This window comes from Ylistrum balloti, unplaced genomic scaffold (genome assembly GCF_031769215.1).
Source record: "Ylistrum balloti isolate Yb309-2 unplaced genomic scaffold, AGI_CSIRO_Ybal_v1 Utg369744, whole genome shotgun sequence".
NCBI lineage: Eukaryota > Metazoa > Mollusca > Bivalvia > Pectinida > Pectinidae > Ylistrum > Ylistrum balloti.
The window spans coordinates 453,601-517,435 of NW_026781952.1; the positions used below are offsets into that span (position 1 = coordinate 453,601).

General features: G+C 35.5%; 1 protein-coding gene across 1 annotated transcript; it reads left to right on the forward strand.

The window, feature by feature from the left end:
* Positions 1 to 39,320: 39,320 nt before the first annotated feature.
* On the forward strand, positions 39,321 to 60,069 carry LOC132543223 (thyrostimulin alpha-2 subunit-like). The gene is made up of 3 exons (XM_060206703.1): positions 39,321 to 39,483; positions 57,608 to 57,783; positions 59,977 to 60,069. Exons 1-3 carry the CDS (start codon positions 39,321 to 39,323, stop codon positions 60,067 to 60,069), a joined length of 432 nt encoding a protein of 143 aa, XP_060062686.1.
* The last annotated feature ends 3,766 nt before the right edge of the window (positions 60,070 to 63,835 follow it).

Genomic DNA, 63,835 nt, shown 5'->3' on the forward strand with positions numbered 1-63,835 from the left:
TATAGATGACGTCTGTGTGATATTGTTTTATACATGACAAAAACCAGTTGCAACCTTACTTGAGCTGTTAACAACAAAACACCAGCTACCTGAGATAGTTCTCGTAGAATTGATGTTTGAACACCAAAGGGACTACACCATGATAAACAAGCTATTCAATATTCTGTTTTTGTTATTCGTTTCATTAAGCTAAATCCGATGTAGGAAATTGTTGTATTTAGGTCTCCCTCACGTAATTATTTTTCAGTCTGTGTGTCTGTTAATATCGACAAATTTAGAACCACTACACATAATATAACGCTGGTCCACACACTGACGCCATTATCAACGTTTGTCACTTACTCGGCAGGTGGCGCATCCGAGCCCGGAGGTAGTATTAGGTGCAAGCACAGAAAATCATTAACCTTCAACAGTGTTTACCAAAATTCACTCGTTACTTGAGCACCCAAGTGAGTGTTTATTGGAGACAAGCACCAGCCATCCTACAGCTTCTAACCGCTGTGACATTTTCTTGCAAGGAAGACCGACAACTAATTAAAGCGATGCAATGCTAGATAAGAGATAATCACTTCTATTTTAAATTAAAATCCGTATATCCTTAATAATTTTTTCATCAAATTTTGCTTTTATGTACATACTATGAGATTAAACAGTAAGTAATTATGTAAATTATGTGTGAATAGAAACATATTTTTAATGTTTTTCTTAGAATATTCATGATTAAATATGTAGACTTGACTGAACATAAAAATGCCAATCTGGAGCCAATGTAATTTAAAAAACAAAACATTGATATATTGACAAAGGCAAATGTCAACAATGTTGACAATAACATTGCCTTTTAGTTCAAATCTTAGTAGACCGATTTGTAAAGATTGACGAATTTCTTTATAAATTACACGCTGAAATGCGGAAACGATAGACCAACCATTGCCTTTCGTCAATTTAAAGTAAAACGTTTACATGAAACCGTGTAGACATTTTTTTCTGTTATTTCGCCCCAGTTTTTATTGAATTGTGTTTAGATGATGATTATGTTGACATGTTGGTGTTGTGTTTAGATGATGATTACGTTGACATGTTGGTGTTGTGTTTAGATGATGATTACGTTGACATGTTGGTGTTGTGTTTAGATGATGATTACGTTGACATGTTGGTGTTGTGTTTAGATGATGATTATACTGACATGTTGGTGTTGTGTTTAGGTGATGATTTTGTTGACATGTTGGTGTTGTGTTTAGATGATGATTATGTTGACATGTTGGTGTTGTGTTTAGATGATGATTACGTTGACATGATGGTGTTGTGTTTAGATGATGATTATATTGACATGTTGGTGTTGTGTTTAGATGATGATTACGTTGACATGTTGGTGTTGTGTTTAGATGATGATTATATTGACATGTTGGTGTTGTGTTTAGGTGATGATTTTGTTGACATGTTGGTGTTGTGTTTAGATGATGATTATGTTGACATGTTGGTGTTGTGTTTAGATGATGATTACGTTGACATGTTGGTGTTGTGTTTAGATGATTATTACGTTGACATGTTGGTGTTGTGTTTAGATGATGATTACGTTGACATGTTGGTGTTGTGTTTAGATGATGATTACGTTGACATGTTGGTGTTGTGTTTAGATGATGATTACGTTGACATGTTGGTGTTGTGTTTAGATGATGATTATGTTGACATGTTGGTGTTGTGTTTAGATGATGATTACGTTGACATGTTGGTGTTGTGTTTAGATGATGATTATGTTGACATGTTGGTGTTGTGTTTAGATGATGATTACGTTGACATGTTGGTGTTGTGTTTAGATGATGATTACGTTGACATGTTGGTGTTGTGTTTAGATGATGATTACGTTGACATGTTGGTGTTGTGTTTAGATGATGATTTTGTTGACATGTTGGTGTTGTGTTTAGATGATGATTATATTGACATGTTGGTGTTGTGTTTAGGTGATGATTTTGTTGACATGTTGGTGTTGTGTTTAGATGATGATTATGTTGACATGTTGGTGTTGTGTTTAGATGATGATTATGTTGACATGTTGGTGTTGTGTTTAGATGATGATTACGTTGACATGTTGGTGTTGTGTTTAGATGATGATTACGTTGACATGTTGGTGTTGTGTTTAGATGATGATTTTGGTGACATGTTGGTGTTGTGTTTAGATGATGATTATGTTGACATGTTGATGTTTTCTTTTTGTTATTTTTTGAAATATTGAAACAATAAAATGTTTCACCTGATTTTATCAAATCTGTTTTATTAGCACACTTTTATATTTCGTGCTACGCCTGGCTCAATCGTCCTCCCAATCCATTTAAAGTGAAGAAATCCTCATATTATAAATGTGTTTTTGTTTGAATTTGTCATCACCCCACAAAGCTATACGAGTAAAACTGACTACTTCCTTGCTGTAGTCAGAATCCTTCCATCTCGCGAAGTGAAGATTGACAAGTTAATAAGCGGCTGGTGTAGCCCGATGTTTGATCGCGTCATGTTAAATGCTATTTGATCGCAGACAGAGACACATCAAAACGCTATCTCTCGAGTGTAGCCATATACGGACTTTGTTATCTAATCATGGGGTTGTCTCATCTCTGGGGATATTTATAGTTCGATGAAGAGAAGGCTGGGTGTGACAATATCCATATTCGGTCCCAAACATTAATTTCATTAGTCTTTTTGGTAAACAACATTACCTGTTTGTTTTTTTGATAGGTCCACCAGAAAAATACTACTAAAAATTCCATTTTTAGACAGAAGTTCTGATAACGCTGTAAATAGCAATGATTATGCTTCATCAAACTATCGTGTTTGTTCCTTAGGTCGTGGTGCTCAATTCCACGAGCAATTAAGCTTAATTAGCGTTATGTAAAGGACTGTAAATGACATCCATCTCGAGCTAGTTATGACAGTCAAGTTGTAGTATGAAGGATGCCGAAATTGCACCGTTCCATCTTAAGTATCACATAACCGACAACAAGTAACACGTCTTAGTTACTGTTGAATCACAAGTTGTCGTCGGAGCTTTATTTTGGTTTATTTCACTGATACACTTATTCCCCTGATTTACATGTTCACAAAATGATAAATAGGAAATTTTGTAATGATGGATTTCGTAATCTATGTCCACGAAATCAAATGCCAATCATTTTTCTTGTAAAACCACGAAATTTCAGCCCGATGAAAAAAAAATGTAATTTTACATTATAACTACAGACAACAAGTAGTGATATAAGCAATGAACTTCCTTGTTCATATATCCGCAGAAACAAAAAATACAAACAGGTTAAACAAAATCATTTTACAAACTCAAATTCAATAAAACTAGGGCAAAATACTAATTGTAATCAAAAGAAAGATTCACAAAGGAACTAATGAAAAAGTACAGGAAGAATAAGACCACGTGTTCCGGAGGAGTAGCCGTCTTCTACTTCATCGGCGACACCTCCCATGTAAATCTTGGTTAAGTATGTAAAGCCACGTTCTCAATTAGAACAAGGTATACGACAACGACATCACTGAACAAACTAACAGTTGATATAAATTACAAAGCTTTAAGCTTTGCAAGCAAACAGAACATGTACAGTAAACTGTCATTTTGGTAGCAGACCCTGATGTTGTACCCACACTTCTAAGCACAGTGTGGGACATATATCCTGCATTCCAAAATCATTACAGCCAATAAATAAATGTCCTTCCGTTTAAACCTAAAACACTTAGATTATATACTAAAAATAGCGCTTTTTTTGTTCCAGGGTTTGAATTATCTGTTTCTCCCCCTTTTTAAAGGAATAGTGTGATAAACCTGAGTATTGGGTTGAAATTTTGTGTTTTCTGCCAAATAAAGATGGCGTTTCTTGGACGCCGTTGATGTTATTTCGATGAAGTTAGGTATATCATTATTCCGAAGCAGGTGGAGATGCTACTAGGGATGAGCTTGTTTACGATCTCTCTTCTCCACGGGGGTCCTACCTCTTTAGTCAGAGGCAATATCATAATAAATCACGTGATCCCATCCTGATTGACATCTTCATGATTATTCCATTGTGTTTCGTTTTAGCAACGGAATTCCTGCTCTAGGTACACAGCTGTCAGCAGTTATTTCCTTTACCAATACTTCATCAGTTGTGAGGTTTGTTGTTACATTTACCACCAATACTTCATCAGTAGTGATGTTTGTTGTTACATTTACCACCAATACTTCAACAGTTGTGAGGTCTGTTGTTACATTTACCACCAATACTTCATCAGTTGTGAGGTTTGTTGTTACATTTACCACCAATACTTCATCAGTTGTGAGGTGTGTTGTTACATTTACCACCAATACTTCATCAGTTGTGAGGTTTGTTGTTACATTTACCACAATACTTCATCAGTTGTGAGGTTTGTTGTTACATTTACCACCAATACTTCATCAGTTGTGAGGTTTGTTGTTATATTTACCACCAATACTTCATCAGTTGTGAGGTTTGTTGTTACATTTACCACCAATACTTCATCAGTTGTGAGGTGTGTTGTTACATTTACCACCAATACTTCATCAGTTGTGAGGTTTGTTGTTACATTTACCACCAATACTTCATCAGTTGTGAGGTTTGTTGTTATATTTACCACCAATACTTCATCAGTTGTGAGGTTTGTTGTTACATTTACCACCAATACTTCATCAGTTGTGAGGTGTGTTGTTACATTTACCACCAATACTTCATCAGTTGTGAGGTTTGTTGTTACATTTACCACAATACTTCATCAGTTGTGAGGTTTGTTGTTACATTTACCACCAATACTTCATCAGTTGTGAGGTTTGTTGTTACATTTACCACCAATACTTCATCAGTTGTGAGGTTGGTTGTTACATTTACCACCAATACTTCATCAGTTGTGAGGTCTGTTGTTTCAATGAGCAATCAATATTTCATAAGTTTTTTGTTATTTTCTGATAAACACCCTTATCAGTTGTAAGGACAGCTGTTTCCCTTAGCTTGTCGACAAAAGACTGTCAAAACCAGATATTCGCCGAAATTGTACCAATTTATACAAATATAAACAAAATTGCGACATTTAAAAATCTGCTTTATAGAGAAATTGCTTTCTAGCTTGAAAGGGAATTGGATTTTAAACGTAATGGAATACGCACTCAAATGAAATATGTGCCTGTGGAAGGTCGGAATGAGGAGATGCCTGTGATGCTCCGATGTATTTACGTATGAAACGACTAATACTGAACCCCTGGATTTGTCTTTCATGTCTTCAACTCTTACCTTTTAGAGAAAATAAATCGGTTTTGTTATCCCAATAGTGTCATTTCGGACAAAAATCTCTCCTTTAACTGCCTTTCCCTTGGTACTTTCATGGTCTTGGATGTTGTGAAGACGTTGCATGCGTAACTAACCAACAATGACCAGTAAAGCTGATTTATTTTACATCGACAACCATCCACACGGATAAAAGCTGAATTTAGTACGAAACACTTTGATGACGGCTTTCTGTATTTTTGAATTTTAGGACACTTAGAGGTTTTGTTGGGACGCTTTTCCTACCCCTGATTCCAGAATGATGGAATATACGGTTGATATCATTATAGAGTTTCATGTTAAAAACTTTTTAACTGACATACCTAAGGAAAAATCACGTGGGTGATAGCTTACCATCAATCTGCGTGAAAAATTCGATTTCTCCTTTGTTTATCTTATATTTTAGATATTAACAACTCTACTTCTCCCACATACGAGTTTTACGTGTCTTATTTAATATCCAATGACAACAGATCTTGACAGCTGGCAGACTAGCTTACAACAAAGGATTTCGGGGATGGCAGGTTGATCAAGGCTGATTTGAGTTTTTGTTGTCGCTGACACGACCTATTGGGAAATATCCTGTTTCTTATTGAATGGTTTTTACCTAGACTATTACAGAGTGTTTCATATGAAATTATATGAATGCTATGCTTGTCAGTGTGCTAGATGCTTTTGTACGTGTTTTCTTTTTGGAACGTGATATTACCTGGATTGACGAATATTTCAATTGACACTTGCCTTACCATAACACCTTGTCTTATTCCTTGTAAACCATTCTTTAATCGAAATCAGAATTATCTGGATAGAAAAAAGTTTCTTTCCGTTTCTTCGTAAAGCTGAGTTATCTGCCCTTATCGTTCTAATAGGTATTTGTTGTTACTTGTTTGTAAGAGAAACGTCATGCGAAAACGATGCAGATATTTTTCAAAATAGATATCTACTCACAAGAGCAGATAACTCTGCCCTAAGAAATGACGGAATGGTAAAGACAATGGTAGAATATCCTTTGCTAAAAAAACTGGGAAAATGTCATTAATGAAGACTGAGATGATATTTAATTTAATTTTCTCCGTGTGTGTGTGTGTGTGTGTGTGTGTGTGTGTGTGTGTGTGTGTGAGTGAGTGATGTGACGGTGTAAATTCTGTTTGAAAGTGCGATCACACGTCTTTGCGATGTCTTTGTGACCTGATTTGATCAAATCTGTTTAGAATTAAGTAAGTATAGTATATAAACGCCTATAACATAGTATTATATCAATATCTTTAAATCAAATTGGTCCTGATATAAGCGTACGTGAGGCTTTATTAATGGAGGAAACCGAAGCTCCTGGGAAAACTCACAAGGTTGGGCAGGTGACCTCAATACCTTTTCATACCTGTTTTGGGAATCAAACACTAGGTGAAAGGCGGGTGTGTTACCACCTCGTAGTTGTTCAATATCATGGAAAATACATCAATCAACTGTTGGGGCGTGGATTTATGTAGGAAAAAATCTAAATAACAACACAGGAGTGTTATTGTAGATACAGCGTAAGGTTACGGTTAGATTGGAATGTCTTCTGGCGCAATATAGCGTCATACACAACCCAAAGGTTTTTTCTCTAAGATGAGTGGTAAATGTACGTTTTGTCATTTATTAACGTAAATAATACCGATAAAGCTGTTTTGCTTTCCTCCTGGTGCCCATTAGTCTGTGAATATAGTGATGATATATTTTGAACTTGTTTTTGGACTTGGGCTATTTACATTGTAGGAAGATGCTCCGAATGAGTGGATGAGAATTGAGAACATTGACATTTAAATCGTGTAATATGTACCATAAAACATCATATAATTAAAAGTGGAAGAATTCTCAAACATCATAAACATTTGTTAACCATTTATTAGTGCTTTCGAGATATCATCCAATCTGATGTCTTGATGGACCATTAACGGTACAGAATCATATCAGTATGGCGACCTTTCGATATTGATAAAGGACAAACTTGTTTTTCTATATATCTGAACACGATCAGACTTTCCTATTCGTCTGCAGTTACATAAAATATTTGTTTCTTATTAAATTATTTCTTTGATTCGTGCATAAATGTGAAATAAGAGATACTGGTATGTATCGCGTTTATTGAATGATTCCTTTATAATACAATTCCAGCCGCAATGAAATGGCCAAGGGAGATGAAGATGACGTTAACATTCGTCTACTGAAGCTATTTATATCATTGATATTTTATTACTGATGAGAAACACACATTTTATACAATTAACGTCTACCGTGTCTGCAGTTTTCCCTCTCGTCTTGTCACCGTATTGTTAAAGCACTGTTGTTGCCAATTAACATCTTAAGCTAGGTTATGATCTTTTCTTACCTTTGCAAACCTATTCTGCCTCCTTAGAGTGTTATGTATTTGCCGTTTGACACAAGAACTTCGTTAACATTCGTGTTACGTTACGATTACCAAATCTTAACGATTTGCCTTTATAAATCAAATTTATAGAAGTGGTTCAAAATGAAAAATTATTTAGTGAAAGAATAAATCAATATTGTCTTGTTATTGTTGTGTCATGGTTACAACTTGAATTGGACTGAATTTTATACTTTAAAAATATATAAATAAATAATAAAGGAACAAATAAAGGAAGAGTTCAAAATCAAATAGGCAATTTGATTTTTACTGTTTTATTCAACAATCATTTCAACAAAACGATTTATGTGTGACAGTGACATGTTGGTAATTGATGCTGAAATAAAAGCATTAGCATTGTTTAAAAAATCGTAAGGAGATAATATATTTTTTTGCGTTGAAAATGCGTAAACTATAAAAAAAGTAGATACACAGAAAGGAATTAAAACAAAATGCGTTATAGCATTGCTATGGTCACGTTAGAGTCGCATAAACACATACCGCTTAATACATCTCGTTGTAAAACATCACTAGTGTGTGGTCAACATCAATAACGTTGCTGTGATGAAAATTTTGATCTAACAGTAGAATGTTTTCTTTAAAGGTCATAAAATACGGGTGGGACGAATTCATTTTTTAATGATGACGCCAGTGCTTCAGACGAAAATGTTATTTGTTTTAATCACCCGACAGCAAAGAAATGTAATTGTTTGAAGTTTTATTAGCTAGTTAATGGAAGTTGTGTGCGTTACAAATCGTTGTTGAGTTCTGTCAAGTAGATGATTACCTGTGTTGAGTGAATTGTTAAGAACAATTTATTGACCTGCAAGTCCGTATCTTTGATATGTTCACGTGGGTTGGAAGAGATATGATTAGAAGAAGCACACAGTTGATGCTAGTGGTCAATATTTCTTTTTTTAAATGTTTTGTTTTGTTTTGTGTGATTTAATGTACTCACAATACCCGTGATCATATCAATACGTGTGTAAAGAGAGATGCCAAGGGTGTAAAATAAAGTGTTAAAACATGACAACAGATCTATTTAGATATCTTCAACAACATCCCCTTAACAGAAATCATTGAAGAACGCTCTCTCCGAGAATGACCCCCGACCAGCAAGGGACACCCGTATTTAATGAATGTTTAAGAGGCAATCATTGAAGGAACAAGCTGTTGTGTATCGGTTCATAATGTTTTGTGGAGGGCTCGTTTGTTCCTGTTAGACCTTCGTTAGAATTTTCATACAATTGATTGCTCGCGAACTAATATTCTACTATCATTCACATGGCACTCATGTGTGTTTGGCCCATGAAAAGATGAAATAAAAACCAATTGAAAAAATATCAGTTCTTTAAGGAGACTTTAAACTGATACTAATCCTGCATTCTCCAGCGGGAATTAAGTTATGAGAGCTTTCTTCTTCAAGAAAGCTGAAGGGCGGCATACAAATATGGGTGTGAACAATAATGAAGCGTATTTCGTAAAAGAAGAATAAAAAAAAAAAAAAAAAAATCGGAAGACGAAATCATGTAAATATCGTGTTTCTAGTCGAGTTTGGTGGTAAGATCTTCCTCCAGACTATTGGCTTACCTTTAGAAACTGTGTCTCTCTGATGACTGACTTATTTTTGTTTTCATACGAGGCTGGATTTATCAACATATGTCAGAAAGACTTTGAAAAGTCTTTTATATTCACTTTCAGATATATTGACGACGTCTTGCCTTTCAATAACAATATTTTTTATCCAACCCATCGCTTATACTCACCAGAATTTGAAATCAAAGAAACGACAGAAAAATTTTAATCAGCAACTTATCTCGAGTTTTCCTATAACGAAACCAACAAGGCACAGCTTTCCACCAAGTTGTATGATAAACGTGATGATTTCAATTTCCCTATAGTGAATTTTCTATTCCTGAATAGCAATATGCCTGCATCCCTGACCTATGGTTCACATGTTGCAGTTGATCCGATATTCAAGGGCATGTTTCCATCATCACGATTTTGTCATCACGACAAAATCGTAACACAGGGTTTTCAGAAGATGCAGGTTGATGAAATTTATGGGTACACTATGGATGCCATATTGATCTCAATACGATATGAAGCTGGACATGGCTGATGCATGTCAGTTTGACTGTTGATTCCGTCGTTTTATATCTTGTTCTCATTTGAGAACATGACATGACTTACTTGCATTGACCAATGTTAACTTGGTAGGTGTCGTCAATGAACACCTGGTTTTATCATCCTTGTACTCTGTCAGGAGTGTCCCTGTAAATCATTCTTTTGTTCCTTTTTTCCCTCGTTTTATTGAATTTAAGTTTGAATTATGATTAGGAGTTTTTACTTTGTGTAAGTAGATTCTTCTAATATAAAAAGTAAAAAGCCTGAAATCGTATTGAGGAGTGGGAGGATGTTGTTTAACTCCTTTCGTTATATAGACAGGTATTCTATATTTTTAAACATTACATCTCATAGGTACGGACTGTGTCGTCTTCTCTTAAAACCATTTATTTTGTTTGGTTTGAATATAGATATCGAATGAACACGTTCATTGTGTACAGTTAGATATATACAGCCGTAAACTGTCCCGTCTTTCTACATGGTAATTGTAGCATATTTTCATGATTTGTGTATCTTTGGAGATTGCACATAAGACACACAAGTGAATAGCACCTGTTGATGTTAAATTTGAATAAGATATAGTAGAGTAAACTAATAAACCTAACTACATCATACAGCTGGGCCTACATTTTGAAGCCTAGGAGGCAACTGAGGAACGAAATGTCATAATCTAGATGGGGAGGTGCAAAATTACCATAATTCAGTAAATTTTGTAAATTTCATACCTCTGATCCTTTTAGGAAAACGTCCATAACATGTACATAAACTAAAACATGGCATGCAGGTTACAGCGAACTTTGAGGACTAATAGTTCACCAGCAGTGCCAACTACTTGCATTGTTGAAGATTGTACAAAACGGGAATAACACATCTTGGTACAAACTTAAATACTCACGCTAGTTTTAAAACATTCTTTTCGTCGTTGTTGAATACGGCCTCTAAACCAAAGCCCCTTTTAAATTGTTTGTTGATTACAGATGAGTGATAGTTCTATTTTAAGAATGAGTAAATTTTCTATTCGTTATTTGCGTTGATGAAATGCCGTTGGATATCAATTACGATTTGCATGACATATGGGAAAGCGTGATATAATTAACAGGATGCAATCTTCCGTACTGGCTTCAAATTCTTAATTTTTGTATTTTACTTTAACAGGAGTGAGGGAAGCATATGCATGCCATATCTCGCTGAATGTCGTAAAGGTGACCAATTGCTCTTCCGTTTCAGGATCGAGGCTGTATCAACAAATATTTCTGTTAAGGGGAGAATTAAGAGCCTCAGAATAGTTTCTGTTCTAGCTCACTTTATGCAATGGTATCAGGCGATTACAGTGAGCCTCTCCAGGTTCGGAAATTATCCTCTTCCAGATTATGTTACAAAAAGACACGCAAATGAATAGTGCCTTTTAACACAAATTAATTAACTGCACGGCTGTTCAAGCACACATCAGTAATACTACATCATACAGCTGATTCTTCCTTCTAGGACTCGTCAGTAATGCAACATCATACAGCTGTTCATCCTTCAAGTACTCGTCAATACTGCTACATCATACAGCTGTTCATCCTTCAAGTACTCGTCACTAATGCTACATCATACAGCTGTTCTTCCTTCAAGTACTCGTCAGTAATGCTACATCACACAGCTGTTCTTCCTTCAAGTACTCGTCAGTAATGCTACATCATACAGCTGTTCTTCCTTCAAGTTCACGTCAATAATGCTACATCATACAGCTGTTCTTCCTTCAAGTACTCGTCAATAATGCTACATCATACAGCTGTTCTTCCTTCAAGTACTCGTCAGTAATGCTTCATCATACACCTGTTCTTCCTACAAGTTCACGTCAGGGTTTTTCAATTAAAGCGCCATTGGTATCATAATATCCTTTCAGTCAAAGAGAAAATAATCGTCGATGGAAATAGCTATTTACTTGATCAATTATATGTTCTTGTGTCCTAGAAGGACGAAAGAGCTGCTTGATAAAGCTTAATTCGTTGTTGGCTCTATCCTATCTAACTCTTCATTGTTTGGCTCTATCCTACCTAACTCTTAATTTGTATTTAAATGAGTCACTTGATGCAGTTAAATTTATTGTTTGGCTCTATCCTACCTAACTCTTAATTTGTATTTAAATGAGTCACTTGATGCAGTTAAATTCATTGTTTGGCTCTATCCTACCTAACTCTTAATTTGTATTTAAATGAGTCACTTGATGCAGTTAGATTTATTGTTTGGCTCTATCCTACCTAACTCTTAATTTGTATTTAAATGAGTCACTTGATGCAGTTAAATTTATTGTTTGGCTCTATCCTACCTAACTCTTAATTTGTATTTAAATGAGTCACTTGATGCAGTTAGATTTATTGTTTGGCTCTATCCTACCTAACTCTTAATTTGTATTTAAATGAGTCACTTGATGCAGTTAGATTTATTGTTTGGCTCTATCCTACCTAACTCTTAATTTGTATTTAAATGAGTCACTTGATGCAGTTAGATTTATTGTTTGGCTCTATCCTACCTAACTCTTAATTTGTATTTAAATGAGTCACTTGATGCAGTTAGATTTATTGTTTGGCTCTATCCTACCTAACTCTTAATTTGTATTTAAATGAGTCACTTGATGCAGTTAGATTTATTGTTTGGCTCTATCCTACCTAACTCTTAATTTGTATTTAAATGAGTCACTTGATGCAGTTAAATTTATTGTTTGGCTCTATCCTACCTAACTCTTAATTTGTATTTAAATGAGTCACTTGATGCAGTTAAATTCATTGTTTGGCTCTATCCTACCTAACTCTTAATTTGTATTTAAATGAGTCACTTGATGCAGTTAGATTTATTGTTTGGCTCTATCCTACCTAACTCTTAATTTGTATTTAAATGAGTCACTTGATGCAGTTAAATTCATTGTTTGGCTCTATCCTATCTAACTCTTTATTGTTTGGCTCTATTCTATTTAATTCTTAATTTGTATTTAAATGAGTTACTAACTTGTTTGTCTTTCGCACATCTCCATAACGAGATGTGATTACGGTAATCCTATTCTGAACTTTACGTGTTAAGTAACAATTCTCCTATTTCCTTATTGCAGTTAATGCGACAATGAACTGCTCTTTCATAAAAATATGATTGCAGTCACCAATTTTGATAGTTTCATGACAAGATTTTGAAGGTGAGAAGGATTAATAGTAGCTACCACGAAACATTTTAGAATCTCTCTTTTTATTTGCTTGTTACCATGCCTACAGAATAGTCCATAAAGAGGTCATTAATTCGAGAACGTGTCAACAAATTAACTATGACTGGTGTCGCTAATTGAATAAAAGATACAACACGTATTGTTACGGAAGTTCAAAGCTAATTCTCCTGGCACATTTTCAAGGGTCATTGTGAAAATTATTTCTGTGCCGATGTTGTGTACAATTTGGATTTATTCTAATTTTAAATTACGAGTTTGTTTACATCTAGAAATTCTGCTCTCATTTTGAATTATATTCAGTTGTTATTGTTTATGGTGACTGATATCTGTTAAATCTTAAAATAATATGATTCGTGTTCTGCTGTAAATTATCATAGAGGTATAAAATATAGAACCAAAGCATAATTCGTCATTCTCTATTTCAGACACAAGCAGATTAAGTCATTACGTAACTGTTCTGCTTAATGAGAAATATTCTATATTTGGAATTCCAAAATATGTCCATTCAATAGCTTAAATGTAAAGGATCAGGAAAGATTGCACGGTTATTTGTGTCTGAACACCATGAGCCCCGCTGTGTGGCGATCCGGTATTGTCATCATACGCTCGCGCGATCTCATTAGGCGTCGCCATGTTAACAGGACACACTTGGACGATCTGATGGGAGAGGAAATTCACTAGATAATAATCAGATAGTTACCTACAATTGGGCTAAAAGTGTTGTCAAAACGTGATATAAAGATTGGCATTGGTGGGGAAGAATTTGATTTTCTTTTGCAAGGCTCCACGTGGTCACTCTAACGAGTCCATTACGGACACATTTACTTCGATAACTTGCCTTATCCCAGAAGGATGATAATAGGGTCTTTTAATCCGCAGTCGTGATGTGTCTCTGATTATACACACGACACTTGTCGCTGAGGCAGCATCCTCTCTGTAACAATTAAATGGCCAAATCCTTCATTTGCTGTTCTCAGAAATATTTCGCCCCAATACTGAATAATATCTCTTATCTAGTCCATTTCCCACAGGCCGGTTGCCTTACATATAAAATTTACATTGTAATACCACTGTCTCCGAGGCTAGATTACACATGTTCTCTCACTTTTACATTGATTATCTATAGTCAAATGAATTTTATCAAGCAGTTGTCCCTGAATTAGAAAGCATACGATTTAGAGTCTGCTGGTATACCATAGGGAAATCCAACCCCTTATCCGCTACTGAAAATACCATACAGTTCTATATTTCAGTTACTTCATGCGGCAAAGTCTTCAAGCGGCATCAGTAAGGCGACATCATCATAGCTGTACAGATAATGTCATTTCAATTCATTCCTGTTTCGATTCGCGCAGCTTCGGAGCATTTTTGTTTTGATTGCATAGCAATAACTTGGTAAACTCAAAACCAACAAGACAGGCAACACTATGTGTTTTCCGAAATATCACTAAGATTTTAGTACTCAAAGAAATAATAGGTCATCGTTATACAACAGTAGGCCACGACGAAGGACGGATATAGCTGTTCAAAGTTTTGGTTTATCTGATTTGTTTTCACTTTATGTTATCAGTGTTCTTATGCGATTATGCGGGATATTCCAAATTATTGGTATTAATTTCATAGGAAAAAATATAACTCTCACATTATTTTCCAACATCAATGATACTTCACCTCAGTTCTTGATACACCATTGAAATGTCAAAGCCATCTTTACCAGTGGAACACTGCTGCGATGACAAATCACTAAATACCTGTACTTGTACTCTGTAATTCAAATTAATAATATGATTATGAGCACAAAGAAATTGAACGATTAAATTGACGATTAATCAAATTTGGATTTCAATAACATTATCGCTAATAAAAGTATGGCTTAAAATTAAACACAATTAATGAAACAGTGCATTTTGTAATTAAATCATACTGTTCATCCATCGTAATAAGGCGTCAGGTATTTTTATGCCTACTTGTATGCTTTGAGATTGCCCAGCTTTCTGAGATGTAATCCTTTAGCTTTATTTTATGGAGACATGTTTTTAACTTAATGCGTGAGAGCATTTTAACTAAAACTATTTCAGCAAGATGGATCCTTTCCGGAAGCAACACGCTATTTTCAATAAAATGTTTACAATGTTTTATTGTTTTCAATGAAGTTTATACTTCATATTTGTGTTAAATGTCATCTACAAACATTTTACACAAGGTCATAAAAATCCCAAATAATAAAACAGGAACTAACATCCTGGCAATTATATTTAGAAAAGGTTGTAGGCGTGTAATCTAAATGTCTAATTATTTATAGATGGTGATGCATATTTTCATGCTTGTTTCATTATCGTTAATACTCAATTACAAATTATAAAAACTAAAGAAAGACGATTTTAGTTTATTCATCAAATATTTTAACATCTTTAAGAAACTCTAGATTTTGTCATCCAACAATTTTTCATAGTATTACACAAATGAATCTTCATTCCATTTGTCCTCACTGTGGTTAAATGTCTCCATGAGGGATTACTGTAACTTTTGATTCAGAGACCAAAGATGAACAAGGACAGAAAAAAACCGTTCTATTGCCAACAACAATGGTTAAATAAGAAACTATTATTATAATATAAAAATTGGTGTAAGTTAATGTTTAACATTCGTTCTCATTACGATGTCATATTTGCAATATTTACATAATATAACTAGAACGAAGCTGCCGTTTTTCAGGATGCTTTCTTGTGATTACTTTGAAATCTAATTAAGTAGCCTTTGACAACAGACCTTGTACATTAGCCTCTTACCTCTATCTTTGTTACAACGAAACCAACATGGAAAACATTCCACCAAACTGTAATGATCTTTGTTACAACGGAACCAACATGGACAACATTCCACCAAACTGTAATGATCTTTGTTACAACGGAACCAACATGGACAACATTCCACCAAACTGTAATGATCTTTGTTACAACGGAACCAACATGGACAACATTCCACCAAACTGTAATGATCTTTGTTACATTGGAACCAACATGGACAACATTCCACCAAACTGTAATGATCTTTGTTACAACGGAACCAACATGGACAACATTCCACCAAACTGTAATGATCTTTGTTACAACGGAACCAACATGGACAACATTCCACCAAACTGTGATGATTAGCGTGATGATTTTAATTTGCCTTATTTTTTAATTTTCCATTTCTCAACTTCTTGATAGCAACACTCCTGAATCCATAACCAACCCATGGTGTTTACATATCACAATTGATTCGATATTTAATGGTTTGTTCACGTAACGACGCTTTTTGTGCAAGAATTGTTTTTTTGTTTTGATATAATTAGCTAAGTCTCTATTCTAAATTTATTTACTGGCAAACTACGTGTATGTTTTTGACATCTGTATATATATGTATACATATAAACAAGAACATACCTATACCAAAACGTCGTTTTTGTTCCAACATGCCACATTTTTCCTCAGTAATGGGTCAGGTTGGGATTTTTTTTTATCTTGCTTTATACACAAATACTCAGACATCATGACGGAGATCAATTCATCGACTCAAAGAAACTGATGCAATTTGTTCGTTTCGTTAGTTTTTAGACTTTTTATTATAAACAAACAGAAAAAATATCGTTATATAATTACTACACAGTCTTATTGGGTACAATTTATTAAGCCGTAAAAATTCTGTGGATTACACTAGATGTGCAATCTGCATCACAGACAAACATCTGACCACACCAATGTCAATTTCCGGCGGAAGTGAATTGTAATAAAAGAGCAGTTAGATGGGTGGAGGGGTATGTAACATCAAAACAAGGAGACTATCACCAATGGTCTTGCCTGTTCTCTATGGAATGTTGGAGTGTTGTTTGGTTAGCCCCCAGATCAAGTACTCAAGAAATATCTCAGAGAGTACATGTGATCATGTACCTTAATCTGTGATAATGTGGTTTGTTTGTTTGGTTGTGGATTAGGGGCGTGAGTAGAAAGCCTATCTGCGGACTGGGCTGTTTATTACATGTACTCCCACACTGCTGACAATATCATATATATATATTTGTGTGTATTTTGTCGATTCTATAGAATTATTTATAAGACAAGGAAAAGGAGAAAGAAATATCGATGTGAAAACAGCAAAGCTCGAGATTACATGTAAGTGTTTATTTATATGTTTTTTAATTGAAAAATAGCTTTTCGCTATCTCAATGGACTTGTTCTAAATAATTTTAAAAATTTAAAATCCACTAACACAATACGCATTGTAATATCTCTTCATTAACACACTTTACTCTTTATTATATCTTCTCAAATTCACGATGAATAAGTTTAAACATTTTTTTTTTCGATCGCGTAAATTGCGCGCAAAGGAATGTTGGTTTAGGGAAACTAAGTTAGTGTCTGAAAATTCAATATCAGGGAGACATCGATATGGTCGTTCATTTATGTCACACACTCAATACTATAACGTTCCTGGTCCATCACCATGTTTTCAAACCCATATGTCATATTCTGTGACATGCAAATGAACTGTCTTCTATAAGGTTCATATCGTTATCCAATTTATCCGATGTATCTTGGCCAAATGACTTCAATATTAAGTCAATCAATCCGTCAGCCAGTCAAGTCAATCCGTCAGTCAGTCATTTAGTCAGTCTAGTCAATCCGTCATTCAGTCATTTAGTCAGTCAAGTCAATCCGTCAGTCAGTCATTTAGTCAGTCAAGTCAGTCAGTCATTTCGTCAGTAAAGTCAATCCGTCATTCAGTCATTTAGTCAGTCAAGTCAATCCGTCAGTCAGTCATTTAGTCAGTCAAGTCAATACGTCATTCAGTCATTTAGTCAGTCAAGTCAATCCGTCATTCAGTCATTTAGTCAGTCAAGTCAATCCGTCAGTCAGTCATTTAGTCAGTCAAGTCAATCCGTCAGTCAGTCATTTAGTCAGTCAAGTCAATCCGTCAGTCAGTCATTTAGTCAGTCAAGTCAATCCGTCAGTCAGTCATTTAGTCAGTCTAGTCAATCCGTCATTCAGTCATTTAGTCAGTCAAGTCAATCCGTCATTCAGTCATTTAGTCAGTCAAGTCAATCCGTCATTCAGTCATTTAGTCAGTCAAGTCAATCTGTCATTCAGTCATTTAGTCAGTCACGTCAATCCGTCAGTCAGTCATTTAGTCAGTCAAGTCAATCTGTCAGTCATTTAGTTAGTCAAGTCAATCAACAGTCAATCAATTAATTTTTAACAATCGATATTTGTTTCGTGTGAACAATAAACCGGCAAACAAGCAAGCAAGGTGTTTTTAGCTTTTTGTTAAAAATGATCTGGGATATTAAAACTGGGTTATGAAGGCTTATCAATCTGTTATCATTAAATTTTTTCGCACCTATGCGCTGATCACGCTTTTATTGTGAATTCATACTAAAATATTTTCAATCTGGTATATCTGCACATTGTATATAAGTAAAGCTGGTTACACAAGTCAAAAATTGATCGATTGTAGATTTACTAGCGTCAATGTTTTGTGAAATATCAGAATATTACCTGATATGGTATATCCATATAATTGATTACAATCTTTTCGTTATATTTCTACTACACAGAGACGATTTAGGATTAAATAATATATTTATCAAATTCCCTTTTCTACAGTTGTTTTGTATAGAACGACAGATTGAAAGACTGATGACGAAATACATTAATGTATTAAGTGTTTGTTTTAATAAGGCAAGGACTAAACCTGCTGTTGATTGATCAGGAAAGATCATTCATCAGAGGCGAGCCTTGATTGAATGGAAGCGTTCCCTTAGGACAGACAAATTGCCAGAAAGGCGCGAACCTTTATTGCTGATTATGGTTCCTGATTTAGGGCGGTTTCCCCTGAGTGTTTTTATAACGTTATTATAGATGTATTGTTACCAGCTACCTAGTTTTCCGTATGTCATGTCATTTCGATGATTTACGGAGTTGTACTTTTCCACAGCTCGTTTCACGAAAAGTAGGTTGATAAGTAATGTATTCGGATTAACAGCGTTGCTAATTGAATTAAAGTTACATTTTCATTTCGCGAACGAACAACAGAATATCACTACTCCCTTTGGTAATAAAGAACGCCACCTTGTGCATCATCCTGTGATTAACAGTATGAATCTGATTCATAATACTATTGTTCAAAAAATGTTCGTATAGTTGTTCCGTCTGTTTCGTACTTGCGGATTTCAAAGTAGAAAGAGGCCTCTAAGTCCGAATTCAACAACATAGCAACAGAAAAATACCAACATGTCAACAGTCATAATCCAAACTCATTGTCAATAAAACTAAAGCAAAATATGACCAAAAGACATATTTACATGGAGTCTCTTGAAAAAAGCACAAGGAGAATAAAACCAGATTCATAGACTTAACTTTGATCAATCCAAGGTTTACAGCAACGGAACCTACAGCCAAACTAGCGAGCATCAAACACGCCAAGTTTCGTATCGCGCAAATAATTAGAACATTTCTTCTCAATGAGATCACAATGACACATCAAAAACTGTGTATAACGAAAGGAAAATCCAGACGGAAATCCATTTCTATACATTCGATTGAGATATTTATGAGAATCATTTCGTTACGACACTATTAAATTAACACTACAATAATTAAACATGTCGCTTGCAGAACCAATTGACTACACAAGCTATAGTTTTATAAGTCTATTTGTGGCACGTTTACATCTATTTATCAGCATTTCATCTATACAGACACCTTCTAATAGGCAATAGCGATGTCGTGAAAAGTTCCGTTCTAAAAACCTGGCCAGCTTACTGTAACTTTGCAATTGAAAATTTTGCAAGCTTAACACAAATATTCCATAAACCACAGACTTGTTTTTAATTTGAAATTTAATCAATATTGTAAGAAAATTTAATGTTTTAGTTAAATAGACTAGCAGACTAAGTTATGGAGTTCTGTAGTGAGCAGTGTGATCAAGCGTTGTCACGACCGAGATTATGTATAGTCTGGAAAGACTGAAATGAAGCTGCTTCCCCTTAATGCAGGCAGTGTTGTAATGTAGGTATGGCTTAAACGCAATGCTATCATAGATAAAGAGTAAAGCCATACGGGCTTTCTAATGTCAAGATATATGTGGCGGAGGGCACACGACGTTACATCAGTATTTAGTTCATACATTGGGTTCATTTGGATGCTAATCGAGTCAAATACAGTCGTGTCTCGTTATCTCGAAGTCCGAAGGACGAGACCAACAAAACATGTCGAATTATGCAGAGTCTTCGAGTTATAAGACTTCGAGATAACAGGTGCGACTGTATTTAGATACCATAACCTGAACACATAGTGTTCCAAATTGAAACCCACTGTCTCTTCGGCAAACATTAAGAGCTGTCGAAGAGACATTAAACCAGACACTGGCGAGGATGATGTCTGTCTTATCTAATCCTTCGTGATAAGGGATCTTAATGCATACTTCATTGGATTATTCCGTAATGGAGTCTCTGTGTAGTAGGAAACAATGTAGTTACAGACACCAGTCAATTTATCGGGAAACAAATTAGATTTACAATGCTGTATAATGATATAAACAAGGATTAACATAACGCATTTTAGGTTACTTGTTTAGTGTTGATAAGTCGAACTTTTAAACCATTAGTGTCGTTGTGTCTACTATCGTGTGATGGCGACATCTAGTGAATATGTAATCAGTTACGATTTAAACAGAACTATTTACTTGTGTGCCGTATAATCCTTAGAGATGGTAAGAAGGTAGATTTACTGGTGAGCCTAGATCTCCGAGGTTGGTAGTAACCCCGCATGGAACATTTTTATCTATCATAATACTACCACATATAGCCATGCAATGGAGTACTGGATGACTTTTCCAGAAAAACAAATTTTGCAAATAGTACGATTTATTGAATTATGAGGTTAGCGCACCTATCCAGCCATATACAGTGTATATTAGTTTAGGCCAATAATTTCACACGCCTCCTCAAATTAAAGGTCCTTAGCATCACTGACAATAAAAGACGAAAATGTTTAGATAGTATAATCAATTGTTTGGCTAAATTGTATCTTATTTAAAATGGTGATATTCATATGGTGAGAAGAATAACTTGCTAACCGTTGATGTTCATGCATTGTAATTTAAATTTTTGTTAAAACAGGGACAACAACAGATTTTGATATAGTAAATGAACATGGACATAAAAACACAAATATAAGTAGGCATTGAAAACCACTTAAACAAGTAAAACAAAGTAACAGCGTGCAACCATAAAACATCAACGTATGTCGAACGAGAAAAAAAAGAAAGTTCCTACTTGTAAACAAAGAAAGTTCCTATTTGTAAACCAAGAAAGTTCCTATTTGTAAACAAAGAAAAATTCAAATTTGATTAAATCGATATCAAAAAGAGAAAAAAAGAAAAGAAAAAAAAATAAAAAAAAAAAAAAAAGAATTTTCATGAGACTTCAACAAATGCAAAGTATGAGGACGACGAAAGAAAATCGCTGCAAATATATTTAGAAAGAAAGTGTGTTCTTCATTTGATATTTACGTCATATTCTTTTTTATCAAAATAATGTCGAGCTCTCAGAATGAGAGACGAGGAAACCAACAGAATATTTTCCTATTAGATAATGAAGTCTGCTTAATATCTTCTTCAGCCTTCAACTATCAGAATCATGAAGTGTGATGTCGGTAGTCAATATAAATAATTGCAAACGTAATATTCTAACATTGAAAAAAATAAGTTGGAGGTAAGATGTTACTAATGAGAAACAGAAAATTCAGAAAGGAAAACAGAAAAAAAATACACAGTACTGTAGTCATGGTATCGATGTCATGAGAAACTAACAATTGAGAGTTTGTTACGTCATTGGCCTCAAGGTCATTGTTACATAGTTGCAACTTGCTGTAACTAAGATCCTTCTTTAACATTTAACGAAAATCGGAAATTTATTCCATCATAGTGAAAAATATATATTAAAAAAATCTGCAAACATTGAGAGGGAATACTCTCGTATACATCTGTCATAGCTATCTGCAGACGAAGTTCAAGACGTTCATGCAAACATCATAACTTTAAAAAGTGTATCTGAAACGAGATATTTCCGAAACCCGTCTGGATTTTCTTCCATGAAATTTTAAATCAACCCTTAAACGTGATTTTATTTTCAATTTCTTGAGTCACCGAGACTTTTATGACTTTTCCGTAGAAAAAAGGAACTGAGATATGAAGTTTATTTCTGCCGTTCAGAATTTGAGTACCAGTCTAATAATTCTGTCGTTAATGGGTTATCAGTTTGAGGAATAATATAAACAGAATAATATTATCAAAAAGTAATCATAGGAAAAGTCTGCAATAGCTAATTGCCAACTTAATCCTATTTAGCTTTGATGTTAGGCTAAATAAGGGAAATTTGTGTTTGTTTCATCATATTTGTTGCTGACTGCCAATTGAAATTTTCAGATGTTACTAAAAGAATATTTTATTTCTTTAAAAAAGTTGTGTGATATATCTGTTATGTAAAACGGGCTTGTGTACAGAATTAACTCCCTTAGGAACTCATAACAGACATACTACTCAATTCAAGTAAAAACATCTTTTCACTTTCGTCGTCATAAAACGATTATCTTACGAAATTGTTCGTTTCGACTACCCTTGTCAATTTTTTAGAGGGGTCGCTTCCTTCACAAATAATGATATCCAATAAAAAAAAACGAGTTACACGTTGAAATATCTTGACGAGGCAATTTCCATAGATTTCATTTTTCACGTTTGGACGTTATATGTTGCATGTGATTGATTAAAGAGTTATGTGGATCAACACATATGTTCATAGATAAATTTCAAAGTAGATAAGGGGCCACCGGATAATTTATACTGATGATGGCTCATACTGTCCACTATCGGGTCACGTTGAGTTTTAAATTGCATATCAGAACTTCGCTTTGAGCCTGTATCATATACTTTACAAATAAATATGACATGTTGAAGTGCACTTTACTACACGAAGTGCGGAGTTCATCGCCCTCTGCATCTCCTCAGATACTTGTGACGCGAAGACACAGGACACAGCAAGACGTAATTTTACGGTAGCCAGCACGTGAGGCGGCAACAAACCATACATAGATATAATAGTTACAAAAACCGGAAATGGGATGGGAGGGGGAGTAGAGAGCAGGAGATGTCAGAAGTCAGATTAGAATTTATGAATGTACTTTCCAACAGCCTCAACATAATAGAGTGTACATGTCTGGTACAGTTTGTTTCTCCAGACTGCATTTAACATTGTTAGCAAATGTACTCTTAAGCAAGTGGCATTTAAGCCGTTACATAAAACCCATTTCAAAAACTCATATTATTTTTTCATCTTTTCTTAATGTTTCTTGCATTTTTGTCCATCTGCCGTCGCGTTTTCTCCCTCTAGGCTTTACGCCAAGCATGATTTTACATTTAAATAGTTTTATCTAATGAAGACCTAATCTGCAAAATGTCAATAGGCTGGATATGTCTCCAGGTTTCAACAAATATTACGACATATTCTTTGTAAATAGCACTTTTTTTATCAAATGTGATATTGTGATGTAATCTGTCGTTTGAAGGCTTGCTTACATTTTTTGATGATCGGCGACCTTCAGTTTTATTGATATTATAAACGAAAATGAATTACTTCTCAAGTTTTTGTAACAAAGCTGTCAAACCTCGTTCTATCGAAGTGATACATCGACATATTTCGTGATACCGAGTTTAGGAAACTAACCTGATTAGGTCGAGGGTATATGTTGATATGAAGAGAAATTAAGCTAGCTAGAAAAAGAAACATTCTTGAGTCTGGCGTTGGGGATTTCATAATACATAAAAGAAATTATACTTTATTTGATTTGTATATAATAAATCATCAGCGATACATATTTTGTCACTAACCGTAGACCAAATGCTTTTTTGAAAATGTGTTATCAGAAAATTGATAATTTATTCTACTGTTAAGCATACCATGCTAAATGAAAGAAAGTGAATCATGTCTGTCTTATCTGTAGACGCTGTTAATGTCTAGTGCATCACGTATTCACGGAATTGTCACGTCTCGACAGCATTACTTGTCTGTAACGCTCCCTAGATTCCAGACCTAGGAAAAGCTTAGGTTAACAGTAATAACTTGATAAAGATTCTCTCCTTTCATGTACTTAATCTACATGGATTACATATTTTTATTGTTCCAAATATGCCTTTCATGTTTCTCTATATAAGAGTGATATGTTTGGCCACTGACGACCTAAAGGTTAAAGACATTCAATGGAGCAACCTGGGAATTCTTATTTTGAGAAAATTCGATATCTGAATTTAAAAAAAAAATAGCTCCAGGGAAACCCTGCACTTTATGTTCATGCACCATAAAAACCATAGTGATATTACTGATAAAACAGTGGTTACATTGATCGATGCATTAAGCAATAAAATGCCATTTTTCCTTCTAAGATTTCTATTGCTACTAGTGACGAAAACATTCATAAAGAAATCAGTTTGTGCCAATTTAGATATTTAATGATAAGGAAGAGACAGATAATATCATTGGTTTTGATACCAATTAATGCCATTGAACTGAATGAGTGTACATATTCATTATTTGTAGATATATTCTTAATTAATTACTTTAATCCTCGCTGAGATAGTCGACCGTCGTGAAGTATAAAATCACTGAAAGAATCAGTAAGAGCTTATTGAACAACGAATACATTTTGCATCATATGGCTAAGTTTTAAATAATAATAACACTCAAGTAAACAAGAGATCAATGTATGTATAACATTAGGACAGAGATGTTGAATAATTTGACAGCATAACCATCACAATGTGGCGCAGCTGGACATCTCTGATGCTCGTTTGTATGCCTAGTCATTCAGGAATTCGACATTTTTGGTTTACAGAAAACACTAGCCCTTCCGGAACGCCTGGTGATATTCTTCTTATTATAGTTTCATAGCATTTAATTTTGGTTAAATATTCATTTAATATGTCGGTATATTATTTTTTGCTTTTGATGTTTTGTACTGACACTCTTTATAAACTGTTCAGGTATCTTTTTTGTTCCACCTACAAGGATAAAGCAAAACATATCAAGAGCCTTGTGAAATAATATCTCTAATCAGAATGGTAGCATTAAGGCATATGGACTTTCCGAATAATACCAATCGCCTGTAAACTATAGAAATCGCTGGGTCAGCTAAACGACAGTAAATGTCCTCGAAGTCTTTGTAACATTTGCTAGTGTTCTACATTTTAATTAGGGTTAATCTGTCCTAGTCTTCCCATCCCTATGTATATTGTTGACAGTGTTTCGAAAGTAGACCCGCATTTCCTCCTGCTAGATGTGATGGATTAGTTAATCCCACTGTGTAATTGTAACTCCTGTTCCGTACAACAAGCAGTAACAGTTTTTGCCAGGGGACCTCACGTCAGGTCGAATGAGAATTAGGTATACACATGGACTCCTTTGGGGGGACATTCTTCAACTGCTTTTGTCAGATAGATTCTGGAAGAGACGTGCAACAAATGCAAAGTACAAAACATATGCTGTTTCTAAATCTTTCTGTTACAGACATTGCCCATGTCAGTTATCCATATGTTACAGAAACATGTAGAAAGAACTGGCTTCTCTAAAGTTTGGATGATTATTGTAACTAAAAGGTCAAACCAATGATGATGTATCTCCTAATAAACATTCTGATATTTGCCACTGTTTGGTATATTGCCAATGAATTCACCCGTCAGCAGAAGTTCAAAACATTTGTATATATGCTAGTGTAAATAACTCATAATGATCTTTAAAAAGAAAACAACAAATGCTACACTGAATACTAACTTGATCATGGGGTAGAGGTTGCTTCAGCTGCTGCTGTCACAAGCAATCTGCCCACGTTATATATAACAATAGGATATTTTTGGAAGCACGTAAGTGTTTCTCTTGACTATTTATGTTGTTTTTATTGAAGGTTATTGTTTACAGCATGTTCTTCTAACAGTGTATGTCTATATTTAGTCAAGTATGAATAGCTAGACAAATTTCACATTTCAAGCGTTATCCATCAATCTAATTTAAAACTTAATATTTTCCTGAAGGATGTTGATAGTTATCTATGGAAAGTTATTCGTGCCATTTTTTCGAAAATTGTAAAAACAGCATAATAAGGGTTGAATAATAATCCGAGACTTTTTTTACCGAAATATACGATGTTCAATCCCAATCCTAATAACCTCCTTGGTGATAAGTCGCTATGTTGTTGCCGCTACCGCGTGTGCGTTTGAAAAAGTCAGCTCAGCAAAGTAAACAATTCACGGTGCCGTATCTGCATAATTGTTGAACAGTGCCAGGGCTCTCGATCTTGCCAATTACGTAAAGTGTTGATAGGAAGGTGAAAGCTATGGTATCTTAAACCAAAAACAAGTTATTGTTGAAACACTAAAACTAAATCAATAAATCTGAAAATAGTTACCAGCCGATAACAGTAGACCTTGTTTTCGACACTGTGTTTATCAATGATACTTTATCAGTATCCAAAATCGGGGATCGTCTTTCACTTAACTCCTATGACATATTATTCACTACATCATGGACTTTTCAATTGATTGTAAATTTATAGGATACAGAAATTACAAACAAATCACAGTTTATACATACTACTTGATCGTTCCCCGTCAAAAAGGAATCAACCTACCTACGTAAACGTTATACAGACTCTTTTAAGTCGTCACTTCTTAATAAGGCCTTTATTTTGCAACCTTGTCATTGATGTACGTTCCATAAAAATAAAGTCGTTCAGGTTATATGTTTATATGCTTTAACCTCAAATCAACAAACATCTTTTTTCACTATTTTGCGTCTCCATCACCGTAAGCCTTGAAGCAGACCACGTGTGGTTTTTAGAGTTGTCTTCCAGTAGAATTCGAATTAAAAGACGGTTATTTAGATATATAAAAAACTTGTAATTCTTATGTGTGATAAAGCAAACACAAGAATTGGTAAATAATCGATATCAAATTCGTAATTAGAGGGATTCATCTTTTGAGCTTGATCGAGTAGAAGCTTTGCAATACTGATTCTTTCAAACGTTAAAACGTCATAGACAACCATTCGATATGAATTGAACTTCAAATAATCTATAATTTGGCATGTAAACTTTGTGCAATGTTCCCGTATGGTAAGATAATTTAGTCATAATGTCTCGGATCATTTGGTAATCGCTACAGTAATTAACATGTAATTATTTATTTCATTATTACACGTCTTTTAGTATTTAGATATTACTGTATCTAAAATATCGACCTCCCTGATGGCTGTTTAGGATTAACATCAAAATTATATATACTACCTGTTAGTTTAAGCAGAATGTCAACACTTTTTTTTCGTAATTAATCGAGTGATAATGTGTTCATAGTTATCATATCTCTCCTTCAACGCCGATTTCAAGGTCCACATAAATCAGTCGCAGACTTGTTTTTTTCAAAACTGGGGGTACCATTACATTTGCATACTTGCATCATTTATTCAATGGCCAGGAAGCATCGTGCAATAAACACCCAGAAATGTGGAGTCTGTATTGTATTTCTATCGAGTGATTTCCGTTATGTCACATGCAATATTGTTTCAAATTTACGAACCATGAAATGAAGTAAAGGTGGGGTTTTCAGCAATGCTTATTTTCCAAAGAGGTCGACCTTAAGATTTTGTCACCCTTTGAGACCACCCACCGATATGTTGCTTTCGGCCATCACAGTTTGTTCCCTTGTCTTTACTTTTAATACATATTAATCGATTCCCTAATTGACGAATTACGTAGCTGAATTAATAAAAGATGAACGTTGATTGTCACAAAACAGATAAAAAAATAACGAAATATGAATTTTCCAACCATAAACTAAACACCAAAATTCTAAAACAGTAATTAAGACGCCGATATTATTGATTTTTAAGAGTTTTGTGAGAAAAACGTCAATTCTTTGTGAACAAATGATATTTTGATTGTATTTCATATTCAGTCCATTCAAAATTATTTAGCATAAATATAGTTTTATCTCTTACCTTAACCCTTCCCAAAGATCAATACTTCATCTTTTGTGCAAAGTGCTAATATTTGGCTTCGATTTGTATCACTCAAATGACTTGTTGAGCGATAATGAACGAAGGAGACCACCCTGTTACGCTCCGAACCTTCATATACGAATGTGCCCTTCCTTATATATAACAACCCCTAGCCCGCATACAGGTAATGCCGACATGTCCTTGAATGACTATATCTGTCAATTATAATCAGGACATTAAATAAAGATAGTATATGATAGTTATTATACAAATCTTCCAACAATATCTTATATATGCTATTAGCATCAATTGTTCTTTTGACATTACTGTCTTCACTTTCTTCTAAGACGGAGACTTTAAACACCTAATACAGTATCGTTATCATAATGAGAAGTGGATGTGTAGGTGCAGGTTATAAAACTGTCTTTAGGAGAGACATTTAAACAAAGATATCTGCTAGACATATAAGACTGTACAATTGGTTGTTTGATGTTTTAAAAGCATATGGCAATAACTTTATAGATGATCAAGAGAATTGTATCTCTTGCTTGTAAGAATCATCAGAAAAGAAAACCTCAACCTAAAGGTCAAAACATTAGTGTTGGTGATGGTATACAGGGATATATTCTATGGCCAGTCTTCTCACGAAAATTGCACATTATGTATGAAGAGTTTCAATAAAAATTCGACCATATTACCCAACCGTGCAAAACACCAACTCATCTTTGATCATAAGCTGTGGTGTCCTTGGTCCGCACGTATTTGTTCACATCATCTCATGGGGAAAGATTTAAACCCTAACGTTGAAATGTGCACTGATGAAAGAGAGCACTTTAGTGATGTGTGATGATGGTGACTACGAGATCTGGATCTATCGACATCATCGAGACATTGTACAATGTCAGATCCACTCAAGCCATAAGAGCAGTGTAAAGTATAATGTCTGGATCTACAATGACAGCTCTGACCCCATTAATCCCATAAACTGCTAGACAGAGAACCATGGGGGATATGCCCACGTAACCAGTATCCTGTTCTCTTTAGGATACTACATGTATTTGCAAACCAGTAACTGTTTGCATCCAAAAGTCAAAAGGCTTAAGACAAACATCAAGTCATATAATTTCCAACCGTCATTTTCAAGGCATTAGGCATGGTTGGACAATTAGAACTACATTACTGTACGATGTAGATTAACACTGACATGGCCAATCAGATTCTAGGACGAAGAAGCCTTGTTTGATTTCGATAAATGTGTAATTTAATGTTTAAACCAATTTAAAGCTATCATTTAGCATACTTTTTAGAATATTGATTCAGCAGTTGTAAGAACATTTAATTTTTGTGGTTATCAGGGAACATGCCGACCATTTTGAAAGTTGAAATTTCACTTTAGTGGGTTATTAAAGTAGGTGACAGTCCTTTTGCACTAATAAAACCAAGTGTAAACATTTTATTTTAGTTAACTTTACAATACGTCAATCCAAAACATATTTTCCAATTTGCTCGTTTTCCTTAAAAGTTCCTTAGTAAAAGTGTCAATCAGTTATAATTACTTTACACAAAACTCCTAATTACTATTATGTTAGAATTTATTTTCTGCTGCTGGAAGATGTTTTATAGCACATAATTACGATTGGACTCCAATAGAAAGTTGTGTTCAGAAAATTTCGCTTAATGTAAAAAGAGCATGTTCCCAAAGTATTAAAAATTGTGACTTCTTGCTTTGCATAGATGGTATCTAACATGTTATTATCAGCATGTTCATGTTTAGTTTTATTTAAAAAATGAAGAACTGATATTGTAGCAGTTCTCCAAAAACCAAACCTTTTTTGCACAAAAAGGCGCTATAGTCTTGCGTATGTACATGTTTGGACTTCAATGTATATTTGTAGACGTACGACTAAAGAGGCAATAGCATATACAGGCTGTTGTGTTTGGTTCTTAGGCCATGTTGAAACCAAACTTTACTTGGTCAACGATGCAAATGAATAGTACTATTAGGCATTTTGTGAAAGTTAAGAAGAAGAAGAAGAAGAAGAAGAAGAAGAAGAAGAAATCGCTATCGGTTTTATGTGTCTTCAATGATTACGTAAATCCTACATCGCATGGATATCCAATCTGATTTTCCCATTCGAAACTCCATACCTGGGATTATTTGGAACCATATGACAGGAAAATCAGCTCAGGTAACGAGCCGGAAATAGTATTAATCTTTGTATAATTAGTTCGATGGCAAGATGGCGGAGATAAGTATGATTTATGACACAAGAAAGGGATATTGACGTAAATGTTGATGACATTACGATAAGTAGGTGTGTATACCGTTGATTACCATTGCACAACCATCCCTGATACGGTGATCCCTCCTGATAGCGTATTGTCTCTGGCTTCGTAATGGTATTGACCTCTCACGTGATGTGTGTCCAGCGACCGCACCAATATTGTCAAATAGAACACACATCCATATAGAAAATCAGTCTTCCCTCCCGTGAGGCACGTTAAGTACTCTACAAAAGGAACATTTGTTTTTATTCGGCCAAATAGAAATTGAGCAAATAATTTTTATTGCCTTATGTGATTCGATCGCGCGCTGCGATATCGCTGTAATCTCGTTGTAACCTCGTGTTTGTGTACATTGCAATAAAACTACAAACATTAATGGACTCCGGGGCGTTGTGTTTTGCACTGATGAGATACCATTAAAAACTGTGGGATGCAGTTTAATTGCTGTTCGTGCCTTGATCTTGTAGTAAGGTCTTCTTGAAGGTTAAATAGCTAAAGGTGAGGTATGGTGGATGTTTTTTTTCCTCACACAGATCCTATAGCAACTGCAGTTTAATTGTGGCCTCAGAAACAAATGTACAAGCGACACTCAAGTGATGGTAAATTTCGATATAAATGAAGAATAAAATAAAATTAATTACACCGCTGTACACTCCTTCTAGGACTTTGTCAGTGATCCTTAGGAAGGGCCTGAAGAGTCGACATAGGAAAATAAAGATTGGTCGAAATAAAGAAGTATGTATGGAGAGTTGTACTTACCACATAATGCAATTATTTCGTTGTTTATAAGTTTTCAATATTTGATAATTTGAAAAGAACGTAAAGTAAATACGTATATTATGAACCGTGCCAAAATTGAAATGAATTAAGACGTGACATGAAGAGGGACAAATATTTCAACAACATCCCCCACCCCCTTCAGACAGGTTTAAAAGGACAATGTCGAGATGGAAATTTTAGAATCACCGTTGGCTGTATCAGCATAAACACATGATAATTTCACAATTAATTCTAAATCATTATAGGTCAAAGGTTATTCCTAAATGAAGATTTCACCGTACGGGGTGATCACTCTTGTAGCTAATGTTTTGATGTTTGGAGCTTTCAAAGTACTCAAAGCAAAGTACAAACTAGTTGTCAATTTTTGAGATTTTGAAAATCATCCATTCTTCTTTTATTAGATGAACTCTTTCCGTAACACAATACTTTTCATACCGACTATGTTAAAAACGACATATTTTAAGGATTTAATCAACCTAAAGTAACAAATATCGTCAAGGAATGTCCTGGTATGTCATACACCCAATGTTTTGATAAATAGCTCTTATAAAAAAAAACCAAGAAAATGCCAACATGTCAACATAATCATAATCTAAACTCAAGTTAAGTAATAAATGATCAACTTTGCAACGGAGACTCCTGAAAAGAATAATAAGACCAGATGTTGCGAAGAGCAAGCGTCTTCTGCTTACATCGACGACACCGTCTCGGTCAACCAAGCAATTAATGTTTCGTTCTCAGATGAGGACCAGGTATGCACCAACATAATTAATATTCAAAGTAACGATCATCAAACACGTTCAGTTTCACATCGCACAGAGAAATAGAACATTTCTTACCGTGATCTATATGACAATCGTAAATCTCCATGTAATTTTCATCAAGCTGCATCGTTTAAAAGTCAAATTGAAAATTGAGACCTCAATTTTGAAGTGACGAACATCGATTCCTGATACAAGGTGTTAATATCGATATTCTTGTGTCCCTAATCACATCAGTCCCCGTACATACTGTTGTACCGGTTGTGTGACGCTATGTACAGGTCCCTGTACATACTGTACTCTGTGGTGTGACGCTATGTACAGGTCCCCGTACATACTGTTGTACCGGTGGTGTGACGCTATGTACAGGTCCCTGTACTTACTGTACCGGTGGGGTGACGCTATGTACAGGTCCCCGTACATACTGTACCGGTGGTGTGACGCTATGTACAGGTCCCCGTACATACTGTACCGGTGGTGTGACGCTATGTACAGGTCCCCGTACATACTGTTGTACCGGTGGTGTGACGCTATGTACAGGTCCCTGTACTTACTGTACCGGTGGGGTGACGCTATGTACAGGTCCCCGTACATACTGTACCGGTGGTGTGACGCTATGTACAGGTCCCCGTACATACTGTACCGGTGGTGTGACGCTATGTACAGGTCCCCGTACATACTGTACCGGTGGTGTGACGCTATGCACAGGTCCCCGTACATACTGTACCGGTGGTGTGACGCCATGTACAGGTCCCCGTACATACTGTACCGGTAGTGTGACGCTATGTACAGGTCCCCGTACATATTGTAATGGTAGTGTGACGCCATGTACAGGTCCCCGTACATACTGTACCGGTAGTGTGACGCTATGTACAGGTCCCCGTACATATTGTAATGGTAGTGTGACGCTATGTACAGGTCCCCGTACATACTGTAATGGTAGTGTGACGCTATGTACAACGTCGAAAGACGTTAGACGCTCTATTTGATTTTGACCACTTTGTGCTGTACATAACTTGACGTTCGCTTGCTTCATTGATCTTAACACTAAGACTTTACAGCGCCGATTTCTCCCCTAAGGTTTGCTAATTGTGTAAAACGAAAGCCAATTTCACTTCCAATAACGTTAATTCTCGGACCGGTCTATTCATGTTGGAACACTTGATTGCTATGACTGATAATGTCTTGAATTGACCTCACTCAATGTTGTTGGAGGGATAACACACGCACACCCTCCCTCAACCGTATCACCCGACCCCCACCCATTCACACATTATTTATTGATTAATTAAAAAAGAATTAGGAATTTTATGAAATTCTAAAAAATATGAATAAATGCGGTTCTTTTATCTAATTATAATTTTGCAGTCAAATATTTTCTTTTGAATCAAGTATGATTTTTTTTTTATTTAAATATTCACACGAAAATAATTGTCTACTATGTTACGTATACGTTCACTAAAAATAATAGTATTCATTCATTCAGCTAGAAATAACACTGGAATGTGTGGTAATGCTTTAAGTCCTTAGAATACATTCATCAATGAAAACAGAATTCCATATCCCTCTCTCACGTGCAAACCTGTCAAGTTACATGTCATATGACAGTTATCTGTTAAGTGGATCTTCTTATATCCTGAATGAAGAAAATAGAAAAGAAAACACTGATGAACCGATATATCATACATTTTCACCGAATTAGAATAAGGAACAGAATGCTGAAGAAAAGCTTTCTGGAAAGACAAGTTAATCAAAATTTATGGCCGAAAATCGCATTATATAAATAGTGTATACTCTGAATTTAAGTAATGTATTCGGCGGTCTGATAGGCACTTTCATTGATGAATAGACAAAATAGATGATGACAAAACTTCAAAGCAAATTAATACGCATTATACCCGATGACAAAATCGATCATTATTAGTAAGCATACTTGGCAGACATGCATTGAGTTAGATAGTCAATGATAATAGGAGATAATACAAAACAATAGCATTAGATGCTGGGAAATCCCCTATCATACATATTGAGGATTATTGTAAGCCTATATGTGTTTCCATTTCCTGTCAATCACAGCAGTATACACGTACGCCTGTTTTACCCAGACAATACTGAAATAATGACATTCTCTCCACAACGGTTATGGCTTCCACTACTTTCCGTCATAATCTCATTGAGAAGTTTTCTTTGTCAAGTTAGATGCGTTTGATGTTCCTCCTTTTTGAGAACGTAATTATACTGAAATTGACCTAAATTCATATGGACGGTTTTGTTGATGTAACAGAAAGCGTTTACCCTTCCGGAACACCCTGCTATTTTTCTCGTTGTGTAGTCTTAATTCATATCTTTCGTTTGGTTTTATACTTTGCGTTGAATTTATTTTGAGATTGATTTACGATTTTGTTGTCAATTTGGTATTTTCTGAAGGTCATCAGGTGTTAATTTCAATCTTATTTTGAGTTTTATGAGGTAGTTGCCCAGTGTATATCGACGTACAAAGTTCACATAATGAACTGACATTTGTTTATAAGAGATATATCCTCTGTAATAACGTCTGATTTATGTCCATTTTACCAGTCGCAGACATATACTTTCTTTACTTTATTCTCTGTTGAACTTTTCAAACATCAATCATGAAGCTTGTTTTATTGATGAAGGAGAAAATACGAAAAAGGAAAACTTTCTTAATGTCACGCTTATCTTTTTAGGAGAGAAATGAGAAAATGTAGTGCGTCACATGTTTTCTCTGGTGACATATCCAAATAAGGGATAAAACAATCATTGAACACAAAACAGATAAAAAAAATGTCAGCAAAAAATTATCGAACTTGTTTGATAGAAGCTATGAGGATACAGTGCTAATCATATTTTTTTAATATTCTGGTATTGTATCTCTCAGGACGAACCAAACTAATTTAGCCTGTGCTTGAAGATTTCTCTAACCCGGCATACACTGATATGTTCGATAATTCCGGCACTGAACATCACTAGCCAGACAATTAAATCTACCTTATCGAGTGTATATGCTGTTTTTATGATTGTAATGCCCTACGATTATAGTAATTGGTTAAATAATGTATTAACTGATAGTATGGCTGGTTGCTGTCGAATGTCCGCAAAGACAGCTATCGTCTAAATACGTATATTCTTTGAGGCTAATTTCACACATATATTTCTTTCACATGCTTCGTTGGGAACAGCAATTTCACTTCGACAAGACGTCTCTAATTATCACGCAAAAAGAGACCTCGTATTAACTCGGATGCGTTGACCACTCTTGAATAGAACAGCATGAAAGATGGGTTAGTTTGGCCATTGACCTGGGGGGATGATAGCATAGCCAGTCACGAGTAACATTGAAGACGACGAGAAATTTCGGAAGCGTCTAAATAGCGTTAAAATACATATTTCACAAGAGCACTAGACTGTCTTGACTTTGTGATTTAATGCCAGATATGTCTTGTTTCAGTATCGTATTCTTTAAAACTAGTTTTTCCTTAAACCCTACTTTGTTCTTTTATTTATCTTTGATTCCTTAACATGTATTTTGGAATTTCAGACATTTCTGATTTTTCACAAGTTACAATTTGCTTTTTTCATCTTGTATTTATTTAGATGTATACAAGTATATTTTTTTATTTTGAAATTTTGAATTAAAGTATTTGTTGGTGAATGTGTTACTGATTGATAACAATATCTAAACGTATTAAAACTAATGCCTTTCTACAAAACGATTTCTTATCAAATGATCTCCGTGATGAAAAGAGCTATTTTATTGCTTTAGATACCACACTGATACTTCTTTACTATTCTATGTTTTATCCCATTTGATACAATGTTACCGTGTGTGAAGACCTCTAACATCCCCCTCCTCTGATAGACTGGACCAATGTTACTGTATGTAAAGACATCTAACCTCTCCCCTCCTCTGATAGACTGGACCAATGTTACTGTATGTACAGACATCTAACCTCTCCCCTCCTCTGATAGACTGGACCAATGTTACTGTATGTACAGACCTCTAGCCCCCACCCCCTCCCCCTGATAGACTGGACCAATGTTCCTGTGTGTAAAGACCTCTAACCTCCCCCCTCCTCTGATAGACTGGACCAATTTTCCTGTGTGTAAAGACCTCTAACCCCACTTCTCTGATAGACTGGACCAATGTTCCTGTGTGTAAAAACCTCTAACCCCCCTCCTCCCCCTCCTCTGATAGACTGGACCAATCTTACTATATGTAAAGACCTCTAGCCCCCCTCCCCCTGATAGACTGGACCAATGTTCCTGTGTGTAAAGACCTCTAACCTCCCCCTCCTCTGATAGACTGGACCAATGTTCCTGTGTGTAAAGACCTCTAACCCCCTCCCCCTCCTCTGATAGACTGGACCAATTTTCCTGTGTGTAAAGACCTCTAACCCCCTCCTCTGATAGACTGGACCAATGTTCCTGTGTGTAAAGACCTCTAACCTCCCCCTCCTCTGATAGACTGGACCAATTTTCCTGTGTGTAAAGACCTCTAACCCCCTCCTCTGATAGACTGGACCAATGTTCCTGTGTGTAAAGACCTCTAACCCCCTCCCCCTCCTCTGATAGACTGGACCAATCTTACTGTATGTAAAGACCTCTAGCCCCCTCCCCCTGATAGACTGGACCAATGTTCCTGTGTGTAAAGACCTCTTACCTCCCCCTTCCTCTGATATACTAGACCAATGTTCCTGTGTGTAAAGACCTCTAACTTCCCCCCTCCTCTGATAGACTGGACCAATTTTCCTGTGTGTAAAGACCTGTGTATATTAATAGTGATAGAAGTATGTACTCTACCTGTGATGTGGTCTATCCCAGACATACCAGTTGTATCACATTATCACCTTGTCTGGTGATTGCGATGTGATGGAACTAGGACGTTTTACTTACATTAGCAAACTCAATCTCACGTTTGGAGTTGTTAATTCGATCAGAAAAGAATAATGTATCTAATTTTAGTACCCTATCTTTGTTCAAATCAGTATAATACCACATAAAAGAAGTTCCATATCAAGTGCTGGTGTTTGTATCCTTGTAAATGACAAGTATCTGAACGCGACGGAAACATTCGGACATTGTCTACCGGAAATTCTCATCAGTCTTTCTTAACGCGTAGTCACGTGACTTTGTATAACTCTTCTCCAATAGTGACGTCATTGGGGCCAGACAAAATGTCGCTGACGTCAAAACGTGCAGGATAAAACCCATTTGAGTTATAATTTAGTACCACACAACCTTATAGCTATGATCTTTAAAACAGAAACTTGTGTCCATCTATCAGACGAGGGTACAAGATACAACATCCATTTTGGTTGTGATATAATATCAAATACCTTTAAATATCAAAACATTTTTTGTCAGTTACGTTGTAACTTTGTGAATGCGCGAATTTTGATAATCAATTCGATACTTAACCTTTCAGATTTTTAAAATGAATTTCATCAATTATACACAGTTTTACTCGAACGATGATGTATGTCTTATACTGGTGTAAATAATCAAACGCTCTTATTACACTGCTCTCTTTTCCTACGACTATATTTGGTTTCACTTGTATAATTCTTTTTTTTTAAAGTTGTAAACAAAAAAATGAATAAAATAGATTAACAAATAAATAAATAAAATAAAATAAATCAAATAAGATGAGTATGCTTAATATTACAGAAATATCAAACAACCTGTGTAAATTGGATGTTTTTTCCCCAATATGCTGTAAGATGTCCTACATAATATTATACCACAGGAACGGTAGCAGGTTAACTACACCAACAGTATTGAATGTACATGGCTTCTGATCAAAGCTGTCGTAGTGTTTGATCATATATACCAAACCAGTGTGGTTTATATCGACCACTGGATATAAGGACTAGAAACAAACATGTAAACCCGATAATGATATCCTCTTCAATGTCCTTCAGATTATCACAAAGAAAACCTATCGTAAATATCTAATTCACCTTGTAAATCGAATTAACATATTGATATCAGGTAGAGACACCACTCTGTCAACCCACCTTTAATCTGTGTTTACTCGTCATAAACCTTACTATGTGTAATTAAAAATAGGTGTCAGCAAGGAATATATTATTACTTGAAATCAATATTTTATGTACTAAACGTGGAAGGTATACCAGTGTTCGATTATATTACGTTAAAAAACATTCCGTTAAGGTTTTTATAAGTTATAGATTGAAAAAATCCAGAAAAATGTCAACCTGATCATAGTTACCTTGTGGATAATTCTTTAAAATGTCGTTTACAAAATACTATTTCTTCAGATTTTTATTATATAACTATTGAAAACATTGTGTAAATAAGTAAACACAGAAGACATGGAATGAAAAAAGCTATGTAAGATTTCAATCACCTATATAGTAATAAATGTTATATGAAAGAATATTTTCATATTTTGCGCCAACAAAACAAACGCATCATGAAAACCCAATTCGTCATATTTTCTGGAAAATCGAAAATGCACTGAAAGAACGCCGATTTTTCTTTTTGCAAATACATTTCGTGATAATCTGTTTTATACTGGCGGTTTATCAGGGAACCGTGAATGCGTCATTGTAAACATACTGAGTGGCATGTTAGGCCTTTGTTTCAATTCAGTTAGATTAATTGCTTTCTGTACCTGACGGAAATTATGTCATTGTTTACAAAGTAAGCCTCTTGTTTTCTTCTGTGATGAGGTTTTCACAAGCAAAACCTCTTTTATGTTGGCGTGTTTAGCCGAATGTTTGTTTCCTATGCGAGACTTCATACCAGTGAAGGTATCGTGTTATCATCCTTCGTACGAAAGTCAATAAGTACAAGCAGGCATGCTACTACCACTAGATAGAGGCAGGACAAGCGGTCACATTCTGTCTCTGTGATAACTTCTCTGTCAGAATATCACAGTGCCGCATTAACACGAGATGAACACAATCTAAGCCAATAACATCCCACCGGATAGCCATATATCTATCATTACGTTGCAATTTTTTTCTAAACAATAACTTGTTAAATCAGATAAAAAAATCTTTATATGGTCAACAGGTATCACCTTGCAATGTCGAACAGGGATCTGCCATGATACGGACGTGCATTCATTTGTGAGCGTTTGGGCAAGACAGAACAAGCAAGAGACCACCTCAGTGAAGCAGTGTATTGCTTGTGTGCATTTCTATACAGGAGTTCAAGTGAAGGGGAAACCCAAAACGTGTACCGAGGGATAGGTAACAAGTACTGTGTGTACAGATTTCGTGGAGGTGTCCCGAAAGGTATAAAACCTAGTTCCCGGAGTTAGGACATTCAGCCGGTACTAAAGCGATATCACAACAGGACATTGTTTCTTCTTAAAGAAATTAACATGAGGACTTCCGAGATTTTTAGTGGGCCATTGTGTAGAGTAAGAAGGAGGGACGTAACAGATATCCTCATCACTGTCTATAGAATTTTCCTTGTTTTAAACACATTGACAGCGTTGACATATTCCCGGCATTCGTGGGAAAGACCCGGCTGTTATAAAGTAGGTGAGTACATTTAACAAAACCATGACTGGTATTTAATGATATTTACCGTGTATTATTCTTTAGTATTGCTACATTTGATGTATTTTATAATTCATCAATAATGTTTTATTCTATATTCGGCGCAATTAATTTAAGTTGATAACATTACCTTCAGTAACCGGTAGTTTGTCTTTTCGTCGTTTATATATTTTTTTAATCTAGATGTCTTGACGAGAAACAAACAAACCCTTTATTTGTAACAAATTGTAATCCAACCAAGATTCAATTTCTTTTTGAGAACGTTATTCCATAATACTTTCATTATACCATAAGTTCGTTTTTGCATGATGATGGTATTTCTGTAAGCAATTTGTGCTCATCAGCATGGGACTGACTACATTTGATTTAACACAACAAATTTATTAATATGGATGTCAATAGGAAATGTTTTGATATCTTGCGGAACATATTTCCCGTTTATTGAAAGTCATTTAGTTTTATCGTTTTAACAAAACCATATTAAACAGCTCCACATTGTTGTAGACGTGATAAAGTTTTATTGGTCTTATAAAACCATATTAAACAGCTCTACATTGTTGTACACGTCACACAGTTTTAATGTTCTTATAAAACCATATTAAACATCACAACTTGTCAACAAAATGATACGGTAGGTATAATTGAAGATCATTCAGCATCTAATTTAGTTCTAGCGACATATTTGTGAGGATTATTACAATAAGATCGTGTAAGGCTGTTCGAATGAACAAATCTAGTCTTCAGATTAGATGGATGCACGCATTGGTAATCATATTGTAAATCTTATAAAATAAATGGACACGATAAAAAGGATAAAATGTCGTGCAGGGTCACACGGTAGATAGGATATAATGTCGTGCAGGGCCACACGGTAGATAAGATATAATGTACAGGATCACACAGTAGATAGGATATAATGTACAGGATCACACGGTAGATAGGATATAATGTACATGATCACACGGTAGATAGGATATAATGTCAGACAGGATCACACGGTTGATAGGATATAATGTCAGACAGGATCACACGGAAGATAAGACATAATGTCAGACAGGATCACACGGAAGATAAGATATAATGTCAGACAGGATCACACGGTAGATAGGATATAATGTCAGACAGGATTACACGGTAGATAGGACATAATGTCAGACAGGATCACACGGTAGATAGGATATAATGTACATGATCACACGGCAGATAGGATATAATGTCAGGCAGGATTACACGGTAGATAGGACATAATGTCAGACAGGATCACACGGTAGATAGGATATAATGTCAGACAGGATCACACGGAAGATAAGATATAATGTCAGACAGGATCACACGGAAGATAAGATATAATGTCAGACAGGATCACACGGTAGATAGGATATAATGTCAGACAGGATCACACGGTTGATAGGGTATAATGTCAATGGACTCAACCAGACAAAAATATGCTCAGTCGCTGTAAGGTATGTCGTAATATTGGTAGTTACACGGTTATACAACGAAATTGTAGACACGGTAAAGTATAAGCGGTGCTTCCACTCTACACAGTCAACGAGCGTGTCATAGATAATACAGGATATGGAGAACACATATATAGACCCTGAGAGTTACAGTACTTTACCAGAGGGGGAACAATAAGGTTCTGCAAAGGATTCTCATTCACCTGTTTCATCGTGTTTTAAAGTCCCTATCTCTCTAACATGCACATTTATTGTTGGGGAAGAAATCAAACACGTTGTATTGAATGTGTTATGTACAACACGGAGAAAGTGTAAAATTACATTATTTGATAAAAGTGTTGATGTTCTGTTGATATTTCTGTTACTTCATCATAATAACACATTTGTAATACGGCCATTAGATCCGTGCACGTGTGGAAATTCATTGCTATTTTTTAACTGTAAAATTGTTAATTTTTTTTCAATCTTTTAAAAATATTTATCTGAGAAAAATTTTACAAGAGATTCATTTCTGTTAAACAGTTTTGGAAATTACTTTGTTGCTTTGACGTCATTTAATGACATCATAAACTTGTATTTCAAATAACTGAAACAATTATCTGATTGATGAATTGTGGTAATGTTGCTTAAACTGAATTATATAACGTCTTTTAAGTCAATTTCTCAGTATTCTCAATTTTATAGCTGAGTTAGTAATCAATATCTAGACTTAACAGCTTCAGATTAGATGCAATATCACTTTTCTGCAAGCAAAAGGTTTCAATTAATATAAAAAAAAAACAGTTTTATTACGAGTTGCGGTAAATCAAAATTTCGAATTTAATTCTGGACGCTTGGAATCCGTACGGGAGCCATTAAAACTGTTGACGAGATGAAGATATAAACTTTCCCCTGGGAGGACTTAATATGTTTTGATATCGACAGATCTGTTAAAACGTTCGTCTTAATCCTCCTACGCTACTGTAATACTTAGTTAACCGTTTACAGCTTGTATCAGTGCGAATGAGATATGTCGCCTTTATCTAACTTAAATGCTTTTACCTCTGGTGGCAGGACAGTTTTTCTTCCACATCTAAATGTGATTATCCACGAGCGTAAAGAAATGTTTTTTGTACTTAAATTTGAATGCACCGTGGTCGTAAGCTCCAATTAAGAAAATAAACTTCAGTACGAAATGTAACAGTGAATGTTTTTAGTTCGATCTATTCATACTACGAATAAGGGTTAACACAACGTCTCACCTGAGGACGATAAATGTGTCAGATATCTTCCGAAAAGTGTCCCTAGTTACCGATACGGTAAAGAACGGTTGCCGTATACAAGTAACAAGACCTAGCCGATTTGGAAATCAAGATTTTTCCCCATTCGACATGTTGTAAGAACTGTTGTTGATTTCTCATAAAAATCTTTCGTCATCTAGTATGTTACAGCTACACATATCTTATTGTCTTACTTGTAGGCCTGTACCAACTATACATAGCGTGTTGTCTTACGTGTAGGCCTGTACCATCTACACATATCGTGTTGTCTTACGTGTAGGCCGGTAACAACTACACATATCGTGTTGTCTTACGTGTAGGCCGGTAACAACTACACATATCGTGTTGTCTTACGTGTAGGCCTGTAACAACTACACATAGCGTGTTGTCTTACGTGTAGGCCTGTAACAACTACACATAGAGTGTTGTCTTACGTGTAGGCCTGTAACAACTACACATAGCGTGTTGTCTTACGTGTAGGCCTTACCAACTACACATATCGTGTTGTCTTACGTGTAGGCCGGTAACAACTACACATAGTGTGTTGTCTTACGTGTAGGCCTGTACCAACTACACATAGCGTGTTTTCTTACGTGTAGGCCTGTAACAACTACACAGCGTGTTTTCTTACGTGTAGGCCTGTAACAACTACACATAGCGTGTTGTCTTACGTGTAGGCCTGTACCAACTACACATATCGTGTTTTCTTACGTGTAGGCCTGTAACAACTACACATAGCGTGTTGTCTTACGTGTAGGCCGGTAACAACTACACATAGTGTGTTGTCTTACGGGTAGGCCTGTAACAACTACACATAGAGTGTTGTCTTACGTGTAGGCCGGTAACAACTACACATAGTGTGTTGTCTTACGTGTAGGCCTGTACCAACTACACATAGCGTGTTGTCTTACGTGTAGGCCTGTACCAACTACACATAGCGTGTTTTCTTACGTGTAGGCCTGTAACAACTACACATAGCGTGTTGTCTTACGTGTAGGCCTGTAACAACTACACATAACGTGTTGCCTTACGTGTAGGCCGGTAACAACTACACATATCGTGTTGTCTTACGTGTAGGCCGGTAACAACTACACATATCGTGTTGTCTTACGTGTAGGCCAGTACCATCTACACATATCGTGTTGTCTTACGTGTAGGCCTGTACCATCTACACATATCGTGTTGTCTTACGTGTAGGCCGGTAACAACTACACATATCGTGTTGTCTTACGTGTAGGCAGGTAACAACTACACATAGTGTATTGTGTTACGTGTAGGCCTGTAACAACTACACATAGAGTGTTGTTTTACGTGTAGGCCGTTTACAACTACACATAGCCTGTTGCCTTACGTGTAGGCCATGCAAACTGTGCCGAGGCTCCAACTGTATTTTGTATAAGACGACTTTATTTCCGACCTTGATCTGTTTTCCTCCTAAGAAATTTCTAACAACACGAAGTAGTACAACGAAACAGAGGCAACTTTCCACCAAACTGTTGTAATGTTGTCATTTTACCTACCCTTTATAGCAACATCCTTACATCCCCAAGATACGATGTTCATATGGCTTAGTTGGTTCACTATTCCAGGGATTTTCGATAATATGTCGAATGCTGAGTTTTGAAGTTAATGAAGACTATGGCGGTCTTCATAGTGATCACGTTGGGAATTTGAATTTTTCCAGATGCCATATCAGGTTAGACGTGTTTGATGCTCGATATTGTGCTTTGTGGTTCGATTGTTATTAACTTTCTTCTCGTTTGAGAACGTGACATTACTTTACACTTGGATACACACATGTTTGCATGACGGATGTTGTCGATAAAGCAGGAGAAGCTTACACTTCTGGAACACGTGGTCTTATTATCCTTGTACTCAAGATTCTCTGTGTACATCTTTCTTTTGTTCATGTTTTGCCCTAGTTGCATTGACTTTCAGGTTGGATTATGATTATGCAGACATGTTGGTATTTTCGTACTGTTTTTAAATTGAAAAGAAAGTTCAAGCATTCATTATTGAAATACAATAAAACAAGTAAAAACGCTTTACTGGTTTTTCAACCAAGCATGAATACGTGTCTAGTTGGACAATTTCTACAACCACTGTGACAGTAATAAACTGAATGTGGTACTTTAAAAGCATGTATTTCCCTGATGCTCATTCAACACCCGATCCCAAATTTGGCTTTATTGCCCAAGTATAAGATTAGGGAAATACCAGGGTTGGGAGCCCTAGAGTCACTCCCGTTACAACATGCTGCTTAACGCAGGAAGCGTCTTGCTTTTCTTTTTCCAATAAAAATAAATAAAAATAATAGAAAAGGTCTATTTGAGACAATTAACACGCAATGATGCTAAATTTTCATGGTTTATCTAATATTCAGCGAAAATAAATCTCTATTTTAAATAAACATCATACAGTATCATTTTGAGTCCTATCTTTTCTTCACGCTTTAAATACCAGTGTCACCAGTCGTTTAACCGTTTTGTCGCCAGCCTGTCCTTTTACAATGTGGTCAGTATCAGTAAGGTCTTTATCTAAACCCCATGTTTGTAAATGTGTGTACACTAGAACGTTTGATACAGTTACGTATAGTAAATCAAAGTCACAAGCATCTAATACCTCTTTATACAGACGTAAATATGTCGGTATATTCTGTGATGGGTGGGTGTAAAAATACAAATGAAATTAATGAAGAATCAATCCGACCGGGAAACACATACTTAGAGAAGTGAAAGTTTCATAATTCTACTAAATCCCCTGTGTTTTTACAGACATTTCACGATTTCCGTACCATTTCACCAATCAATGGTATGATTATCCACCAAATCTGCTATTCAGATAGGTCCTTATTAATGGCCTCAGCGCACTATTCATACTAATGATAATTCTATACAATGACCACTCCTTTGGCGGACGCACCATTAACAGGGCCTCCCACGTTCTCTTTGGCGGGAGGGTGGCCCTAAGACTGCCACCAGACGTAATATTAAAGAGATCTTTTCAATAGACAAAATATAGTTCTAGACTTAGCATGAAAGAGCATCTTTGCGAGGTCTGTAGACATTAAACTGACTGGCTAAATCACACAATTGCCATTATCTATTGACGTCAATTATTTCAATACATCACACATCAGTTAAATGACTTCAGGAATCTCAAAACGTGCTCTCAGGCAAATAGATTGTAAATCATGGATCAAGTCAGAGCCAATCTATAGGATAACCGGCCGTGATACAGTGGACACACCCTCTACTGATAACCGGCCGTGATACAGTGGACACACACTCTACAGATAACCGGCCGTGATAGGGTGGACAGACACTCTACAGATAACCGGCCGTGATAGGGTAGTCAGACACTGTACAGATAACCGGCCGTGATAGGGTGGACAGACACTACAGATAACCGGCCGTGATACAGCGGACAGAAACTACAGATAACCGGCCGTGATAGGGTGGACAGACACTCTACAGATAACCGGCCGTGATACAGTGGACAGACACTCTACAGATAACCGGCCGTGATACAGTGGACAGACACTCTACAGATAACCGGCCGTGATACAGTGGACAAACACTCTACAGATAATCGGCCGTGATAGGGTAGACAGACACTCTACAGATAACCGGCCATGATACAGTGGACAGACACTCTACAGTTAACCGCTGGCAATACAGAGGACAGACAAACAGCACGACATCTCTTCATCTTGACTTTCGATCACAATACAAGTTATATGGTATCTGCCATAATAATTATCGCAAAATGTCTTTGATGTATCTGTCGGTGTCCTCACCTCGATTATCGGTTTTAGAACGTGTAATTACTTGACTTTATTTTATTTACACTGTAAATGTCGTTACTGAACCTTTAAAGTCTTCAGGGATTTTTCTTTTTATTTAATCCCACTTTGCTTCCTTTTTTCAAGTCAATATTCCATTATGTAGCTGAAGTAGATCCCTATTACTACTTTCTCAGATTCATTTCGAGACATTCTGTTGGTAATGTAGAACGGAAGAAATAACATACGGGGTTATCCAGTAAGACTTTAATCGTCAATGAGAACTTATCGTCATGGTTACAGGCGTCGTTAGTGATGATCTCCGTGGGACTAACTCACTACTCACTAAAGCACACAATGAATGCCGCTATTAGACACTTGTCAATATGTCAGATATCATTATCGAGCCCCCATTTGAAATACAATGGTACGAGTAGTAGAATAACTGTCTAGCAGTTCGTGGTCAAGAGTTCAAAGGTCATTCTGGAAAGCTTGACCAATGGTTAATTGATTCTGAATCTTTGCGTGCTTCTTAAGATGATATATGTGTTATATTGTTAATCACAAAAACTAAATTTCGAAAAGAGAAATTATTTTGATACTTAACGATGGTAGTGTTGAATAATGACGTAATCCAACAAATCTTTGATTTTTGATCGTTCAGTAAGATCTGTGAAGATTAGTCGGCATGTAATTTGCTTTCTTGTGAATATTGGATATTTTCATTAAAACATTGTGGGAAAATCAGACTTTTTGATCGGTTTTTTCGGAGTGTTGACTCTCATCCTGCAAGGTCACGTGAAGGTGAGAGTGTTTAGGAAATATCAGATAATCGATACAGATGATTATAAGTGTGTTAATGACGCGTTATAAGTCTTCCGTCATCAAATTGAGTCGGGGCTTGAACCATCATTCACAACGAAGATTCCATTAAATGGAAACAATAGTGTATATTGCCCTGTTATCCATCGAACTCGCCAGATATATATTTTTGTGTATATCACTAGTGTAATATACTATTGTCACTTTTCATTGTCCGTGCCAGTCCGGAATTGATTGTGACGTCATAATATTTTTGTATATTTCACTAGTGCAATATACTATTGTCACTTTTCATTTGCCGTACCAGTCCGAAATTGATTGTGACGTCATAATATGTTTGTATATGTCACTAGTGTAATATACTATTGTCACTTTTCATTGGCTGTGCAAGTCCGGAATTGATTGTGACGTCATAATATTTTTGTATATATTACTATTGTAATATACTGTTGTCACTTTCCATTGGCCGTGCCAGTCCGAAATTGATTGTGACGTCAATTATTTTTTGTATATATCACTATTGTAATATACTATTGTCACTTTTCATTGGCCGTGCCAGTCCGAAATTGATCGTGACGTCATAATATGGCAATGAATGATTTTGGCGCAAAAACATGTCTGTCCCCGTTTGTTTGGGTTTTTCCCCTGTTATTTTCTGTAAAGGCTTAAGTTGTCTGTGGTTTGCGGTAAAAAAAGTCAGAAGTTTGTTTTCATTCCATATGAAACTCGTCTTGAAGTTTTAAGTTCTGGTCGAGAAATCTCATATGATAATTATGCCAAGATCACATGTTTATTAATATAGTAAAAGAATGGCAGTTTTGCTTTTATTCCAGAGATATTTTATCTGTACTACAGATTGTGTGTGCCAATGAGCTGATTTTGGATATTTTATCTGTACTACAGATTGTGTGTGCCAATGAGCTGATTTTAGATATTTTTTCTGTACTACAGATTGTGTGTGCCAATGAGCTGATTTTAGATATTTTTTCTGTACTACAGATTGTGTGTGCCAATGAGCTGATTTTAGATATTTTTTCTGTACTACAGATTGTGTGTGCCAATGAGCTGATTTTAGATATTTTTTCTGTACTACAGATTGTGTGTGCCAATGAGCTGATTTTAGATATTTTTTCTGTACTACAGATTGTGTGTGCCAATGAGCTGATTTTAGATATTTTTTCTGTACTACAGAGTGTGTGTGCCAATGAGCTGATTTTAGATATTTTTATCTGTACTACAGATTGTGTGTGCCAATGAGCTGATTTTAGATATTTTTATCTGTATTACAGATTGTGTGTGCCAATGAGCTGATTTTAGATATTTTTAGTTTCTTTATGATTTAACAGACGAGACAATTTTGTTGACGACTAGTTATAAATCAAAAAACGTAAGAATCCTGGTCATTTATATTCAGGGTTGATTTCAAAACTCGAACTCCGAATATCTAAATTCACGAAAATGTGAAAACCGTAAATCGCTAAAGCACCTTTACCAACATAAACAAGATGACAGAACTTCCTTTCGTATAAGGAAAACTTCAAATGGGATTCCGATGGTATTCGAAGAAATACTTCTTCTTCAACCGGCATTCACTCGAAACATTGTACCAAAACTTTGATCGTGATATGTAACTAAAATGATGATGTTCGGAAACAGGCTATAGAACTGCTGTTGGTATAATGAAATAGACTATATATTACAGACTCGTGAAGTGGAGAATAAAATTATCTCATCTTAATTGAGAACACCAACTTCACGTGAGGTAGGGTTTAATTTGATTAGAGTTTATAAAATTACTACATCACCGATAAGTATGCTCTTGTTTAGTCAATACACGTTCGTATCTATAAATAACACGCCCCGTGTATGTGTCAATGGCTAAGCTTAATTGGATTATTTGCTCGAGCGCAGTCCTTGCTGTTACAAGAAACCTTTATTTGTGCGCGCAATACACTCACCTAATTTTCTTTGTATTATTCTTGGAATGTAAGGTAATACGATTTTCTGTAACATCTGGATTATTAAATACGATTTCTCCATATAAGGTTATACACTTTCTGTTTGTGAGGATTGTATGGTTTGGAGTACGGATACACTTGTGGTGCACTGAATGAACTCGAACATTTATTTATCAAAGTAATGACATTTTCAACTTAAAAGTATGTATATGAAATTGACGTTATTGAGTTTCAAAACGAGGGCGGTTATTTTGTTGCACCATTTTCAGATCATTACGTAACCTCATTGTCTATATTTTGACATCACAATTGGTTTCTGTCAACGAATTAAAAACGTCCCGAGGTTATAACACTGGCGTTATGTACACGTAAATCTGGACGGATTAACTGGAGGACAGGGGGATTATGTGATTGAACATTATCTGTGTAAAACTAGCCTACTGGTAAGATACGGAAAATAGGATTAACGTGTACTATATATAGACACAGAAATGTTTTTATGTTTAATGCATCTGGTTCCGACTTCATTTCTTTAACACAGATCATACAATGGTGATATCCTGCTGTGTATGTTGTGAAATGAGTAAATGTAAACTTTAATTTTATTGTGCTGGTAAATGATATTTATATAAGTAAAACCGAAACATACCAGTATCTTATACATAGCATTTGAACGGAGTTCTAGGAAACATTCAATCATGTTCAAGTTCATTCATATATAATATTATTATGAAGGGAGGAATATTTTGTCAATAAGTCAGAGACAACTCTCTAGGGGAAGAGAATTCCCATTATCGTTTTAAAGGACATATATCGTGAATGACATATGTCATTTTCTTTTATGTCGTTATAAATATCAAATTAAGTTTCCATTTAGTCATAGTTCTATAATAGTATCGTCCTAACGAAATGGTTTAAAATCAAATTTCAAGATATTGAATATGTCAATGTTTCGCCGTTGTCTGATTGGATAAGAGCTCGTCACGCGCAGATTTATATATAAGATATGGACTCATTGTTTCTAAAATTAGAACAAACGGACAAAATGAATCCAGAAAATTGATATACATATAGGGAAATACTTTGTGATATTCAAACTCGGGCATTTTTGTTTTTTGTTTTTTATTTTTTTTTTTTTTTGTTAAATGCTTTTGAATGATCACATTTGTTGTTTGTATAAGATATGAGTGATCAAGCAAATCTAATTACAAGTTATGTAATACACAAAAAATTAAGATATTTGATTTCGGTCGGTATGATGGTATATTAACACGACAGAAAATATTAACCGAGAACGACTGTACTGACCTCATCAAAGGTCTATAACTGGTATTTATAAGTTGGTTTTTATTTCTTATTTAAAAAAGAACAAATCCGTGTTATATTGCTCTATACAACACGTCAATATGATCATAATCCAAACTCAAATTCAATAAAACTGGGACAGAAACAACAAAATACCAACATGCCAATATTATCATAATCCAAACTCAAATTCAGTAAAACTAAAACAGAAACAACAAAATACCAACATGTCAATATGATCATAATCCAAACTCAAATTCAGTAAAACTAGCTTAAACATTAAAAAAATACACAGAGATTCCTGAAAAAGTACAAGGAGAATAAGACCAGGTATTACGGAAGGATAAGCGTCTTTTGCTTCATCGACGATATCCACCATGGAAATATTGATCTATCCGAGTAATTGATAGCATGTTCTCAAATGAGAACTGAGCATATAACAACAGAACCAACTGGTAAACTAACGATCACCAAACACATCCAGCTTCACATCGCACAAAGAAATAGAATATGTTCAATGAGGTCACGTCCGTAAGATGTCCCCATCATTTTATCAACCTGCATCTTCTGAAACCCAGTCTTATGAGTTTGCCGACTTCTTGCATAAAAATCATGATAATGGAAACAGGCTGGAAATGCGGGGATGTTGCTATTCAGAAGTGGAAAATTCAAACTAACGAGCATCAGACACGTTATCATAGAAGTGCAATCAGTATCCTTGATTTGTGTCATGTAGCTAATAGTACTGGTGATTCACCTCATCTGTTCCAAGATAGCATCCATTGACAGACGGAAAGCAGTGTCAAAAATGTCAACATAATTAACTCTCTGTTGAGGCATTTATAAATAAAGTATTTATCGTTAAAACCTGCGGTGTAATCGGATGAAAGACAACAATGTTAGGAATTGCTACCCTAAATAAAATAATACTAAACTGAAAAAAATGCTTTGTTTCTTAATTGTTTTACAAAGTATGACAACAGACAGGTGTAATTATTCTGTGAATGATTTGTTCAGAAATAAATGAAATCAACCAGTCCTCTTTAGGTATCGGTCGACAGCCCGTTTTAAAGTTTCCATTGAAATCGGATCTGTTGATGGAATTAGTCATAAAACAGAATGACAGATATAAATCGCTTTGCTCAATTTAAATTAATGTAACTTTTCACTGAGATAATTCTACTGCTCCTGTAGTGATTGTTGATTGTAGGTGACAAGTAGGAAAGTTTGGAACGTAATTAATGTCCTAGTATCTCCCTTTGTTTTAAGAAAATTGATAAAAAAATGGCAAGCTGACTTTGTCATATTTAATCCATTTACAGTAGAAAATTATATGGGTTTCCGTGATACTTTGTGATGTTAATGATCATTCTGTTTTTGTGTACAAGTGGTTCTATTATCCTCGGATATAAATAAGACAAGTAAAACGTGGTATTGATTGATGATCTGGAAACAAATTTTTTGTGTATTTTTTTGTAAAATCTGTGACTATCACAACAGTCGTCCTCTTTGGTAACATGAGATATACCTGAACTATTTCATCCTCTCAGAACATTTTGTAATGAAAAGGCAAATTGATAACATGTTACTTGTGCTACTCGAGACTAATTAGAAGCACCATGAAATTGTATTTGTCCCTCCATATATCAATCCTTACTTACTGAAAATCTACATAATATTTTAGCGGTAATTCTATTTTTGCGCATTTTGCGCGGAAAATATTGCGATAAAATAACATTGTGCGAATAGCATTTTTAATGTTGCTTGAAAATTAACTTCTGGGGATGCGCGAATATACCACTGCGCTAAATAGACAGAAAGCGATAATGGGCGAACATTTTCTTGTGCCAAATTAAGTATGTTTACAGTATTTAATAAGGGTTTTTCTTTTTAGTTATTTGTCTTTTTACGAGAACATAAATATGACGTTATATCAGGAGCGAACGAGACCAGTATACTACAGCGTCACTTAAGACACATCCTGTTGTCATTTGCTTAACTACTTTTTTTGTGTCTGGATGACTCCTTTTAAGGTAATGTCTGCTTAATAAACGCAGCACAGGAGTTAACGACAAATATTTAGTTTTTTTTCGTGTCCTGAATAATGGAAACTCCGAGACCTGCTTGCTTCTGCAAAACATACGTCACTTCGGGAGAATATCTAACGAATCTGGCCATGTCTAAATCTGACTTTGTTGTGTTGAGATCACCTGTTGTCTTGTCATAACTTGATGGACTCGCCCGTTGTTGTACTGTTCAGATCACCTCTTGTCTTGTCATAACTTGATGGACTCGCCCGTTGTTGACCTGTTCAGATCACCTACTGTCTTGTCATAACTTGATGGACTCGCCCGTTGTTGACCTGTTCAGATCACCTCTTGTCTTGTCATAACTTGATGGACTCGCCCGTTGTTGACCTGCTCAGATCACCTGCTGTCTTGTCATAACTTGATGGACTCATCCGTTGTTGACCTGTTCAGATCACCTGCTGTCTTGTCATAACTTGATGGACTCGTCCGTTGTTGACCTGTTCAGATCACCTGCTGTCTGGTCATAACTTGATGAACTCGCCATTTGTTTGTCCGTTCTCGATGTTATGCTAGTATTGCTGTGCTCCTTTGATCAGAACCTTGTTGTTATAGGACCAATAATTACTTGAGAGCTGAAAGGTCAACTAATACATACTAATCACACCATTAAGGATATTACGCTATTACTAGGACGTGTAAATATAGAAACCTTATAAGATAGTATAATTCAAAGAGTGAGTGAGAGAGTTAATTATCATTTTTTATCATACAAATAAGGCCATCTTCTTATTTCCCATGAGGTAGATTAATGACACTGTGGAGTTTGTACTACAAACATCCTTCAAACATTGTCAAGTTTGATCGATATCTCAGACAACATGACTGGTATGTGACCGGGACAGAAACCATGTTCATTTCCAAGGAAACATATGACACCCCCCAACAAGGCGACACACATGACCACCCCCCTCCAACAAGGCGACATACATAACCCAACCCCCAACAAGGCGACACACATGACACCCCACCCCCACCCCCAACAAGGCGACACACATGACAACCCCCTTCCCAACAAGGCGACACATAACTCAACCCCCCAACAAGGCGACACACGTGACCCCCCATCCCCCCACCCCCAACAAGGCGACACATAACTCAACCCCCAACAAGGCGACACACGTGACCCCCCCTCCCCCCACCCCCAACAAGGCGACACACATGACCCCCCAACCCCCAACAAGGCGACACACATGACACCCCCCCCCCGAACAAGGCGACACACATGACACCCCCCAACAAGGCGACACACATGACCCAAACCCCCCCAACTTTCTACGATTAATCATCGTAAGTTCATACTGTTGTTAACTGTGAGGCAAAATTATCGATTCATTACCTTAATCCACATCATTACAAAAACAAACGTAAACAAAAAATAATAATAATGACATATTCTATACGAGACGACAACACAACATTTATTTGTCATGTCCTGGTCACTTCTGCCTTTCGACCAGCATGTCAGTTGTTGTTAACTGTGAGGCAAACTTATCGATTCGTTACCTTAAATCACGACATCAATAAAAAGCAAATAAAACAAACAAAAACTAATAATAATGACATACTTAATATGATGACAACACAACTTTTAATGGAATAGGTATCAATAAAATCAATTTTGAAAACAATCGAGGTCACATCGAAACAAAAATGATTTCTATTTTGACACTTACTTCTGAGTACAAAAAATACTGTTCATTTCATGAATAATATGTTATGATATTCTCTTTGGAATCGTGCCTCTGAAAATGTTAAGCTTAATGACAGGGGATATAATGAGTTAATTGTCGTTATGATGTTCTTCAGATTTTCATGGGACTTTTTATAACTCTTTCCTTTGTTCATATTTTGCATTAAATTTACCGAATTTGCATTTGGATAATAATTGTGTTGACATGTTGTATTTTCCTGTTTTCGAAAAGATCGGATATTTTATTATTGTCTCGTTAAGTTACAAATGACAAGTTGGTGATTTAATGATTGCTAGTTGGCTTTCTACTCCATATCAGTAGACCAGGAGACGTTCCTATAGTTTCTGTGTAAACATCTAGATGTGTTTATCCCCACAAGCCAACAAGATGTTGCCCAGAAAACACACAAGGAAATCACACAATAAAATACAAAGATAGAATGAGATACCTGAATGAAAATTGTATAAAACAGAAATTTCATCCTTTAAGGATCTGTCAGTAATGGTAATGTCTTCCATTGCTGAAACCTTGGAGTGCGGCCAACCGGAAAAAAAATATCAATATTCAAAATTGGATTGGGAAGGTGTATGTCAATATATTTACTCTCAATGCTGAACAATTTCAAAGAACATCAAGTATACCGTTACCAGGGGTATGGAATATTAGTGTTGATATTATACAGGCTGGAATAGAGAATACCAGGTTCATCCCAGACCTGCAAAGGATATAATGTAGACTCCAATCAATTTTCTGACCTTTACAAGCATTTCTACGAATGGCTAATTTGATAACACCCCAAGATTTTCAGATAAGATCTAAGAGTTACGCTGTAACATTTCTATATTCACTAAAAGCCATTGATTCATTTTGAATGGTGAGTTGAATTGAATCTTTATTTTTAGATAAAAATGAAGAGTGATTTATGTCAAAGTTCGAAAACACACATCTTTATTCAACATAGCATAAGTATTTTGCAACCTTAATGTCACTATGACTGGACGAAAGTGCCTACAACTTTTATCCTGCTCATAAGAGATTGATAAAACAGATCGCTTGTTCAGGAAATGAAGATTTGATGAAGATGAAGAACAATTGCTGTGAATGTGATTACAGGTATAATCATTTTGGAAAAGTGGTATATATACTAGATAACGTCGACATTTTCGTATTTGCTCACTAGTATTGATTAGTTTTGATGCTATATTTCCTCGGATCTGTCTTTGAGAACAGGAATTTATTCAATCCAATCCAAGCTCTAGATTCATGCAACATTTGTTGTGTCGTCGATTATCGTTGAATGTACTGATAATTCTGGTCTCAATAACTGATTGTGAATTTCAGTTTCGACTCCAATGCTTAAATTCTTTATTATTTAGTCCCATGCCTCACATCAATGACCTAACATGGAACCTCCTGATCTTTTCTCTTTTTTTCCAGTAGATGTTGTGTAATTTATGTTCAAAGGTATATAATTATTCATCAGCATAATACTTGTAGAATATTTAAAGATATGCGCGAGTGGAAGAAAAAATGATTTTGAAAAAAAGGAGAACAAAATAGGTAAGACTAGGTATGTTACATGAGAGCAGAAAACTCGAATCCAAAATCGGATGCATAAAAACGTTGTCAAGCACATTCTCCATGTGCTGTCGACGTATACAATTCCGTTCATAACTTCCCAGAAAACGAAGTGCTGAAGGGGCGTCATGACCGTTCATAACTTGCCAGAAAACGAAATGCTGAAGGGGCGTGATGACGTCAAGCCTGCAGCTACTCAACAATACCTCTATGTGCAAAGCCCTAGAAGTGTGTTTCGATTACCCTCTCATGAGACTTGTCTGTTTCAAGAGGATTTCCTAGAGACAGCAAACTAGGGGGTAAAGGAAACCTACACTATTTCATGCCAATTAGATTTCATATATAGCGCAATGTCTGCATGGTCGTACATATCACAAATCACGTGATTGTATATCGCACGTTCACGTGTTATGTTTTCCTTTATCACGTGAAGCTTGAGTGTGCATTGATTTGTGATGTTTTTCATTCAGTCTGCTCTTTGATATCATCTTTATTAGTTACGATTGAATTGTTAGTCAATACCAATTAAAAGTTTTTATCATGGAAATAAAAAAAATAAAGATTGCAAAAATCTAAAGTAAATGTAGGCAGATTAATGAAGCAAAACACCTGGGATACAGAATGATGTTTTTACGATATTTTCTGACATATCACACGTAATTATTCGTCACCAAATGGATAGGATAATTAATCTATGTATCGACATTCTGTCATATCGATCATCCACACTCAAATTTCTGGCCGATATGACGTTAGATGGAGATACCATTACGCTAATATTTAACAAATTGTTTCCGATCATGTCGTAGTTAATGATCAGATCAGAGGTTCACACGTTGATGAGTGCACTTGACCCTTAGGTGTACTGCGACTGTCCTATCTTGAAGGAGGTTCAGATCTCCAGTACAAATCATGATGAATGTACATTGTGTTCCACGACCAATAAGAGAACAACATAGATGATTAAATCTAACACTCGTTTGATAAAAATGTATATTGATATAATCCAATGATTACACATTTAAGTCGAGGTGTTTGCGGTTTAGGCACGTGCTGTATGTTGTATGGTTTTTATGATTCAATTTGCTGTTTCATGTAGTGGCGATTCTTAGCTGATGGTTATAGAGACCATGCTCGCAATACATATATATATATATTTTAATCCAAAGTTAATATGGGTGTTATTGAGATAGCGTCATACAATACAACCAACAAACTAATATAGAGGTCACGTGGAGATAAATTTAGAACATGTCTTTTATAAACGCTTCACAAATCAACATAGTTATATGGAAGCGAATGAAAGCGATGTTGTGCTAAATCAACTGTATGTTCAGCCTTTCCGACACGTTTAATGCTGTCGGCATTTCTTAAAGCTAACAATGGTTTTGATAATTGAATTTTCTTCTGTATTTAATTCGATTTCGTGGTCGAAATGTTCAGGTAAGCAATGCGTTATAAATTTGTCTGGTAAAAATGACTCTCGTGAGGTAAGGTTTCCTGGAAGTGAAATGCTGGTGTGAAGCTTTTTAATATTATGTTATATACGGACCCTGATTTTCACTAAGCGATTTTAAATTCGACAAAATATTTCTGTTGATATAGCAACCTTTTGGGATTATTCTCGAGAGTTTCTTTAAATGTCTTACACAACTGATTTTTGTTTTTGTTTTTGTGGATTTTTTAAAAAAAAAAATTAATTTTTTGTTTTTTTGTTTTTTGAGATTTCGATTATAATCTAACCTTCAGGAACAACCCTAGGTATAAAGTAATTTATCATTATAAACTTGCGAATGATATGACGGAAGAAATGCATGACACCATTTTTTTTTAACTGTCTAGTCCTGCGGCAAGAGCAGCTGCGTGCTTCGTACAATTTCAATACTATCGGATGTGTCTTTTGTTGCTGTTTTTAAAAGTTTTTTAACTTGTGAAAAAAGAACTAGTGCAAGGAGGTTCATACATGCATTGATAATCTGGGTCAACCCTCTCTATGATCATTAAAGTTAGGAAAATGAATGTCGAACACATCTAACTTCGCATTCGGAAATCGAATATCCCTATATCAGATCATCATTTAAAACATATACAAAACTAGTCATACATGAAGGCAATATTTAAGTCGGTAATTTACTGTTATTGTGTTTGTGTCATTACAGCTAACGACAGAACAGTGCAGATACCGGACTGTCTACAGTTTAACGTAACTACAAACGCTTGTAGAGGCTATTGTGTATCTTACGCCATTCCGTCCTCGCCGAGGACCCGACTAATAAATCCTAGCCATATCATCACCTCTCGCTCGGAGTGCTGCAGTATAGAAGAAACCTATGATGTAAGCTGCCTTCCATTTTGTTTCGATGTTTTACATATCCATGTCCCTGTCTCTGCACATCGAATGCTGGTCTTTGTATATACATATATTTGTTTCCTTTTCAATTTGACCGATGTTACATAAAAGGTATCTATCGTTACTCAATAAAGCTATGTCTTAACTCTACAAAACCAAGAAATCTTAAGTGTTCAGACTAAAACTTCAAAACTTAAGAGACAATTTTGTATGTGATTTATCAACACAAAGGATATTATACGAATAGTTGATAGTGGAAAGAAAACAAAAACAAAACACAACCAAAGAAAAAACAAAAAAACAAAGGCACCCCCTCCCAACAAAAATGGAGGGTGGAATGCCAAATCCATGTATGTTTGAATGACAGCAAGAAACAAAATTGCAAAAACAGAGTTTATGATAATTGTGAAAAAAGCTGTAGAATGGACAGCATCTCGCTAGAGGAAGAATAGGATCAATTTTACGGAAGCTGAAGCAGATAGCTATATATACAGGATGTTGACGTGTTTACACCACAAGAATGTCATAAACGAGGCTATATCCTTATATAAAGTACATTTCCCGTCATCAGTGAGGTTATTACAATCTAGTGTTGATCACGATGGCGTTGAAGGTCTTCCCAGTAAAGCTCAAGAAACCTCGATATTATAGGAGCGGTCCAACAAGCCGTCCATAATAGTTAAACACTTAAGTAGGCTATACTGATTTGCTCTAGACAATTTACAGCAGTCGTTAAATTCATCCGATTTATCGTTATAGACAATTTATCTATAAATAGTATCACGACTATCATTTAAAAATGTGTTGAAAAAAGTTCAATCGATGTTCAATAAAATACCTGTATTTCTTGTAACATTCACACATTAAATTTGATGACAGCAGCACGCGCTTTACTCAGTGTAAATAATGAATTGTCTGTAGCGAAGGGTAAAGTTTGGTCTCTTTTCTTGTCTCCATCACTACAAGTTATGCCACGTGCCAAAACCAATCTTACCACGTGCCAAACAAGGATAAATACACCATTTGCTAAATAGCGGAAGTCGTTACTTGGCAAGGAACAGGAAGTATCGCATTAACTCAGCTAAAATAGAAGTTCCTCACTCTAGATTTGGAAAACAAATCCTAAAATAAGTAAATTTGAAAAGGAAAGTTATAGAGTGATAATGATAGTATATATGAGATTGTTATTTTACAGAGAGAAAAAGGACGCTTCATTTGACCTATGTTAACCCTGTCAAGGGTAGATCTTCTTTGTGATGCTTCTCCGGAAATTACAGTCAACAGTTCGAAAGCTTCTTGTCTTCTATATGTTATAACATAACACAGCAATGTTAGGTGCGGCTGTATCACAGAAATAGAGAAACATGTTGTTCTCCACCAGAGATAGCCTAGGATATCTGTACATTAGGATTAATCAGTTATCGACACACCTCATCACTATTTCCATTTGAATTCGTTTTATCTTTAGATGATAGCTATATAAAGACTATCCATTGGAAATACACATTTTAGTGTTATAGACACGTTTTTAAATAGGTCAGTACCATTCAGTGCCAGAAAAATCCACATAAATCCGGAATATCTCTATCTCTCTGATGTGTCCGTTTCTTCCATAATTGTTTCACAAATGCCATGTACATGCATTTATGCTCCGAATCACAAACAAGTATGATTTTTCACTTATTATTTCAAATTAAATAAGACACATTTTAATATTGAATTTTGACTTTTTATCGTGGTAATGAAACGTTCATTTCATTAACATTTTGGCGGATATATCTGTAATTAACAAATAAGGAATTATATGACAATGTTATCGGAATCAGTAAGATGATCAGATAAACTTCAGCAACATCAAAATTAAGATGAAGAAAATGCAGACATCTTGCGATTATTTGCGCTTCTTGACTATATAATATTTTTTCATTAAAACTATGTAATACGGGTGGGCACTTGATTTTCAGGCTGAGACCAAATACATCATTGTAACGATAACACTTTCTCAGGTACGACGCAACACCATTCTTGCATTTGATGTCTTATTCGTTGGTTCTTATTTTTCTGTTTTTTTTCTTATAGGAAAAAAAACTACGAATATAACGTTATAAAGTATTATCATTGTTTTTCACACATGGCCTTTATCGTGTTCTTATTTTTTGTTTCTTTCTTGTTTTATAGATAACAGTACACGTACGTTGTATCGAAGGAATTAGAGAAGTGGTGTTTAAATCAGCAAAAAAATGTGCCTGTTCAATATGCCGACGAGGATGATGACGTCATTAGGAACATTGAGCGCGCACAAGCTTTGCCAGGACACGTGACTGTTATCTGTGATCTCCGACCCGAGAATATCTATTTTCATTAAATTCATATTAAATGCAGAAAGAAATTTGAAAACTATATTTCTAGTTATTATCTGTGTGGTGTTTTGAACACAGATCGTAGATTTGAAGAGTGAATATTTCAAAATTCAAATGAAAAAAGAAAAAAACAAATGTGTGTCGCCTTGTTAATAGGATCAAAGGAATATCGATGGACTGTTTAACACCAAACGGCAAAATAACTTACGGTTTTTATAGATGAATGGCGAAAACAGGGATTTGAAACAATTTCTTCTATCATGATGTGGTTGTCGAACTTTTCCTTTTAAAGTAATCTTTTCCCATGGTTGATTCATGTTTCAAACATAATCATATTAAACCTCATGTAGAAAGACAAAACTATCCGATAATCATAAAGCCGAGTCTTCATAAGATTGTCGGAGTGATGACAAAATAGCTTCAAGGAGACAATATAGAGAAAGCTGTCATTCTCTGACATAAGAGAAATGGTATCGAGGAAGCGGAAGTTGCGCATTGATATGTGCGCTCTAACAACAAAATCTTGTACATTTTTACATTCATCTGCTCATTTTTCCATTATATTTGATGTTATTTTGACCTGTTACTAAGTTATAGTACTACATGTATATTTTTTGAAATAATAAATTAATCTTTCGCATTTCAAATCTTGTTAAATTGAATTCAAAGTGATAGATACGAAATACAACTCAACCTATTAAAATGAAAGATTGAAGACACACACAAATGAATAGCACCTTCTGATAATTCAGAATTAGATCAGTAGAGGAAAACAGTGTTAAAAAGTGGGCCCTAGATTGTTTATGTTGTATGGCGGGAGAATGTGTGTCCTTTCGTGTGATTCCTTATTGTTAGCGATATAAAAATGACTTCATGTTGCCTGTTGGTTCCCTTCTCATTTGAGGACGTGGTATTGGATTGACCATGATGTACATGGCGGGTGTCGTCGATGAAGTAGAAGACGATTACTTGTCTGGAACACCTGGTCTTATTCTCCATGTACGTTTTGAATAGTCTCCGTATAAATCATTCGTTTGTTCATATGTTGCCCCAGTTCTATTGAAAATGAGTTTGGATAATGATTATGTTCTGAATGATGATAACTCACAAATCAAAGAATACAGACAGTATAAACACAACAAGAAAGTACCGACACTTTACCAGAGTCAAAGTCCAAAATACTAGGACAAAAAATGAACAAAAGAAAGATTTGCACGGACATTGTAGTAAAAGTACATGGCGGATCAGACCAGGTGTTCCGAAGTGTAGGCATTATGTGCTAAATCGATGACATCTCCCAAATGTAAAAAAATGTTAACAATAGTCAAACTAACAAGCAGGCGAAACTACGCGTCCATCGTCATACAGAAAGATATATAGAATATTTCTTATGACGAACGTAACACTATAATTTTCAGTCGTGTAGCAGATTAGCTGAAGTATTATACCTCCTTGCGACAACTCGAGTCATATGAGAACGGTTATCTAGAGAAACATAAAACAAAAGAAAAAATAAGCGAACGGAAAAAGTTTGTAAAAGTTCAAATTTGGTCTCTCGAGATCCCCTTAGAAGTCAGAAAAGAGTAAAAACCCGATTCTGCAGAGATATCACAATCGGTTCCGTCTTAAAGTATGAGAAACTGCACACATATTCTCTCTTTTGTGAATTTGAACGCGAGTTTCTTCATAAAGCTGTTTCATCCATCTAGGGCTCGTCAGTGATCATTACTGAAACCTAAGAGACGACAAAGGAAATATAAAAATTGGAGAAAATTAATATCACCAGATAGGAGAGTACACCAAAATTCAATAAATGTAATAAATTTCGAAAGAAATAATTTCAGAACCTCGAGCACATGTGTATATTTTGAACTGTCGTCGATGACCAGAATTTCTACACGAACCTTATTAGCACGGCGAAGATCTTAAAAAAGACACACAAGTGAATAACACTTTACAATATATAGTTAGAATTAGGTTGAGTAGTGCCAGATAATGAATTGACATCGTGATTTTCAGGAAATGTTGCCTAGCACACATCGTAAGTATCTTAACAGTGTTTTAACTATAAACTATTTGAGAAACAATTTCACTATTGTGCTGTATAAGCTTTATGGCATTGCCCACGTACGATGTATCGGTTTAATGTATAGACGTTCTGTATCACTTGGACAGATCTTATTGCAGCCCAGGAATCTTGCTATAACATTTTTACCGAATACGTGACAGCTGGATACGTACTGAGTAAAATTACAGACAGATATGTCTGTCATATGAACATGGCGTTATTTCAAACACCAACGCAAACATTTCAACGAAGCTACATGAGCCATCTTTAATGTCTGTCGACACGTTAATACCAGTGCTGTAAATAAGTAATGTACCCCATGTTAGTCTTGCATAAAAGAAGGGCGAAATTTGACTACGATTGTGTTACTATCAAAACATGACTACAGTGATGTCACTAATGCTGCGATTTTATCACCAAAAATGTTTGAAAATTCCCTCTGGTACATCTAGAAATCATTCAAATATACACTCTTCCTAAAACAAACGTCACAACGCATCAACAGCAACGTTCACTTTCTCATAAACCAACTTACGATTGTCAGAGGGAGTCCTTTAACGACTCTGTTTACCAGTCTGGACCGAGTTCATCCCTTTTTCTGAATTCATGAAGTTGAATTTTAATTGCTGCAAAAAATGAAATAAAATAAAAACAGAAAAGACCTAATTTTACATTATAGTTATAAACAGCAAATATTAATATAAGAAATGAACTTCTTTTCTAACGTATCCGCCACAAACATGTCAAAATAACCCAAACTCCAATTCAATAAAACCAAGACTTCTGAAATGTACTAGGAGAATAAAATCAGATGTTCCAGATGAGTAAGCGTCCTCTGCTTCATCGACGAGACCCGCCATGTAAACCTTGGTCAATCCAAGTAAGTAATGTCATGTTCCCAAAAATAAACAAGGTAAGTAAGCAAGTTATCCGTCAGCGTTAATTCATATTGGACCATAAAATAATTACGTGAATTAATTTTGATAGTTGATGAAAACAACAGGTAAATCTAACACCTACTCACACCAATGATAAGCTAGCTAGTGAATGACACGAACAACTGGAAAAATAGGACGTATAAGAGACCTGTATATTCAACGTTGCACAACAATGAAAAGAAAACGTGTCCCTAGGTCCCCGTCTCATGACATAAGGAAATCTAAACTACCATTGAAATTCATAGGTATATTTAAGAAAAACTTGAAGTTTTCTTAAATTTTGTAATGCTTTCATAGGGACAATTCTAAGTTAAGGAAAATTCCTTATGTTAAGGAAGATTAATGGAATTGAGGCCAGAAACGTAAGGGTATTCTGCTTCATCGACGACACCACTCACCATATATACATATTCTAGGTATGAAATGTTAAACCTTCTCTCCACGAGTAATTGATCCCAGGGATTTATGACCGTTATTTCTTGTTCCTTTATAAAATCATACTGTTAGGCATCAGAATGATGACGTCAATAATTCTGAATCGTAGTGAAACATTTTCTCTATTCTATTTTACAAATCAAAGATTGCATCATGATCAAATGTTAAGTCTGTCATTATACAATATCTTTGGTCTTTATCACGCTTTCCAAATCAAACGACATTAAGAGACTCAC

Bases quoted from the DNA above. Each gene is read 5' to 3' on its own strand.
- LOC132543223 (XM_060206703.1), top strand. From the start codon at position 39,321: ATGAGGACTTCCGAGATTTTTAGTGGGCCATTGTGTAGAGTAAGAAGG. The intron at 39,484-57,607 runs GTGAGTACATTT...GTGTCATTACAG, and splicing joins ACCCGGCTGTTATAAAGTAG to CTAACGACAGAACAGTGCAG. The intron at 57,784-59,976 runs GTAAGCTGCCTT...CTTGTTTTATAG, and splicing joins GTATAGAAGAAACCTATGAT to ATAACAGTACACGTACGTTG.